This window comes from Bos indicus x Bos taurus, chromosome 8 (assembly GCF_003369695.1).
Source record: "Bos indicus x Bos taurus breed Angus x Brahman F1 hybrid chromosome 8, Bos_hybrid_MaternalHap_v2.0, whole genome shotgun sequence".
Classification (NCBI taxonomy): Eukaryota; Metazoa; Chordata; class Mammalia; order Artiodactyla; family Bovidae; genus Bos; species Bos indicus x Bos taurus.
In genome coordinates this window covers 48957239-49029327 of record NC_040083.1, presented here as the reverse complement: position 1 = coordinate 49029327, position 72089 = coordinate 48957239, and the positions used below count along the sequence as shown (strand labels likewise).

Below are 72089 nucleotides of genomic sequence, written 5' to 3'. Positions count from 1 at the left end.
CAGGTTCCTATGCTATATTGTTGTTTACTCTATCCTTACTTCACATTAATTCATAGTACTTAATGCCACTTGACATCATTTATATGTTGCTTATAGATTTATTTGCTCTGTCTTATTTGGTATCTAAGTTCCATGAGAGCAAGATATTTGTCTATTTTCTGGTGATGTTTCTGTTCTGTCTAGAAAAGCATCTGGATTATAGTCACAGACAATTAAACATATGTGGAGTGAAATGAAAGAATGAATACGTGAGTTATCAAATGATATAGAAATTGTTTTGAAACCCTGAGTGATAAATGGCCAGTCCAAATTCTACTTGAGCTTCATCTATTTTTAAACAGGAAGCAAAGGATTTCCCTAAATAATCTCAACCATGATCGAATATTTGAAAGCTATTGATTGGTCTCAGAGTGACTTTAAAACTGAAACACAAAATCAGAATTGAGGAATGGGTTGTAAGGAAGCCAGTAGTGAAGAAATTAGCCTGCCAGATAAGCAAGATGGGTACATAAGAAACTTCAGAACATCATAGTAGGTTCAAGCAATATTTTGAGTAAAAGAATATAATTATGTTACATATAATTAATGTTTGTTTTAAATTAATAAAAACACCTTGAATAAAATAATGATTGTCAAATGAATTTCTAAACTCTCTATTAGAAAGGAAATATTAAAATATCAATTTATATTTTACACAAAGTAGAACATAAGTGCCCTTCATCATCCTTTCACACAACTGACTTGCTTTATTTTTTTACAGTTTTGCATTTGGAATCCCCACCCCTACTTTTTATTGTATCAGTATCTCTTAAAATTGGGCTCTTTAATGAAGCAATCTTGGTTTTATCACATTTTTTATAACATTTCAACAACTCTCAAGTTCACCTCTACTTCCATTAAATTATTTTTTCCATGATAGTAGTAGAGTGTGAGTTGGCATTTTTCTGAAGATTCCCAGCATCAAAATCATCTGGGAGAGTCCAGTTCAAATGTCTATCAGTTCAGTTCAGTCACTCAGTCGTGTCCGACTCTTTGTGACCCCATGGACTGCGGCGTGCCAGGCTTCTCTGTCCTTCACCAATTCCCAGAGCTTGCTCAAACTCATGTCCATTGAGTCAGTGATGCCATCCATCCATCTCATCCTTTGTCGTCCCTTTCTCCTCCAACCTTCATTCCTTCCCAGCATCAAGGCCTTTTCCAATGAGTCAGTTCTTTGTATCAGGTGGCCAAAGTATTGGAGTTTCAGCTTCAGCATCAGTCCTTCCAATGAATATTCAGGACTCATTTTCTTTAGGATGGACTGGTTGGATTTCCTTGCAGTCCAAGGGACTCTCAAGAGTCTTCTCCAACACCGTTGTTCAAAAGCATCAATTCTTCAGCACTCAGCTTTCTTTATGGTTCAACTCTCACATCCATATATGATTACTGGGAAAACCATAGCTTTCACTAGACAAACCTTTGTTGGCTAAGTAATGTCTCTGCTTTTTAATATGATGTCTATACCTGTCTTATTTGATAGGAAAGAAAAATAAGACCCACTTAAACAGCTTTTGAACTGTGGTGTTGGAGAAGATTCTTGAGAGTCTCTTGGGCTGCAAAGAGATCCAACCAGTTCATCCTAAAGGAAATCAGTCCTGAATATTCATCGGAAGGACTTAGGCTGAAGCTGAAACTCCAATACTTTGGCCACCTGATACAAAGAACTGACTCATTGGAAATGGCCCTGATGCTGGGGAAGATTAAAGGCGGGAGGAGAAGGGGACGACAGAGGATGAGATGGTTGGAAGGCATCACCAACTCAATGGACATGAGTTTGAGTAAACTCTGGGAATTGGTGATGGACAGGGAGGCTTGGCGTGCTGCAGTCCATGGGGTTGCAAAGAGTAGGACATGACTGAGAGACTGAACTGAACTGACTGAAACTTGTTAAAATCAAATGGAAATGGGGGAAGATTATTGACTTGAGAAATTGAAAAGAGTAAGTGATAATGGTTTCGGATATGGTTTGTTCCATACATTCAAATAATAGCTTTAGAACCTACTATGTTTCCATCTCTAGACTCTATTTTCCTTACTATTGAGTTGATTCCCAAGTTCCTCATGACAAGATGTTTTTCATTTTGAGCATCTCCTCCCAGCAGCTCCTGAAAAAGTCCCAAAATTAATTCTGATTGGACACTTTATGAGACTCTATAACTTTTTCTCTGTCTTAACAATAATGTTTGACATTAAAGTAGAAAAAATATAGATTTATAATAGAGATAAAACAATAGAATTCTTAGACCTAAATCTAGCAAGAATGGTTTAAGACATAAAAATTAAAATTTGGAGTCCAAATGAAGGACATAAACTGGAATAATAACTAATATAGGAATGTTGGTGCTTCTAAAATTAACACATAAATGTTTATCCATTTCAAATTACCATCTCAATGAACTTTTCTATGGAACTATATAAAATAATTCTGAAATGTGTACTGCAAGAATAAATCTCTAAAAGAAGCCAAGAAATTTCTGAATACTGAATAAGAACAATTAATAAAAAGTGAGAGAACTTTAGATACTAAGATAATTATAAAGTCACTGTAATCAAAAGTATATAATATTTATATATAAATATATTAGTCAGATATGATGGAGCATCCACAGAAAGATAAGTATATATGTGGTTTTTATCTAACTTAGTGAGAAAGAGCGTTTAATTTAACAAATGGTGCTGATACACTATATCAGAAGGAAAGATATATTATATTCAGAAGAAAACAGAACTGGACACTGATCTTTTTCTTTTTAAAAGAAAAATATTTGAAGGAACTGTAGGAGGCTATTGGTATAAATCTGAGATGGAAAAGATTTTCCTAAGTATGACAGACATCTCAAAAACCATAAAGAAAAAACTAGATATATGTGGCTATTTTAAAATCACTTATGTTTTCATGGCAAAAGTTACCATAAACAAAATGAAGAGACAAATTTAAAGATAGGTTTGTAAATTAAGTATGGAAAAGTCTCTATTCTTCTTAGAGACTAGTTACTGAAAGATCATTGTGTGTAAAATTCATGTAGAATTCAAGGGATCACCTAACTCTATATACAACAAAAAGATATTTCAAACTTTCTCAGATTATTGACAGGATTTCACAGTTAAAATTTTTATTGCCCAGAAATACCTTTCTCATTAAGGGAGTCTTCTCAAAAAATATGAAAAACTATTCTAAGTCTTTATTTTAAAGTAAATAATAGGCAGGATAGTATTAACTGGATAATAGTATGAAACAGAGCAAAACAAACACAAAGGCAATGGAAAATAATTAATAAGATCTTAAAATGTTCTCTTCTAGATTTTCTTTTCTTGTCAGAAAGACAAAATTTGGAAAAGTCAGCAGATTTACACTGCTGACTAAAAAAGAATTCTAGAAATGTGAGTTGAGGGAGAGAGCATAATATTTTTTCCCAGCTGTTTCAGTGAAAAGTAGAATTCTGAAAAATAAAAAAAGCATATGCCACAACATAGGCATATAAAGAACCACTTCTAGACTACTCTGAAATTATAAATAAAACATAGATGTTATAACAACCGAGATACGTTTTAAAGGCAGAGATAGTTTTGATTAATGAGTGAAATCCTGTAGAATCTCTTCCTAAGAAAACTAGAAAAAGACAGTCTTGGCAAAAACTGCTTTCTCAAGAGCCCTGGTAACTGTGAGCTCAGATCATTTGTGTTTAGAGGAAGGTGGCAGAGGGTTGGGTGATCATTCACTTTTGAAGGACTTCAGAGGCTGAATGTGCTCAGTCTGTCCTAGATTCATTTCATTAAGAGAGAATGAACTAGCTAACATTGCCAAAATGAAGTTCATGTAAGGTAACAGGCCCAGGGATTTTTCTGACCAGCTGTCTCTTTAATAAGGATATGTTTTCCATCACTGTGGCTAAAACAAAAATACAGAAAATAAGACAGGAATTATCAACAGTTGAAAAGGATGTGAAACAACCAGAAAACTCTTTTACCTTGCTGGTGGGAGAATAAATTGGTACAATCATGGGGAAAAATTAAGTGGGAAGTTCTTAGTTAAACAAATGTTTTGACTCAGCAATTCCGGTCCTACGTTTCAGTTCAGTTCAGTTCAGTCACTCAGTCGTGTCCGACTCTTTGCGACCCCATGAATCGCAGCACGCCAGGCCTCCCTGTCCATCACCAACTCCCAGAGATCACCCAAACTCATGTGCATCAAGTCGCTGATGCCATCCAGCCATCTCATCCTCTGTCGTCCCCTTCTCCTCCTGCCCCCAATCCCTCCCAGCATCGGGGTCTTTTCCAATGAGTCAGTTCTTCACATGAGGTGGCCAAAGTATTGGAATTTCAGCCTCAGCATCAGTCCTTCCAATACATGGGCCAAAAAAAAGTGAACATATATTTACCAAAAAATGTGCCCAATAATGTTCATAGCAGCACTTTCCAAAAAGACCCAAACTAGAAATTACCCAAGTAGCTTCTATCTACAGAATACATTCATAAATTGTGGTAGAGTCATCTAATGGGTGGAGAAAGCAATGGCACCCCACTCCAGTACTCACCGGGAAAATCCCATGGATGGAGGATCCTGGTGGGCTGCAGTCCATGGGGTTACTAAGAGTCAGACACGACTGAGCGACTTCACTTTCACTTTTCACTTTCATGCATTGGAGAAGGAAATGGCAACCCACTCCAGTACTCTTGCCTGGCAAACCCCATGGATGGAGGAGCCTGGAAGGCTGCAGTCCATGGGGTCGCTGAGGGTTGGACACGACTGAGCGACTTCACTTTCACTTTTCACTTTCATGCATTGGAGAAGGAAATGGCAACCCACTCCAATGTTCTTGCCTGGGGAATCCCTGGGACGGGGGACCCTTGTGGGCTGCCGTCTATGGGGTCGCACAGAGTCGGACACAACTGAAGTGACTTAGAAGAAGCAGCAGCAGTATCTAATGGGACACTATAGCAATGAACAATGAGGATGAATGAAATACCACTACACACAACTTGATTATTCTTTCAAATAGAACATGGATAAGTCTTGAGAGTATGATATGCTACAAAAGTAGTCAAGCACAAAAGGGCACATGTTGTTTGATTCCCTTAATGTTCAAGCCCAAAACAGACAAAGCAAATGATGGCACCGGAAGTTAGGATAAACGTTGCTTTTGGGACATAGAGATTGGAGACTGTAAGGGGGCACGAAAGGCTGAGGGGCTCTGGAATGCTGACAGTGTTCAGTTTGGAAAAATTCACCGTATTAAACTTATATTTTGTGCACTTTTCTGTATGGATGTTACATCTTAATAAAAATTCCTCATTAGATTTGCATTTGTTGTATAGAGAAAGAAGCTGTGGGGAAAAGAAGTGAGTAACTTAACTTTCTTTAAGTAGAGTAAATAGTTTATGCAAATCTTAACTAAAAAACAAGCAATGACTTTCTATACATAGACTAATTTGGGTTCATATCTATCTTGCCTATTAGTCTGGGGAAAACACCGCCTTTGATTCTTATTTCAAAACCCAAAGCAATTATTGCTTCTACTGCAAAGAACAGTTTTCATGTCACTTGGCTTCATTTCCCAATTTTGAGAAATATGTAGAGTAAGAATGTTGCTAACCAAAGAGATATCATCTTGTAAATCACTTCACTGCCTGCAGCAATTTTAACTTTGGACACTCCTTTCACATGATGCTATTCCCTGGCCCATAGAGGCTCAATGAAGTGCCTTGCCAATAAATATTTGAATGGGAGTGACTCTTCTGAGTATGTGTTGAAGGCTTTTGAAAACATTCCAGACACTAAGCTAAGCAAGTACTGCTAAGATGACAGGTGAAGTTTTGCCCTCCAGCACTGTTAAACTCACTTCCCAAGGTGCTGAATTTTAAAACTTGGTGAACTTTTACAAACTGCACACCACTAGCATTCCAGAGCCCCTCAGCTTTTCATGCTCCCTTGCAGTCTTTACTTTGCTCCTATTTTTCTAGTTTTCTAAGGTAAATACCACTTCAGTATTCTTGCCTTGAGAATCCCATGAACAGTATGAAAAGGCAAAAAGATAGGACATTGAAAGATGAACTCCCCAGGTCATTAAGCACCCAATATGCTACTGGAGAACAGTGGAGTAATAACTCCAGAAAGAATGACAACATGGAGCCAAAGCAAAAACAACACCCAGTTGTGGATGTAACTGGTGATGGAAGTAAAGTCTGATGAGGTAAAAACAATATTGCATAGGAACCTGGAATGTTAGGTCCATGAATCAAGGTAAATTGGAAGTGGTCAACAGTGATGACAAGAGTGAACATAGATATTTTAGAAAACAGTGAACTAAAATGGACTGGAATGGGTGAATTTAAATCAGATGACCATTATATCTACTTCTGTAGGCAAGAATCCCTTAGAAGAAATGGATTAGTCCTCATAGTTAATGAAAGAGTCTGAAATGTAGTACTTGAGTCCAGTCTCAAAAACGACACAATGATCTCTGTTCATTTCCAAGGCAAATCATTCAATATCACGGTGATCCAAGCCTATGCCCCAACCTGTAATGCTGAAGAAGCTGAAGCTGAATGGTTCTATGAAGACCTGCAAGACCTTCTAGAACTAACACCCAAAAAAGATGTCCTTTCATTATAGGGGACTGGATTAAAAAATAGGAAGTCAAGAGCTACCTGGAGTAACAGGCAAATTTGGCCTTGGAGTACAAAATGAAGCAGGTCAAAGAGTAACAGAGTTTTGCCAAGAGAATGCACTGGTCATAGCAAACATCCTCTTCCAACAACACAAGAAAGACTCTACACATGGACATCACCAGATGGTCAACACTGATATCAGATTGATTATATTCTTTGCAGTCAAAGATGGAGAAGCTCTATACAGTCAGCATAAACAAGACTGGGAGCTGACTGTGGCTCAGATCATGAACTCCTTATTGCCAAATTCAGACTTAAATTGAAGAAAGTAGGGAAAACCACTAGACCATTCAGGTATGACCTAAATCAAATCCCTTACAATTATATAGTGGAAATGACAAAGAGATTCAAGGGATTAGATCTGATAACAGTGCCTGAAGAACCATGGACGGAGGTTCATGACACTGTACAGGAAGCAGTGATCAAGACCATCTCCAAGAAAAAGAAAGGCAAAAAGGAAAACTGGTTGTCTGAGAGGCCTTACAAATAGCTGAGAAAAGAAGAGACGCGAAAAGCAAAGGAGAAAAGGAAAGATATACCCATTTGAAGGCAGAGTTCCAAAAAATAGCAAGGAGAGATAAGAAAGCCTTCCTCAGTGATTAATGCAAAGAAACAGAGAAAAACAATAGAATGGGAAAGACCAGAGATCTCTTCAAGAAAATTAGAGACACCAAGGGAACATTTCGTGCAATGATGGGGCACAATAAAGGACAGAAATGCTATGGACCTAACAGAAGCAGAAGATATTAAGAAGAGGTGGCAAGAATACACAGAAGAACTATATCAAAAAAGATCTTCATGACCCAGATAACCACGATGGTCTGATCACTCACCTAGAGCCAGACATCCTGGAATGTGAAGTCAAGTGGGCCTTAGGAAGCATCACTATGAACAATTTAGTGGAGGTGATGGAATTTCAGTTGAGCTATTTCAAATCCTAAAAGATGATGCTGTGAAAGTGCTGCACTCAAATATCAGCAAATTTGGAAAATTCAGCGGAGGCCACAGGACTGGAAAAGGTCAGTTTTCATTCCAATCCCAAAGAAAGGTAATGCCAACGAATGCTCAAACTACTGCACAATTGCACTCATCTCACACATTGGCAAAATAATGCTCAAAACCCTCCAAGCCAGGCTTCAACAATACATGAACAATGAACTTCCAGATGTTCAAGCTGGTTTTAGAAAAGGCAGAGGAACCAGAGATCAAATTTCCAACATCCATTGGATGATCGAAAAGCATGAGAGTTCCAGAAAAACATCTACTTCTGCTTTATTGACTATACCAAAGCCTTTGACTGTGTGGATCACAACAAAGTATGGAAAATTCTTAAAGACATGGAAATACCAGACCACCTGACCTGCCTCCTTAGAAATCCGTATGCAGGTCAGGAAACAACAGTTAGAACTGGACATGGAACAATGGACTAGTTCCAAATAGGGAAAGGAGTATGTCAAGGCTGTATATTTTCACCCTGCTTGTTTAAGTTATATGCAGAGTATATCATGCAAAATGCCAGGGTGGATAAAGCATGAGCTGGAATCAAGATTGCCAGGAGAAATATCAATAACCTCAGATATGCAGATGACACCACCCTTATGGCAGAAAACATCCTTATGGCAGAAAGCAAGGAACTAAAGAGACTCTTGATGAAAGTGAAAGAGGAGAGTGAAAAAGTTGCTTAAACTCAACATTCAGAAAACTAAGATCATGACATCTGTTCACATCACTTCAGGGCAAATAGATGGGGAAACACTGGAAACAGTGCGAGACTTTATTTTTCTGGGCTCCAAAATCACTGCAGATGGTGACTGTAGCCATGAAATTAAAAGACACTTGCTCCTTGGAAGAAAAGCTATGACCAACCTAGACAGCATATTAAAAAGCAGAGACATTACTTTGCCAACAAAGTTCTATCTAGTCAAAGCTATGGTTTTTCCAGTAGTCATGTATGGATGTGAGAGTGGACTATAAAGACAGCTGAGCACCAAAGAACTGATGCTTTCTAACTGTGGTGTTGAGAAGATGCTTGAGAGTCTCTTAGACTGTAAGGAGATCAAACCAGTCAATCCTAAAAGAAATCAGTCCTGAATATTCATTGGAAGTGCTGAGGCAGAAGCTGAAGCTCCAATACTTTGGTCACCTGATGCAAAGAACTGACTCATTTGAAATGACCTTGATGCTGGGAAAGATTGAAGGCTGGAGAAGGGGATGACAGAAGATGAGACGGTTGTATGGCATCACCGACTTGATGGACATGAGTTTGAGTAAGCTCCAAGAGTTGACGATGGACAGGGAAGCCTGGTGTGCTGCAATCCTTGGGGTCGCAAAGAGTCAGACACAACTGAGTGAATGAACTGAACTGAAGGTAAATCCAAAGTAAGCAGAAGAAAAGAAATAAAAATTAGAGCAGAAACCAATGAAATCAAATAAAAGACTTTACTAGAGAGAAAATAAATGGCACCAAAATCATTTTTATTGAAAAGATCAATAAAAATGATAAATATCTAGCTGCTGCTGCTGCTGCTGCTAAGTTGCTTCAGTCGTGTCCGACTCTGAGCGACCCCATGGACTGCAGCCTACCAGGCTCCTCCGTCCATGGGAGTTTCCAGGCAAGAGTACTGGAGTGGGGTGCCATTGCCTTCTCCAAATATCTAGCTAGGTTAACTTAAAAAAAAAAAAGAGAGAGAGAGAGAGAGAGAAAACACAAGTTACAGATCCTATAGGAATTGTGGTTAGGGGTAGGAAGTAGATAGACAGTCAGAAAATTGCTCTTGACCACAGGGAGAAAAGAGAGTAAGGAATTGGTTCAAGATGAGGTCCTAGGGACAATCTAGTTTTAGGTTGAAGCAGTAGAGGACAGGACATCATTTTTTAGTGTTCAAGGAGCAGGGTGTGAAAAGCTCACGGACAGTTCTTGGATTTGTTGGCACCAAGGTGAAGTTTCGAGCATCATCAACTTTCTGGCTTCAACCAGTCTAGGGTCTATATTCTCACGGTCAGCAGTTTTCATCTGGTGGAGGGGTCTGCTTCCTGTAAAAACAACGAAGGAATGTGTGTCAAGCCTTTATCTCTATCTTTCGGGGAACTAGGAGTTCAGCGATTCTGCTATGTGGCAGAATCATAGTCTAAGTTGTTACGAGTTCCCTAGCCCAACAGCTATTCTTTATTTCTACATCTTCATATTTCCCAATCATTAACTCTTGAATCAGCATTTTACTTTAAAAGACAAGGACACATGGCCTTGTACACAGTTTCATGGTGAAGTTAGTGACATGGTCAGCTGCCTATTTTTATTTATGCGTGTTGGCAAGATAAAGAGGTCAGAGTGGGAGAAATACTGACTTTTTGGAGCACATTTGAGATGTTACTTTTGAAAGTTTCTTAAGTGCTTGGATACACTTTGACAGTGGTCTTGCAGAGAGAAGGGCGGGGTGGCTAATAATATCCAGCTGGGGTCTGATGCTATAAAAATGTGAGTTTAAAAAAAAAGAACTAAGGGTATATTTGATGAAATCTGGATATTATAGCTTAAAAAAGAGTAAGAGAACTGAACAGATTTTCAGACTGAGGAGATGTAGGCAACAAGACCAAAATCAAATCAGAAGCAGAAATGCAAGAAGTACTATGCATACTAGAAAAGTTCAGATACTTCCTTTGTTAAAACATTTCTGGCTCCTCTACTAGATTCATTATTTAATCATTAATTCAGTCCTATATTCACTGAACAACCATTTATCGATTGTCTTCTATGTGCCTCAAACAGTGCTGGACACTAGGGCTATGATGGAAGCCAAGCAGACTTTGGGTCCTGCATTTGTAGAGCTTGCACAGAGTTGGGAAGATCACTGATAAGACAATGAATAAAATTGGTATTGAGGCAGGGATGGAGGATTGATCAAGAGTGTATCAAATGAATATAGACCAGTGCAGGACCCTTAGAAGTGTCAATATCAAGTCTGGAAAAGATAAAATTATATTTATTTATTTAAATGCATTTTAAAACATCAGAAAGACTTTAAGTAAAATGAGCATTTTAGAACTTGATTATCACACTTAGGTGGAAAATTCATTCATGCAACATGCTTTCACTCACAGGGGTAGAGATAAAGGCAACAGTATTGTGTGTATGTGTGCAGTTTATGGTTGATGGGGCTTGATATAATGTTTGGATTAAGGCAAACTATTCTCTGTAAATAACCTGAAGGATAGAAAAAGACCTATAAACTTCATGATTTTTGTTTTGACTTTCCCACTATTAAACATATGTATCATAAAGAATCAGTTGTCTATACCCTGCTTTTTATCCTTATCTGAAGTGGAAGTCAATGATGCCCTCACAGGGCTTTTATTTTTATAGCGTGTTAAGCTGTAAAGCAATACCCTTTAGCTATTTCTGATTTAAGGTGTACACTGTACCATGCATTTTTGCTTGTTTAGAGTATGAAGCTTGGAATTTATGGGGATGTCCTGTGTGAATCTGAAACATCAAATTGTGTATCCACATATATAGAGACCTGGAAGTATCTATAGATTTTAGAGTCTAATTAATAATTATTTAAATAGTAAATTCCTCAAAGACCCCTGCTGCCTCTCAAAATGGTTCTGATTTCTTACCCTGTCATGTAGGTTGATATCAAGGCAAATTGGAAGTGGTCAAACAGGAGCTGGCAAGAGTGAACATCAACATTCTAGGAATCAGTGAAATAAAATGGACTGGAACAGGTGAATTTAACTCATATGACCATTATATCTACTACTGTGGGCAGGAATCCCTTAGAAGAAGGAGTAGCTATCATGGTCAACCAAAGAGTACGAAATGCAGTACTTGGATGCAATCTCAAAAACGACAGAATGATTTATGTTTGTTTCCAAGGCAAACCATTCAATATCACGGTGATCCAAGCCTAAGCCCCAACCAGTAACGCTGAAGAAGCTGAAGTTGAACAGTTCTATGAAGACCTACAAGACCTTCTAGAACTAGCACCCAAAAAAGATGTCCTTTTCATTATAGGGGACTGGAATGCAAAAGTAGGAAGTCAAGACCTGGCTGCTGCTGCTGCTGCTACTGCTAAGTCACTTCAGTCATGTCCGGCTCTGTGCAACCCCATAGACGGCAACCCACCAGGCTCCCCCGTCCCTGGGATTCTCCAGGCAAGAACACTGGAGTGGGTTGCCATTTCCTTCTCCAATGCATGAAAGTGAAAAGTGAAAGTGAAGTCGTTCAGTTGTGTCCGACTCTTAGCGACCCCATGGACTGCAGCCTACCAGGCTCCACTGTCCATGGGATTTTCCAGGCAAGAGTCTGGAGTGGGTTGCCATTGCCTTCTCCAAGACACCTGGAGTAACAGGCAAATTTGGCCTTGGAGTATGGAATGAAGCAGGGCAAAGGCTAATAGAGTTTTGCCAAGAGAATGCACTGGTCATAGCAAACACCCTCTTCCAACAACACAAGAGAAGACTCTACACATGGACATCACCAGATGGTCAACACTGAAATCAGACTGAATATATTCTTTGCAGCCAAATATGGAGAAGCTCTATTCAGTCAGCAAAAACAAGACTGCGAGCTGACTGTGGCTCAGATCATGAACTCCTTATTGCCAAATTTAGACTTAAACTGAAGAAAGTAGGGAAAACCACTAGACCATTCAGGTATGACCTAAATCAAATCGCTTATGATTATACAGTGGAAGTGAGAAATAGATTTAAGGGACTAGATCTGATAGACAGAATGCCTGATGATCTATGGACAGAGGTTCGTGACATTGTATAGGAGACAGGGATCAAGATCATCCCCATGGAAAAGAAATGCAAAAAAGCAAAATGGCTGCCTGAAGAGGCCTTACAAATAGCTGTGAAAGGAAGAGAAGTGAAAAGCAAACGAGAAAAGGACAGATATAAACATCTGAATGCAGAGTTCCAAAGAATAGCAAGGAGAGATAAGAAAGCCTTGGAAAACTCAGCAGTGGCCACAGGACTGGAAAAGGTCAGTTTTTATTCCAATCCTAAAGAAAGGCAATGCCAAAGAATGCTCAAACTACCACACACTTGCACTCATCTCACACACTAGTAAAGTAATGCTCAAAATTCTCCAAGCCAGGCTTCAGCAATATGTGAACCGTGAACTTCCAGATGTGCAAGCTGGTTTTAGAAAAGGCAGAGGAACCAGAGATCAAATTGCCAACATCCATTGGATTATAGAAAAAGCAAGAGAGTTCCAGAAAAACATCTACTTCTGCTTTATTGACTATGCCAAAGCCTTTGACTGTGTGGCTCACAATAAACTGTGGAAAATTCTGAAAGGAGATGGGCATACCAGACCACCTGACCTGCCTCTTGAGAAACTTATATGCAGGTCAGGAAGCAACAGTTAGAACTGGACATGGAACAGACTGATTCCAAATAGGAAAAGGAGTATGTCAAAGCTGTATATTGTCACCCTGCTTATTTAACTTCTATGCAGAGTACATCATGAGAAACCCTGGGCTGGAAGAAGCACAAGCTGGAATCAAGATTGCTGGGAGAAATATCAATAACCTCAGATATGCAGATGACACCACCCTTATGGCACAAAGTGAAGAGAAACTAAAGAGCCTCTTGATCAAAGTGAAAGAGGAGAGTGAAAAAGTTGGCCTAAAGGTCCACATTCAGAAAACGAAGATAATGGCATCTGGTCCCATCACTTCATGGGAAATAGATGGGGAAACAGTGGAAACAGTGTCAGATTTTATTTTTCTGGGCTCCAAAATCACTGTAGATGGTGATTGTAGCCATGAAATTAAAAGACGCTTACTCCTTAGAAGGAAAGTTATGACCAACCTAGACAGCATATTCAAAAGCAGAGGCATTACTTTGTCAGCAAAGGTCCATCTAGTCAAGGCTATGATTTTTCCAGTGGTCATGTATGGATGTGAGAGTTGGACTGTGAAGAAAGCTAAGCACTGAAGACTTGATGCTTTTGAACTGTGGTGTTGGAGAAGACTCTTGAGAGTCCCTTGGACTGCAAGGAGATCCAACCAGTCCATTCTAAAGGAGATCAGTCCTGGGTGTTCATTGGAAGGACTGATGCTAAAGCTGAAACTCCAGTACTTTGGCTACCTCATGCGAAGAGTTGGCTCATTGGAAAAGACTCTGATGCTGGGAGGGATTGGGGGCAGGAGGAGAAGGGGACGACAGAGGATGAGATGGCTGGATGGCATCACCAACTCGATGGACATGAGTTTGTGTAAACTTCGGGAGTTGGTGATGGACAGGGAGGCCTGGCATGCTGCAATTCATGGGGTCACAAAGAGTTGGACACAACTGAGCGACTGAACTGAACTGAACTGGGGAGAAATTAGAGAATTTAAATGTAGGAATATATAAATGTTTTTATAAATTTTGGTGCAAGTTTTCTTTCTTGAAAAACACTTGGGACCACACACATTCTCTTTCACTCACATCATGCAGTGGATGGTTTCTAGTCTGACCTGATCATATTCATGGTGTTACCAAAAGCCCCAAGGGGCTGTAGCTATTAATACAAGAAAGGCACAGAGTTATAAGTATCCATATGTACTTGTGTGCAGTGGCAAAAAATTTGCCTGCCAATACAGGAGACACAGGTTCAATCCCCAGGTTGGGAAGGTCCCCAGGAGGAGATGGCAACCCGCTCTGGTATTCTTGCCTGGGAAAATTCCATGGCCAGAGGAGCTTGGCAGGCTACAGTCCATGGGGTTGCAAAGAGTTGTGCACAAGTGAGTAACTGAGCATGCACATGCATGTAGCAGGATATCTAATTTCTTTACTCTTTTTTACTTCATATATAATGACTTTAAAGATCTTACTCATCTTGGATTGCCACTGATATCCATGTGTTATCAATTGCTGGCTCTCATAATGAATTCTGCATGTAGGTTTCCAGATGATTAAAGAGGTTTATGTTAATTTTGTTGCTGTTCAGTCACTATGTCATTTCCAATACTTTACAATCCCATGGACTGAAGCATTCCAGGCTCCTCTGTCCTTCACTATCTCCCAGAATTTGCTCAAATTCACGTCCATTGAGTCAGTGATGCTATCTAACCATCTCATCCTCTGCCACCCACTTCTCCTTTTGCCTTCAGATTTCCCAGCATCAGGATCTTTTTCAATGAGTCTGTTCTTTGCATCAAGTAGCCAAAGTATTGGAGCTTCAGCTTCAGTGTCAGTCCTTCCAATGAATATCAGGGTTGATTTTCTTTAGGATTTCTGGTTTGATCTCCTTGAAGTCCAAGAGACTCTCAAGAGCCTTCTCCAGCACCAAAATTTGAAAGCATAAACTTAAGTTATTCAATTAATTTATTTCAATATAAGATTGTGGTACAGTGTTGCTTCTAATTATATTTTTATAAAATAAATGACTTTTCCCAGATAAACATATATAGTTAAAAATAGCTCATTGTTACATATTAAATGACAAAGAAAAGCTATTTCCATTTTGCTTTTAAACTTTCTTTCCCCCATTTTAGTCCTATCCATGTGTCTAAAATTGCATAAACTGCAAACACAAATTTTCCAAAAGTGCAATAGTACACTAATTATGCCTTAGGAGCAGAGTCAAAGTGGAAATTAGCATTTTACAATACAATGTGTTAAAATAAATGAATCATTTGCTAACTGTTGAAAAAAACAACAAAACAAGAGGCTCGATAAACACAATTCCTTAAAGAAAATACCAGATAAACAGATAGCAAGATTCCTATTGTGTTCCTGTCATCCCCACTATTATTGCATACACAGAAGATTTGATAGTTTCTTACAGAAAAAAATGTAAGAATAGTTTCAATTTGACACACTGTCACGTGGATAATACAAACAATTTAAAAAGCTTTTACAAACAAGGACAGGCCATCCAATTTGTTTATTCGAAGAATAATGCTGAATTTATGTGTACTTGGAAAAGAAAGATGAAGTCCTAATTTTAATCCTCCAGGTCTGTGAGTTGTTTACTTTCTCCATTTCCATTGCGACATCCTGGTCAAGATGGCCATTATCTAGATGGCCTTAGGTTGTTATCCCTAAGTGCTCTCTGCATTTCAAGTAGATCCCGGATAATGCTCTCATTTCCTGCTTGTATTTCAAGCCCTTTATAATGCAATTCCCCTTAAACCTTCAGTCTAAAGTAGCTTTTCACTGTCTATTTTATGTCCCTTATATGCCTTAGCTCATTAACAAATTCAATTAAAGAAGCACACAGTGCTGGGTACTATACTGAAAAAGTTTTAGTTGCTATCTTTTTTTCCTCCTAACATTTTATTAAGGTCTGAACTGTATCTCCTCCCTAAATTCTTATGTTGAAGTCTCAACCCCTAGTACCTCAGAATGTAACTGCATTTGGAGTTAAGATCTTTAAGGGTATAATTAAGCTAAAATGAGGCTATTAGGATGAGGCTTTAATCGAAGATAACTGTTGTCCTTAACAAGGAAAAGCAGTGACACAGGGATGTGTGGGCATAGACCAAAGCAACATGAGGACAGCCCATCTACAGACTCAAGAAACAGCCTTCAGGAGGAACCAATCCTGCCAGCGCCTTGTTCTTAGACCTCCAGCCTCCAGAACTGTGAGAAAACAAATGTCTGTTGTTAAAGCCATTCAGACTGTGGTATTAATATTTTATTTTGGCAGCAGCCCTTGCAAACTAATACACATGTATATTTAGTAGGTTATCAAAAGGAAGTGATAACATTGCAAAAATACCAATTTGCCCTGAAGTTAAATTCATAATCCAGAAAACAGAGAGCCAATATAAAAATGGATTTTGAAGACATCCCCTCTTTACATGCTTTCCCCCGTCCCTCCAAATCTAGCACAGCTCATCTATTATCCCATGAAATGTTCTCTACTGCTCTGGGCAACTTTAACTCCCTTCTCTGGACCTCTTGAGTACCTAGTTCCAAGTCCAGCGGAAAGAAATATATTCAACATCAGAACTTTGTTCTTATTCTGACCCCGATGTTGAAAACTAATATCAGTATATTTGTCTATTGAAGCTGGCACAGAGGGAAGGAAGACAGAAGCCCCTTGCCTGCTTGCTCCATCTACCAGTGCTCATTCATTCCCTTCTCCATTGCTCACAGTGACACTTGGGACACCAGCTCATGAGACATGGGTTTAAAACCCTTGCATCGCATTACACTTCATTATCTTAAAATATCCTCATAAGATAAGAGCCCTCATATGAGGAGGCAGGCTACACCATACACTTAAAAAACCACAACACTAGGATGACATACAACGAACTGAACTGAGCTTAGAGGGATGAATTTTATTAATAAACTGCTTGCTAAGTGAATTTGAAGCCCCACATTTTTCTAAATTAAACAACAAAACTTCCATCTGGTCTGAGAATCTAAGAACAGGAACTACCCATGGAACGGGGCTCTGCTCGAAGTTGGTATGGTTTTGGCTTCATGACTAATCCATACGTGGGTGTCAGGTCAAGCTTGACCACGGGGCATTTCTTCAGTGTGAGCTGCTGCAGAACTGTGGTGATGAAAACGAATACTTCATTTCATGCAACCTCTTCTCTGAGACACTTCTGGATTCCCATTCCAAAAATGAAGATTTTCTCAATAAGATTTTTATTCAGTTCCCTGTTTTCATTCAGAAATCTCTCAGGTCTAAGTAAATTGGGATTATCCCAAATAGTTCTGTATAAAATAGACAAAAATAAACATTTTTTAAGAATTTGTTTTATCACTTTTGCTTTTGTTGCCAACTTCTCCATAATAATTTTGCTTTGGATAAAGTCTTTCATGCAAGTTCAGAACAACGTATATAAAGTTACATATGCATATCTGTGTGTGTGTGTGTGTGTGCACGCGTGGGTATGCTGCTTCCCAGCTGGTGCAGCAGTAAAGAATCTGCCGGCCAGTGCAGGAGATGTGGATTCAACCCTTGGGTCAGGAAGATCCCCCTGGAAAAGAAAATGGCAGCCCACTCCAATATTCTTACCTGGAAAATTCCATGGACAGAGAACCTGGCAGGCTACAGTCCAGGGGTTGAAAAGAGTTAGACATGATTGAGTATGCAACTGTATATGTATATAGTTATGGAGGTATGTAATTAGATAATTATTGTGGATATGTATGTCATTATTTCCTTTAATATGTTGACAGATTTAGTTATAAAACTTAGTACAATTATACCTGTTTTTCACAAAAATGGTTTCTGGTTCATTAAATAGTGAATAAAATACATGAAACGTATTTTAATTTTTTATTATTTTAAATGAATAATTCCACAAAAGTCTCAATAGAATATTACAAAATTGTGGTTAAATAAACGGTAATAAATATTTTAATCTCCTTGGCTTTAAGCAAAAGGGACAGGAAGGATTAGACTATTGAGGCCACACCCCTCACCCTGGTGTTCTTTCACTGTGTTTAGGAAATAACCTTCACACATCATCACAGAGAGGAGCCAGGTCTCCTGAAAGCAACTCTGATTGAGGGGGTTGCCCACATTTGGTTCTCTCTCCTCCTTCCACCTTTTGTTACAAGCACTGCATCAGGCTCATCCACGACTGAGAGTGTGTTACCTCCATCCTTAGCCATACATCAGAGACTCACCTGACTTCATGAAGAACTGGGTCTCTTTGTCTATAGATGTCACCCTCTTCCTAGGAGAAAAATTTGTTTTCTCTGCACCGGAGGTCATAGACCTGGAGGATTACAAATGATATTCAGTCCTCCAACAAACTTCGTTTTGCTCTCATAATATTTTAAAAGTAATTCATTGCTGCTAACATTTAAAAATCAGAAGATTCCACAAGAAAATCTCCATTTCCAAGTTTTTGTTTATAACTAAAAGAGCTGATAACACTGCGACAGTGTCCTGCTCACCAATAGTTTACTGGGTTGGATAGATACAACAGATGACCTCTCCCCACTGCTTCAACATACAATCACTTTTCATATTTTCCATTGTTCAGTGCGTGCTTGAACTTGTGACCTTTTGAATAATTTCCCCATAATATCAAGTCTTGAATTACATACTCATTTAACTTAAACAAGTGCCTTCTTACAAAGAGTATTTCTTTATTAGCACCTGTGTTAACTGAGCTTGTTTGCTCATTACTCAATAGTCAATATAATCACAAGTTCTTAGGATACTAGAACACTTGAGATACTTAGGGTTGTACTAACAGAAAATAAATACCATTCAGTTTACACTGACTGTATTTCTTTTTACAGTAGGTTTAAAAATGTTTAGGTTTATCCAGCGTAATCACTAGGTGGAGAAGAGATGTATCAATCTCTCTGACAATAAGCTTTCCAGTGGGACAGACTATACAGTGTATCCCACCATTTTGCTGGTTACAGAGATCGTGAAGGTGCTGTTAGGAGCACAGGATAATAATTTCCCTCCCTAAAAGCCTAGCATCTAAGCCATCAGTCAGATGAGGTCTTGGATAAAGAGGGAGAAGCTATACAGAGTACTGTACATATGGCTAGCTGAGTGTATAAGAATGCAGTCTTGGGAATTCCCTGTTGGTCCAATGGTTAGGACTAGGTGCTTTTGCTGCTGGGGCCCAGGTTGGACCCTCAGTAGGGGAACTAAGATCTGGCAAGCCATGTGGTATAGCCAAGGAAACCAAAAAAAGAGAAAAGAATGCAGTCTTTATCAGTTTGCTGGAAACATCAAGCCCTTGCTACATGGAGCATATAATTTCCATCAAACCAGATTTGCATATTAAATAGGATTTGCACTGGATGTGAATCCTGCTTCTGTTACCTGCTGAAAATGTGATCTTAAGGAATTTGCTCGATTGGGCTGAAAGTTTCCTCATCAGTAAAACTGGGATTATGATAGCACCACTATGTAGGATTACTCTTGAGGTCAGAGTAGATATGTCTGAGCTTTTTGTACCCAGTACACAGTTGTTGTTTTAGCTGCTAAGTCATGTCTGATTCCCTGCAACCCCATGGACTGTAGCCTGTCAGGCTCCTCTGTCCATGAGGTTCTCAGGCAAGAATACTGGAGTGGGATGGCTGCCATTTCTTTCTCCAGGGGATCTTCCAGACCCGGGGATCAAACCCCTGTCTCCCAGGTTGGCAGGGGGATTCGTTACCACTGAGCCACTAGGGAAGCCCCCAGAACACAGCAGGGGTCTCTAAATATTAGTTGTACTCTTCCTTATTCCCACCACGGCCATCACCACCCATCAGTCTCATTTTTCACTGCCTGAGGTACTTTCAGCTCAGCCTGCCCTTCTGTAATTGATACAGGCAAGCCTCTAGCTGCATTTTCTTCACAAATATTTAGAGTGCCTACTATGTGCCAGGCACTGACCTAGGTGCTTAGGTTGAGGAAAAAGCAAATAAACAAAGAGAGAGACAGAGAGAGAGAAAAAACAAACCCCTGCTTAGTGGCTTATACTCCAATGGGGAATTTCAGGCTGCTTTTCAAATATGGGCTGTTCTTACCCATGTAGAGGGTGAGCCCATGAAGCCCTTGGCTCACATCTCTCCCTGTGAGCCCACTTTTGAAATTCAATTTACTCTGAATGAATTTGTATTAAGATTTCATCCTTCCCATTATCTGTGAGGAAAGAAAACTGAATTTCTTTCCAACTTCTTTCAAGGGAAACAGAGGGGATGAAGTTTGGTTAAGAAGAATGAAAACTTTTCCCAAATTAATAAAGAGCAAACAAAGAACTAAGCAAATTGTATCTCAAGAAATAAATGGTGACTTCAGTTCAATTCAGTTCAGTCGCTCAGTCATGTCCGACTCTTTGTGACCCCATGAACCACAGCACACCAGGCATCCCTGTCCATCACCAACTCCCAGAGTCCACCCAAACCCATGTCCCTTGAGTCAGTGATGCTATCCAACCATCTCATCCTCTGTCCTCATCCCCTTCTCCTCCTGTCTGCAATCTTTCCCAGCATCAGGGTCTTTTCCAATGAGTCAGCTCTTCGCATGAGATAGCCAAAGTAATGGAGTTTCAGCTTCAACATCGTTCTTCTAATGAACAACCAGGACTGATCTCCTTTAGGATGGACTGGTTGGATCTCCTTGCAGTCCAAGGGACTCTCAAGAGTCTTCTCCAACACCACAGTTCAAAAGCAAATGGTGACTTACTCATCATGATTTACTTGATACATATTAATAAAGGTGCATGTTTTCCTGGGTATGAAATAGCCATTCAGAGTAGTGTCTGCTGTAGTACTATAAGAAAGAGAAATACAGCATTATAACACATCCTGCAAACTCAAATAACCCATCACTAAGCTGCCTCCCGCACTGCATGGACTATTTTTATTAATGCTATTTTTTACTGTAATAATGATATAACATCTTTGTAAATCTCTATTCATTCATAAATTGATATATTTTTTCTGAGCTCCGTGCTTAGTCGCTCAATTGTGTCTGACTCTTTGTGACCCTTTGGACTGTAGCCCACCAGGCTCCTCTGTCCATGGTATTTCCCAGGCAGGATTACTGGAGTGGGTTGCCGTTTCCTTCCGCAGGGGATCTTCCCAACCTAGGGACTGAATTTGTGTCTCCTGTGTCTCCAGTATTGCAGGTGGATTCTTTACCACTGAGCCATTAAAGTTATTTTTTACTGTAATAACGACATGACATCTCTATAAATCTCCATTCATTCCTTAATTGATGTATCTTCTACCTATTGTCAAATTACTAATATATTCTTTATTTTGTATTTGTTAGACATATTGAGCATTTAATACACTGAGGGCATTGCTATGAGCTAAAATTTCCAGAAAATCATCACAGTATTTCTATGACAGAGCTGGTCATAAGTAGACATGCAATTACAACCAGAAACTTTTAAGGAAATTATAAAGAATTTTCTGTGTATACAGCATGTTTTTGTCTTTTACTAATAGATTAAAAAAATATACATCAGTTAGTACTTGATAGAAGTATCTAGGAATTGGAATGGAATTGGAACTAGGAAATCTGAATTCTAGATATTTTTCTAAGTGAGATGTTGGGCAAATCTCATATCTACTCTATGATTTCATTTCCTAGTTGTGAAATGATACTAGTTGTACCTGGAGGATCTAACTTGCACCTGGAGGATCTAAGTTGCTTCTAGAACAAGTATTTTATTTTTCTAGTTCCATACTCAGACTTCTTTATGCATACTGTACACCTTTCTCCTTTATACTTCTGTGATTATGCATGGCTTAGATTGTCATGTTATATTTCCATATGGTACTTCCTAACTTCCAAAATGGCCCTCACTCTCAGTGACATTTCAATGTGATAAGTTTGAGAACGGTCACTGGACACAATTGTCTTAGCCACATCTGGGTTCTCTTCTGATTACCCAACCTGTAGAGGAGGTATATCTCATCTATAGTTATTAATGGACTAAGCTGAAGAGCCAGTTTCATACTTCCCAGGAAGACTGCAGTCGTCCAACTTCACCAGAGTATGAGTGGAGAAGTATGTCTAATCCAGGTGAAAACTATGACTAAGCCTCCTTAGTTTAGATCTCAGCCAAACTGTGCAAACTAGTTCTGTTAATTTAGAAAGTTAATATTTGAAAGTCTCTTTGACCTTTCATCTTGTAGTTGGTATTGAACTTTGGCAAATAATATGGATATTACTCATTGGGTGTCCTCAAAACCCAACAAAGGATAAGACCAAAAAAAGGGATGGACCTATTTGTTGGAAGGATTACCTGTTCCTATGTAGCCACTTGCCTTTCTCAGTACATTCCTGTCACTCCCTCTGTGGATTCAGCTGCTCAAATTCTAATCCATATAAAAAAGCACATGTTCCTACTCTTTGGAAACCTAGCATGTAAAATTTGATTTCACTAATATGAAAATATGAATGATTATATATTCTAAAGGAGGACTTAATATATTAATGCATTCATTGTACAGTTTCTCTTTCTGTATATATGTTTCCAAAACTTCCCATATAAAAGTGCCTTTCTATATAACTTTTAAAAGAGTGTATATCCAATAAATACTTATTAAGGTACTGTTTAACCTTCATGTGTGTGTACATATGGTACAAGTAATAGCAAAAATTTCATCCCCTTTATCTAAGATTGTTTTGCTTCAATCTATTTCATTTTAACTTATTTTCTGCTTTTTGATCTCTTGTCCTTTTAGTTGGAAAATTGTAAATATCCAAGTATAGAATGGATTAGTCCCAAATGATATATATAAAATGCCTTTTATTAATATGTTTGTGCTAAAATTCTTGGGTCATATCACACTACTCTCATTGGCCAATGCATCTGATCTTTTTGGTTTATATATTACTTCATTTTTTCACTTTTAATAATATAATGAATACCTATTTTCTAAAATATGTTTCTCCTTATTAGTGAGGTCCTCAGATGTGTTTTCAGGATCCCAAAGTATATGATCACTTTCATTTCACCCCAAATGCCTCCGGTAAATTTGTTGTCTGTTCCTTATTCCTTAGTAAAGCTTGTAGATTGTATTCTTTTATGTAGTACCCAAAGTCACCCTACAGAAGCCTTTGAGACAGAAGAGCTGCATCTTTAAATGTAGGACCTTTTTGAGGGGCTTCCCTGATGGCTCAGATGGTAAAGAATATGCCTGTAATGCAGGAGACTTGGATTTGATCCCTTAGTCAGGAAGATCTCCTGGAGAAGGAAATGGCAACCCACACCCATATTCTTGCCTGAAGAATTCCATGAACAGAGGAGCCTGGTGGGCTATAGTCCATAGGGTCGCAAAGAGTCAGACATTGCTCAGTAGCTAACACTTCACTTTTTTATTAACTTAAGTTAAAGATGAAATCTGCTTCAACCAGAAAGGGGATCTGAAGGAAAGAGATCACTGTGAATAGGTAGCATCACGTGAAATATGGAGAGCAAACTGGAGAGGCAAAATTCAGGGGACTGAGCGGCTAACTGTCTGGGTTTGACTGCTCAGCTAGTGGTCTTCCCCTTTGAGGTCCCTGGGCTGAGGCCACTGCATTCTGCTGTGCCAATTACCACACGCGGTGAGAGACATTCCCATACTTTCACTATTTAAAGATGGGAAGAGAAAAAACACTGAGAGTTTAATTTTTTTTATCTTAACTATATGGAATGGAAACAGTTTGAACTACTAGAACTTGAGTTGTTTACATACATATTTAATAAAGCCTATCTACTTAGCCTATACTGGCATGCCTTTGGGAGCTGGAGAGTCTGGCATAAAGTTTAGTAAACTTTCAAATACCTATAAATGTATACTCTGTTCAGTCTATTTGTGGCAACACTAGATTCCTCCATCTATTGTCTAGCAAAATTCTTAGCTATTGAAAATGAAGCCATATCACATTAGCAGGTGGCTAAGGCTGCTCATGGGGGTAAGTTAAGTGAGCCTGTATAATACTTAATAGCCAAATACAAATTATGGTTAGATTATCCATTGCTCCAAATTTCAATATTCTTCCCTCCCCTTAATTAGTAAATATATGATGAAAGTTAATGGCATCATAATTTAGTTATGGGAAACATTCACATAATTTCCCTTGCTCTAGTTTAAATTTCATTAAAGAGTTTCAAAATAAAATAAAATATTAAAATAATATTAACATAATATAGATTTTTAAGAACTTCCTTCATTCATTCTAATGCTTTAGATTCCACACTCCTCCCACACCGCTTTGGGACCAGTTGTTGTCCCAAAGGAGAAGCATATCCTTACCAATGAGGAATAGTAAAAGGGAGAAAGGAGGTATGCCTGAATATTTCATTTATAAAAGCTTCTGTGTAGGGTAAAATTTTCCTGTTTTCAAACCTGGGTGATTTCATCCCAGTGTTTCCATCTGAGGGGAAAAAAAAAAGATTTTTAAAATTTTAATTTAAAATGAAAATATACTCATAAAAATTATATTTTTCATCTGAAAGCATGTTACTAATTTCTTCTTGAATTTTGACTTGAATTTCCGGATAGTATATCAAATAAAGAAAGCTCCAATATATACATGTTGATATTATTTCAAACCCTGAAAATAAAGAGAAAGTGTATCTTAGAAAAAGGTATTAGCAAAATCAGATCTTCAATTTACTTTGTATTTGAATACTAAGAATCTAAGGAAAATAATCTACATATGACTGCTCATTAACAATTATAAGTAGTTGCCAATTATTAATAATTGTTAACGAGCAGTCATATGTAGATTATTTTCCTTGGATTCTTAGTATTCAAATACAAAGTAAATTGAAGATCTGATTTTGCTATAATTATTATTTACAAATACAATTGTATTTGTAATTTGTATTTATAAATGTAATTATAAGTTGTATTTGCAAATACAATTATTATACATTAAGGTTTATTTCAAAATATAGGCTTAATATCTTGCCCATTAAAATAGCCACTATCAATAAAACAGAAAACAGCATATGTTGGTGAGAATATAGAAAAAATGGAACTCTAATGTATTGATGGTAGAAATGTAAAATGATGAAATCGCTATGGAAAACAATATGAAGAGCTCTCAAAATACTTAAAAAAGAATTACGATGTGACTGATCAACCTCACTTCTCAAAATACACTCAACACAGTTGAAAATATGGACTTAAAAAGATCTGTAAAACTATGTTCATGGTAGCATTATTCACAATAGTCAAGAGATGGAAACAATCCACACATCGATTGACAGACAAATGGATAAATAAAGTGTGGTATATACATGCAATAGAACATTTTGCAGCCTTAAAAAGAAGGAGATGGTGCCACTTGCTATGATACGGATGAACCTCAAGGACATTATGCTAAATGAAACAACTTAGTCACAAAAGGAAAATACTGTGTGATTCTTCATATGAGGTACTGTCATCAAAATCATAAAAACAGATTAGAAAAGTAGTTGCCTAGGGTTGGCAGGAGAGGGGAGGGTAAATTGGGGTTTAATGGGCATAGAATTTTAGTTTTAAAAGATGAAAAAGTTCTACAAATCTGTTGCACAACAATGTGAATGTACATGACGCTACTGAATTGTACACATAACAATATTTAGGATAGTAAATTTCATCTAAGGGGCTTGCAACCACAGTAAAAGATAAAATTAAAACTTGTAATGTACAGATATTACTATAAGGCCAATTAAAACATTGGAAATAGCTCACTACAAAATAAACCATTGTTATAATGGCTATGATCTAGATATACTAATAATGTCTTAAATCATAAATAGCTATTGAATGCTTATTCTGCTCTATGCTCATTTCACTGAGGACAGAACTGTGCCTCGAGGACCTTATGGACCTTGCTTAAGGTGACTCAGCTCAGAAGAGACAGGTGGGATGTAAACTAGGACTTACCTGGCTTCAAGGCCATAAGTTTGTATAAGTGCATAATGGAAGGTTGAGTACATTCAATTTTTTGAAATACTAACTTTTAGTGTAGTTATTTTATTTTAAAAATTCATTCTTTAAACACGGTGTCTTCACTTTTGATATCATCTATACATTGGTAAGATGCTTTTCATTTATTATGAAAATTAAAGCTAAAAGGTCTATATAAAACTTCATCTTTTCTCAAGGATGACTTCACATCAAAGAATGCGATCAGTTTTCTTGAAAACCTACAGTCAGAAATATCACATTAAACAGTTTTTCTAGACTGTTCTAATTGTAAATTCAATTCAGTGATGACCTAACGTTTCAGATTGCAAAGACTTAGTCTGCAGTGTACAAGACCAGGGTTCGATTCCTGGGTTGGGAAGATCCCCTGGAGAAAAGAAATGGCTATCTCCTCCAGTATTCTCGCCTGGAAAATTCCATGGACAGAGGGGCCTGGCAGGCTACAGTTCATGGGGTCGCAAAAAGTTGGACATGACTGAGTGACTAACACTATTGCCAACATTAAAAATGTTATTTGCATTTTCTACTAAATCTTACAAAATCTAGTAGCAAAAATGAATGGTTAAATTAATATAACATTTAAGGTTTTCATGATGATGATGACAACAATAACAGTGATAATTCCAAATAGTGATCACTTGATTGCCCTGTCATTGGAAATGGGGGCTGTAATTAGTCTCACTCTAGAGATGAGAAACATGCAGCACAGAGGTGGTTAAATATTTTACCAGGACCACACAAGAGACAAAGTGAGTCTCTAATTCAAATTTGTGGTTTCACTGCACTGGGACTTCAGAATTTGTTTGTTCTCTAAACAACCTTGCATCACAACATGTGCAAGAAATATGCCCAAATTTAGCATCAGAGCAAAGAGAACTCCTTCCCAAACATCTTTTCTCAAGACCTGGTTTTACATCTTTTGAACAGGGCAATCTCTTGCAGTGAGCCAGTAGATTTCAACAGTTCTTATGCCATAAAATTTCTAACATGACTTCATAGTGCAAGGAATTATCCTGAAAATAAATTGCCCAAATGGATTTGCCAACAATGGTGTCTATAGTATCGTACAGCATGGTACGAGAACATGGAATTCTATTCAGAATATATTGTCTCCATTTGCTATTAAAAGAAAACAAAACAAGTCATGAATGCTGCATAAAAGACACTGATTTTGCACACTGTAGAGCCATGAACATTATATCCAAGACCTAGGACTATTTGGATAAATATCAGGATTCAGATTTTGATCATCATGAACTTTTTTTTTTATATCAAGGCTTAAGCAACCTATTATTTATTTTGGCATGAGGAAAAATAATAGAAACAAACAAATGCCTCTGTTTGCAAAGGAAATTCAGGAACACAAATATGTAGATCCTAGGAAAAAAGTGAATTAAATTGCCAATAACTACAGCATAAAGAAGAAAGGAGAATACAAATCTGAAGAATATTCCACCTAAAATGAAACTGTTAAAACATCTTTAGAATTTTGCTGTTGTTGCTGTTATACTAAGGGAATTTGCTTTCTACAGTCTAGTATCTTACAAGAACTATAAGAAATTTGATAGTGTCAGCACAAATAATAAACAATCTATAATAGGGATAGAAGAGAGCTTTTTTAAAAAAAGATTTTTTGATGTGGACCATATTAAAGCCTTTACTGAATTTGTTACAATATTATATCACAAGGCATGTGGGATCTTAGTTCTTCAACCAGACAACCGGACTACCAGGGAAGTCCCTAGAACAGAGTTTCATTTGAGCTAAACTGAGGACTGTAGCCCAGGAGACAGATTCAAGAAGCACTTGAATTGTGTTTCCCCAGAATTAAAATGGGGAAAGTTTGTATAGGAAAAAACTGCAAAGTTACATAAGGTGTCTGTCAAGAATTATGGCTGGAGTTGGCAAGAAGTAAGTGTGGTTGTTAAGCAAGGATTGCCTAAGGTCCGAAATAGTTGCTTAGTTACAAGGAGAAACCTTCAAACCATAAGTTTGTAGCTGGCAGCTACTAGCAGATATTGTTTTGAAAATGGCTAGTGTTGTCCTTGAGTTTGATATATCACAGAAAATTCAAGTTCTCAGTGATGCAGAAAGGTGTCTGAAACTATGTCCACAATGACCGTCCAGCTCCATTACAGATTCCTGAACCACAGTTTTATATTTTGTCAGAACAAAGAACAAGCATCAAACATGAGAGGGGTACATCCTTCAAGGTTTCAGTGAGTCAGCATGACATGGTGTCTGAGAAGGAAATTTCATCTTCGAAGGAGTGCTAGAATTGGTATCATAGGAAGAGGATGATATATTATCCCTATCTTCAAAGTGAATAAGTCTTTTCAGTCATGTTTAAATCTTTGCAACTCTATGGACTGTATGTAGCCCACCAGGCTCCTTTGTCATGGGATTCCCCATGCAAAAATACTTGAATGGGTCGCTATGCCTCCTCCCAAGGGATCTTCCCAACCCAGGGATGGAACCTGCGTCTCTTAGGTCTCCTGCATTCAAAGGTGGTTTGTTTACTGTTGAGTCACCTGGGAAGCCCTGTCCAAATTTGAGCACAAAGCTGAAGCCAAATCATGTGCCCACCATGATAACTTCCCCAGACCTCAATACCTGAAAATTGCTTTCATCAATAGGTAAAAATGGTTTAAGAAGAAGAAGAAAAAAAAAAGCTGAAGTGTTAAGAATGATAGTGGTGTGATAGCCATATAAATTATCTTCCTGAAAAGGATATTGACAATCTGTATGAAAAACTCAAGAATCCTTTTATTATGTGACCCAGAAATTCTGTTCATAACATAAGAGTACTATGAAAAAGGAGACAAAATTGATACACAAAGATGGTCATCTTAGCATTGGCAAGATATTCAATATCTGCATTACTGAGACACTGACTTGTAAAATGTGGGGAGGGTACAGACCATGGCATACTATGCAGTTGTTAGAAGCAGCGAATTAGAAATACACCTAACAACCATGATTGGATCTTAAAAATATAGGGTTTCATGAAAAAGGTTAGAAAGGAGATGCAAATAACAATGTAATTTACATATATTAAAGTTCATGATAAATATAAGAAGATACACTAGTACATGAAAATATCAAGCCCATTTTATAAGAATACATAAGACAAAAAAACAGTACTTAAACAGATTAAGAATAAATGTCAATGGGTTGGGAAAGGGACTGGGAGTGGGATGTAGTTAATGTAAGAGTAGTAAATGGCCAATATCAAAAGAGGGAAATACTTTATAGCAGAAAACAGAAAATTGTGATTAACTGTCATTCACCTTAAATACTGATAAATAGTCATACATACCAGCTCCAACGAGGTCACTCACAGTGCTTATAATTTCATCATCATTTAAGATGGTTATTTTGGCGACAGCATATTTGTTGTGGCATGCATTAATCAGAGCATCAGTGATATCTTGGATATGGTCCTGAGGACACAAACCTTAACATGATTATTCATCGCTTCTTACATTTTACAGCACATACGACTCTCATGCAGGAAGAGCCATATTACCATGTAACTTGAAATGAACCCAATTAACTTAGGAATGTAAAGAATATAAGTAGATCATTTTAAATCTTGCAACTAATTTTGCTTGTCAGTGGTAATGATCAATCATAAAAGAGTGTAGTGAAGAAAACCAAGTTACCAAACTCAATTTTCTTCTTAAAAGTTTTTTTTTTCAATCAATAAAGAGTATGCCTATGTCTAGAAGCACACTTAGAAAAATTAGAGGTTAACTTATAGAGAAAATGCTAAGCAATAAATATAAAGGTTTTCAAACCTATTGTAAGAATTTTACTATAATCACCAGGCAGAAGGAGGTGGTATTGGGATAGGTTAGGGAGTAGGAAAAAAATTTTATGAATTTCACAAACTGTTTTATTTACAGTATCTGATCTAGAATTCCAGGCTGGTACCTTGATACAGATTGTTTTCTGCCCATTCCTTTTAATCAGATGGGACTTAAGTCCACACTCTCTTCATTTGTTCAATTATCTACTTTTTCATGTTTCCCCCCAATGCTTTACTCTCAGGAAATAGTTCCCTAACAACTAGGATTTTTTCTAGTGTTTACATAATTCGAGAGAGAAATTTTCTTTTTTGTGGACCATCAAATTGGGCCAAAACATTTCAATGGCCTCACAAAAAGGTTTGCTTCTGTCATCTGGAAAACGTTTCTACATGTGTTATGATCTCAAAGTTCGTTTCTCCATCGGAAAGAAACTCAAGAAGAATATGAGACTAAACTGGAAGCTTCCTATAGGACATTCCTTATAATTATTCAAAGAACTTTCTGAAAAAGCTATGCTGATACTTTTAAGACCTCATAGTTTCAGAGATAAAATTAGAGAAACAAAATTATTGGGTCATTTCTTCAGGAAACCCATTTACATGTTGATCATCATTCATTAGCCAAGGACAGATTCATATTTCAAGTATGAGCCTTATCTCCACAGTAAGGAAATTCTGAGATTTCAAAAAGTTCCAAGTTCTTTTTTGGGTCCCTACATGAGAACTAAGTAATACTGCCCTATAATCTCTCTGACTGGACTTCACATATATTAATGGTTTGGGTGAGGTTCATTATGGAAAAACTACATCACATCGAAAAAGCAAGAGAGTTTCAGAAAAATCGATTTCTGCTTTATTGACTATGTCAAAACCTTTGACTGTGTGGATCACAATAAACTGTGGAAAATTCTGAAAGAGATGGGAATACCAAACCACCTGACCTGCCTCTTGAGAAACCTCTATGCAGGTCAGGAAGCAACAGTTAGAACTGGACATGGAACAACAGACTGGTTCCAAATAAGAAAAGGAGTACGTCAAGGCTGTATATTGTCACCCTGCTTATTTAACTTCTATGCAGAGTACATCATGAGAAACGCTGGGCTGGAAGAAGCACAAACTGGAATCAAGATTGCTGGGAGAAATATCAATAACCTCAGATATGCAGATGACACCACCCTTATGGCAGAAAGTGAAGACCTAAAAAGCCTCTTGATGAAAGTGAAAGTGAAGAGTGAAAAAGTTGGCTTAAAGCTCAACATTCAGAAAACGAAGATCATGGCATCCAGTCCCACCACTTCATGGGAATTAGATGGGGAAACAGTGGAAACAGTGTCAGACTTTTTTGGGGGGGCTCCAAAATCACTGCAGATGGTGACTGCAGTCATGAAATTAAAAGATGCTTACTCCTTGGAAGAAAAGTTATGACCAACCTAGATAGCATATTGAAGAGCAGAGACATTACTTTGCCAACAAAGGTCCGTCTAGTCAAGGCTATGGTTTTTCCAGTGGTCATGTATGGATGTGAGAGTTGGACTGTGAAGAAAGCTGAGCACCGAGGAATTGATGCTTTTAAACTGTGGTGTTGGAGAAGACTCTTGAGAGTCCCTTGGACTGCAAGGAGATCCAACCAGTCCATTCTAAAGGAGATCAGTCCTGGGTGTTCCTTGGAAGGAATGATGCTAAAGCTGAAACTCCAGTATTTTGGCCACCTCATGCGAAGAGTTGGCTCATTGGAAAAGACTCTGATGCTGGGAGGGATTGGGGGTAGGAGGAGAAGGGGATGACAGAGGATGAGATGGCTGGATGGCATCACTGACTCGATAGACGAGAGTCTGAGTGAACTCCGGGAGTTGGTGATGGACAGGGAGGCCTGGCGTGCTGCGATTCACGGGGTCACAAAGGGTTGGACACGACTGAGTGACTGACCTGAACTGAACTGAACAGTAAAAGAACCAGGGTAGTACATACAACTGTCTGAGTTCTCAATGCATTCACCACTTATTTTTCTCCTCACCAAATCCCTTGTCCCGTCATGCATTTAAACCCTTACCTTATCATGTTGTAAGATGATCTCGTATATGTAGAGCAATAAACATGCCTGATAGAGAATAAATAGAGAGAATAGTAATAAATAGTAGAGAATAAGTGCCTGATTCCGGGCATGATAAAACTCCTGGGGAGCATTTATAATTCGCAAAGGAAGGTATCGGAAATATGGTATGAAATCAGCAGGATTTGCAGCACTGGAGGCTTTGAGTAAGTCATGATCTGTTTTAACAATTCTAAGAAACTCCTCATCACTGTGGTCATATATCTTGCCAAAGCAAAGGGTACAGACAACATTGGCCTTGGCACAGGTAATAGCACCTCTAGGTTCAAAGCTGCCACTCCTGGAAGTCAATCCTGTAAAACTTTGACCAGCTCAGAGACTTCCTCGATGACATGTTTCTCAAGTAAGCAAGACCAGGTGGAGGATTTTGTTTCTGCTTTAGGAAATGTTCGTAAAGCATGGGAAGCAATTTTCTTATGAAGTGTCCAATTCTCCCCATAACTGAAGACGTAAGACTCTTTCATTGTGCCAGGAAAGAAAATGTTAAACGTGAGGTCAGGCTGCAAAATGCTCTCCATTTCTGAGTAGCACTTCTTTCACCATTTCCATCCCATTCACCACGAGGACAGGCACCATGCCAAGTTTGATGAGAAAGACATCTCCATATTTCTTCCTCATTTCCATGAATGTAAGGTAAAGATGGTCTCCAAGCTGAAGAAGATTTTCCACGATGGGGAGGGACCATGGGCCAGGAGGAAACACTCCTTCCTTCCTTTGTTTCCTAGTTCTCTTACAAAAACAAAAACCATCACCAAAATTATGCGAGAAGTGGTCACCTCTCCAGAAGTGACTGCCATGCCGAATATCATTTTCAGGTATAAAACACCTAAAATAGAAAAATTTAACCATCATTTTTGCTATTCTAAGCACAGACTAAGTAGTCTTTCTCCATGTAAACATTTAGGAGAAAAGTACAGACTCTTTATATTTAGATGAAAACTATTATTAAACAATGCACCAACAGGGTAAAATTAAATTCTTGTAAAATTCACTGTATGTCTATCTCAATTCTATTATTTGCGTGATCTAACCATCAGACTAAATCCTTTCATGTCAGTTGTTGATATCATAGACAGAAGAGGATAACTCACTGTAGGAAGCAGCCTGGTGGGTGGCAAATGGATTGAGGCTACAGAACCTGATTTCATACTCATTAGCTGGGGGAATCTTCATCCTGTCACTTAATCTAAGTGCTTCCCAGTTGTCTCACCTGTGTTCTACTTAACAAAAATTAGTCATACATTTTCTCAACAAATATTTATTAAACACCCCAATGTCAGGCACTGAAAAATACAAAACAAAATTTCACAGATTAATGAGGAAACTAGAAGAACAAAAATGAGATTACAAAGTAATAAGTGCTATAAAAAACTGTGTATAGTGTCATCTGTCATTGTGTGAGGATGAAATGCAATCATCATTAAAAAGTACTTGGTTAGGGCTTCCCAACTGGCTCAGGAGTAAGAGTCTATTGGCCAATGCAGGAGACATGGGTTTGATCTCTGATCTGGGAAGATCCCACGTGCAGCAAAGCAACTAAACACTAATGCTACAACTATTGAGCCTGGGCTCTAGAGGCTGGGAGCCACGCTCAGCCTACATGCCAAAACTCCTGAAGCCTGGGTGCCTAGAGTCCATGCTCCACAACAAAAGAAGCTACCACAGTGAGCAGCCAGAGCACTGCAAGGAAGGGTAGCCCTCACTCCCTGCAGCTAGAGAAAAGCCCATGCAGCAACAAAGACCCAGCATGGCCAAAAATAAATAAACAAAATTATTATTATTTTTAAAAGTACTTGGTGAATTACAAGCCATTTAGTAGAAATCTAATTGGCTGTCTGCCTAGTCTATTCTTAAACTCCTCAGCCTGCTTCTAAAAGTGACTTTCTGAAGCAATTCTGCTGGTTTGAAACCTGTCCGTACAGTCACAGATGGTTGATCCAAGGATAAGCCTTCAGTCCAAGATGAACCTTAGGAATATGGAACTGGGACTATGAAGGTTCATCTTCTCATTGGGCAGCTAGGTCTATAAGACATAAATCTGAAAGTAAAACCTGGGGACATTTTACCTGCCAGGAGGACCTAAGAAACCGTGAGAAAAATAAATGAAGTAAAAAGGAAAAGAAATAAAAGGTAGAGAGTGGTCTCATGACTTTGTATTCACTGTTTTAGCATCTTCATGAGATTTTGTCCTCAGACTGAATTCTTTTCCGTTTAAACTAGCTAAAACTGGTTTCTGTTACCAAGAGGGTCATACCTCTCTTCCCTGCAAAATAGTTTAATAGACATGAAGAATATTTTTGTTAGTTATTGCATTTTTAAGATTTTATCTATTTATCTGCCTGCACTGGGCCCTCACTGCAGGACCCAGCTTTCTCTAGCTGCTGCGAATGGGGGCTACTCTTCCTTGCAGTGCTCAGGCTTCTCATTGTGGAGGCTTCTCTTGTTGCAGAGCACCGACTCCAGACACCTGGGCTATGGTAGCTGCAGCACGCAGGCTCGCTGGTTGCAGTGGGTGGCTCTAGGCTGTGAGTGCTTCAGGACTTGTGGTCATGGGCTTTGTTCCTTCACGGCATACGCAATCTTCCCAGACAAGGGTTCAAATTGAACCCATGTCCTCTGCATTGGCAGGCAGAGTTCTATCCACTCTGCCACAAGGGAAGTCCAGCTATTGTGTTTTATAGTAACTACAGAGAGAATACAAAACTTTCTCTCCCTTGAAAGAATATAACTGAATTTCACACTTGGCAAATTAGTTCTTGAGACAAATAACATTGGTGGGCAGTATACTCATTGGCCAGTGAAAACATTCAGTTCTTTTCGGGTTTTTGAGTACACCAGCACTCGATTTCATGTATATATCTATGTAATACATAGATACATATACACACTGAGAGGCATCCTTGCTAGCAGCAATGAATTTGTTTTCCAGTTCAGAAGAAAATGATAGCGTGGTAAAAAGCACTACACTTACATTCCACTTAAAAAAAAGGCACCAAGGACCAAAGAAATGTGTATCTTAACTCTCCCACGCTGAATATGCAAGAAAAACCTTGTTACCTATCTTATTTGATTGTTTCACCTTCCCAAGTTCACAGATAAAATGTGGCTGATTACACTCACTCGGTTGGCATTGTTTCCTAAGGAATAAACTTTGGGGTTGAAAGTTAAAGATCAACTTCTTTTCATGGGGAAAAAAAAATGTGCAGTTAAACTAACAAGAAAAACTTGAGTCCCTAATCAATGCAACAGCTGCAATTTGCAAACCTTTCTTTTTCTCTCAGTTCAGGAAGAAAACAGTGAGAATGTCACCATGCTGCGGCTTTGCAGCGTGCTGATTTTGTGAAAATTCTCCTGCTTCTGTGACCATTTATCCCCTTACTAGGTGCCAGATCCAGAACTAAGCACTAATCCACACTGTCTTTCAAAACTCATACCTCTGTGAGGTAATGTATCATCCTGTTACAGAAAGGCTTCACAAGATAAAAAAAATCATTTTCTTCATTTATTTCCCATTAAAAAATACATTTACTTATTTATTTGGCTGTGCCAGGTCTTAATTGTGATGGGAAACCTTTAACTGTGGCCTGGTGATCTTTTTTTCTATTATTGTTTTCAGTTGAAGAGTCCAAACTCTTAGCTGCGGCATATGGGATCTAGTTCCCCAACTGAGGACCTTGTAGAGTCTTAGCCACTGGACCACCAGGGAAGTCCCTATTTCCCATGTTTTTTAAGCTTAATATCAAATCACCAATTACTTGGAGCACTTGCTTTTTCACAAAAGTCAAAAAAGTCCATTTCTCTTAGGCATTCACCAATACTAATTTGTATATTGACAACAGTCCTTTTATCGGTGTTTTCAAAGCGGACTAAGTAGATGAGAATGGGTGTGGTTAGAATTAAGTGTGATTTGACTCCCACAGAGATGACTGGGTTGCCCTGCCTCCCTCGCTCGCTATTTAGCTGTGGGAACTCCGTTAAATTATAGTCTATTTTGGTCTCAGTTTTCTCATCTGTAAAATGGTCCCTTCAGACTAGAGGACCTTGAAGGCCAGCTGCAGCCTTCAGTAATCAAAGTTAGAAGGAAACGCTGGACAGAAGCCTGAGTGTGATGTCCAGGGTTAATTGCCAGAGTTCCCAGAGCAGTCAACGGTTCATCAACAAATGTCAGTAACTGTGTGACTGTCTTGGATTCTTTTTCAACTTGGGCCCTTCTAGTCTTTAAGAAATTCTCCTTGGCAGTTTACCAGACCCAGGCACATTGCCAACTTTCCCAGCAACTTTCTTGGAAAGCTCTGAAGGCACATTCTGTTCCTGTTGTTTTGGGGTGAAGTGGGGCTGAGAACAGAGGGTGTTCATCTCACTAAGGGTGGGCTGCTGCATCGTCAAAAATTCAAGGTGAACTCTAACCCTTTTGCTTCCCATTTGCATGGAATTAAGGTGAACTCTAACCCTTTAAGAGAACTAGGTGAAAAGAGCACGAGGAAGTTGAAGGCTTTTGCACTGATTCTCAAAACTAAACACACACACACACACATCAGGCCTCCTCCAGAAGCTGTGAAACCATTACAGGGTGTGATCCCAAACGGATTAATTAAATCCAAATCTCTAGGGGCGGAGGCATGTTAAAAAGTTCCTCAATACGACTAAGTGGCATTCCAAGTTGCTGTCCTTTCTGGGGAGAAAACAACTGGCTGTGAGATCAACAAATCCATTTAGTTAAGTTACAATGAAGCTTGGAAGGCCCACCTGTGTCCAGAAATCTTGCAGTCAAACATGAGGAATCTGGCGGAAGGATCGAACGACAGACAAGGTTTTGAAGAAAGCTGAGGTTATCCTAGGAAACAGGAACAGTGTGGTTACAGAAGCAGAAGGCCTGGGGAACGGCTGGGAGAGAACATTCTGGTTCTAGAAAGTGAGGGGTGGACCCTGGACCCGTGTGGGGAGGAGTCTGGAGCTGGATTAGGGCATTTGAGAGTCAGACAGAAGACTGGAGAGGTCTCTGCAGCCAGAATTAGATCCTGGAAATTGGGAAATTCCAGCAGAGTGGAGGGAGAGGGACAACCTGGAGCAAGGCGTCTCAAAAAGGGTGTCGGATGGAAACTTATTTTGGAAAGGAGGATGGAAAAACTTAACTGTTTTTTAATTGCCACTGATAAGCAGAATTGCGGTGGAAAGGTATGTAGCAAGGAAGCAAAGAGCAGGAAGAAAAAAGACAATGGTGCAGAGGTACTGCTTTACCGTGAATTTCAGGAAACCTGGGGCATGCTCTCAGCGCTCTGCGCACCAAGCGCAGGAGCAAGAAGGTGGACAAGACGAAAAAGCTAGGAAACTCAGGTTCCCTTTTGCGGGCATGTTGGTAGCATCCCCGGAGTCTTCATCAAGTGGACAGATTCGTTTTTCCACAACTAGAACAGTTAACTTCTGAGTATGACATTCATAGCTTTGATTTAAGAAAAAATTATCCGCATCAAGTTTTTGTTTGACCAGGATAAACATTAATTTTTCTACCTCTCAAGCATGTACAGTCTAGTTTTTCTACGTGTTATTAGGGAAATGGTGTGTGGCTCGTTGACATTTTCCTGCCAAGATGTCTATAAGTTATTACATAATAGACTTTTCTTTAAAGCTTTGGCATTTTTGGTCCCATAATTATTTACGATTTCAAGTCAGCTTTTAATGAGAGTGTCCAAGAAGGATCATTGATAGCAAGTACTTTCTCACATGATGAAGAAAGCAAGCCCACAGAGAGAGGGATAAACCTCAAAGAGTAACCTTCAGGCCCTGAGCTATGGTATCCTATTCACAAAACATCATGTATCTCTAAATATTGAAATTCTCAAAATAATACGATCAAAAAAAAAAAAAAAAATCTGACAAGGACTTACAAACCATAGGGACTTTCTGACACAGGGGCAGAACTTTTCCTAACCAGCATTTAGTCATGTCATACTTAGTTACCAAAAAAACCCACTTTTTTTTAGTACTAAAGTTTTTCTTTAAGTATTACCTTCTTAGTACAATTAACCCCACATTGGATTAATGTATAGACATTACATAGTTATATAAATTCCTCCTTCCAGTACTCACGTTACAGACAATTGGTAATAATTGCTTGGCAATGTGTCATTTGAAAGCTTTGTTAGCGGACGATAGTGAGAATTGCCCTGCATTCCCATTGATTAAGAGGAAAATCCTTTCCATAATAATAATTGTGGCAGCTAATGTTTATTGTGCGCTTACAAGGAATAAGCATTGAAAATACTTTACATATTATATCAATTATTTCTTATACCCAACTTCTAAAAGAACTGCTATTTTTTTCTCTGTTTGGCAGATAAGTTTTGAGCCAAAGAGAAATTAGAAAATAGGCTAACAATGGACATGGATTTGAGCAAACTCCAGGAGATAGTGAAGGACAGGGAAGCCTGGTGTGCTGCTGTTCATGGGGTCACATTCAGACATGACTGAGTGACTAAACAACAACAGCTGTGCTCTTAGCCTCTGATGACACTGCCTTCTACTGGAGAACTCATGGGTTTAAACTTTGAAACTGCTGCTGCTTACAAGAGCAATCCTTACTGATGTGCCTTCATAATACAGGAGGTGTATTAGGTTGTCAGGTGTGGCTTCTACCCATGTACCAAATGGTCGGGGATGGAATACTAATTTCCAAGGAATGTTGTAACAAATCATCACAAACTTGGTGGCTTACAACAACAGAAGTATATTAACTTACAATCTGGAGGTCAGAAGTCTGAAATCAAGGTGTTATTAGGACCCTTCTCTTTCTTAAGGGCTATAGGGGTAATTTTGCTTTGTCTCTTTCAGGTTCTGGTGGCTTCAGGTGTTCCTGGGTTGTAGATGTGTCACTCCAATCTCTGTCTCAGTGTTCTCCCAGTCTCTCCTCTGTGTGACATTTATTAAGGCACTTGTTATTAAATTTAGGGCTCAATCAGGAGCCCTCTTAGAAAGATGTGATTGGATATTAGTCATGCAGATGTCCTCTGTCTAAGTCTGGAATCAGGAACTCAGGAGTGAATGATTTCATTGGCCTGCTATCCTGTTGGTGAAATAGACCACACTTGGTCTATGGCATATTCTGCATTGTGCTAAAGCCTTATACAGTCTCAATTTTTATAAATCACAAGTATTTTCTTTCAAATACTGTTTAATGTTTTTCATTCTGATAAGTTTCACACATGGAATCTCAACAGACTCTAAACACCAAAAACAATATTGAAAAATAAGAGCAAAGTTGGAGGTCTCATATTTTCTGATTTCAAAACTTACTATAAAGCAATAATAATCAAAAGAGTTTGGTACTGCCATAAACACAGACACATTGATAAATGGAATTGAGTAAAGAACCCAGAAATAAATCCTTACATATATGAAAATGAAATCTGTTAGTTGCTCAGTCGTGTCCGACTCATTGTGACCCCATGGACTGTAGCCCACCAGGCTCCTCTGTCCACAGAATTTTCTAGGCAAGAATACTGGAATGGGTTGCCATTCTCTTCTCCAGGGGATCTTCCCCACTCAGGAATTGAACCTGGGGCTCCTGCATTGCAGGCAGATTCTTTACCATCTGAGCCACTGGGGAAGCCCAGAAAAATATTTACATATATGGTCAAATATTTTTCTATGAGTCCCAAGATCATTAATGATGAAAGGACAGTCTTTTTGGCAAATGGTGTGAAAACTGGATTTCCAGATCCAAAAGAATGGAGTTGGACCCTTTCATTATGCCATATACAAAATTAACTCAAAATGATAAATATATCAGAGTAAAAATTAGTTTTATAATAAAACTATGAATGTATCAGAAGAAAACTTGAGGAAAACGTCCATGACATTGGATTTTGCAATAATTTTTTGGACACGATACTAAAACATTGTGGGGAAAACAACAACAAAATAGATCATTTGTACTCAATCAAAATTAAAACTTTTGTGCATTAAAGGGCACCATTAACATAGTGAAAAGGCAATATATAAAATGAGAGAAAATATTTGCAAATCATATATCTGAAAAAGGATTAACATCTAGACAATATAAAGAACTCTTAGAATTCAACAATGACAATCGAAGAGAAAAACATGGACAAAGGACTTGAATAGACATTTCTTAAAAAACGACCCAATCAAAAAATGGGCCAAAGAACTAAATAGACATTTCTCCAAAAACATACAGATGGCTAACAAACACATGAAAAGATGCTCAACATCACTCATTATCAGAGAAATGCAAATCAAAACCACAATGAGGTACCATTTCACACCAGTCAGAATGGCTGCGATCCAAAAGTCTACAAGCAATAAATGCTGGAGAGGGTGTGGAGAAAAGGGAATCTTCTTACACTGTTGGTGGGAATGCAAACTAGTACAGTCACTATGGAGAACAGTGTGGAGATTCCTTAAAAAAACTGGAAATAGAACTGCCTTATGATCCAGCAATCCCACTGCTGGGCATACACACTGAGGAAACCAGAATTGAAAGAGACACGTGTACCCCAATGTTCATCGCAGCACTGTTTATAATAGTTAGGACATGGAAGCAACCTAGATGTCCATCAGCAGACGAATGGATAAAAAAGCTGTGGTACATATACACAATGGAGTACTACTCAGCCATTAAAAAGAATACATTTGAATCAGTTCTAATGAGGTGGATGAAACTGGAGCCTATTATACAGAGTGAAGTAAGCCAGAAAGAAAAACACCAATACAGTATACTAATGCATATATATGGAATTTAGAAAGATGGTAACGATAACCCTGTATGAGAGACAGCAAAAGAGACACAGATGTATAGAACAGTCTTTTGGACTCTGTGGGAGAGGGAGAGGGTGGGATGATTTGGGAGAAAGGCATTGAAACATGTATAATATCATATAAGAAACTAATTGCCAGTCCAGGTTCGATGCAGGATATAGGATGCTCAGGGCTGGTGCACTGGGATGACCCAGAGGGATGGTACGGGGAGGGAGGAGAGAGGGGGGTTCAGGATGGGGAACACGTGTACACCTGTGGTGGACTCATGTTGATGTACAGCAAAACCAATACAATATTGTAAAGTAAAAAAAAAAAAAGAAGAAGATATGCAATGGTCAAAAAAAAAAAAAACACACACACACACATGAAAATGCTCAACAACACTAATAATCAGGGAATTGAAAGTCAGATCACAATGAGATACTGCTTCCTACCGATTAGCATGGCTATTATAGAAACAAAATGAAGTGAAACAAAAAGCCTCAAGAAATAACAAGTGTGATCAAGGTTGTGGAAAACTGGAACCTTTATGCATTTCTGATGGGAACAAAATAGTGCTAGTGGAAAACAGTATGGTGCCCCTCTTCTAAAATTAACATTTAATTATCACATTATTGGAAAAGATTCTATTTTTGAACAAATTTAACTAGGCTTCTCTGAGTCCTCTTTTTGACTAGGCATTATCCTGGGGTCTGCAGTCCAATTGTAGCAAGAATCATGCTAGGTCACTTTAGAGGAAATCTGTCACCCTTGTTCAAATTCCTCTTCTGCATCCACAATAGCTGATTCTCTGGTCAGCCAGCCTTTAGCAAGAATACTATTAGGTCAGTTTAGCATGAATGCCCTGACTTGTGATGTTCTCTCATATTTATTTTCCAGCCACTGATCCCCTCAATCTGCTCATTGGTTACAAATCCCTAGCTTTCTTCACTGTATTCAGAGTTGAGCCCAATCTCTCTCCCTTGTGGTGATGGTCTTGACAACTATCACCATAGTTCTGAATAAAGTCTCCCTCACTGGCTTAATATGTATCAGAATAATTTTTCCTTTATCATGATCCAGAAATTCACATCTGGGTATATACTAAAAATAACCAAAACTGGGAATTCAAATAGATATCTGTACACTCATGTTTAATGCAGCATTATTCACTATTACTAAAATTTGGAAGTACTCAGTTGTCCACTGATGGAAAAATGAACAAACAAAGTATGGTATGTACATGCAATGAAACATTATTCAGCCTTAAACACAAAAAAAATTCTAACACATGTTACAATATGGATAAACCTTGAAGATATTATGCAAAGTGGGAAAAAAAAACCAGCCACAAGAGGATAAGTATTGTGTGATTCCATTCATATGAGGCACTTAGAATAATCAAATTCACAGAGTCTAAAAGTATGATTGGTGTTTGACAGGGGCTGGGGTAAGGAAGGAATGGAGGAGGCATTGCTTAGTGGGTACAGAGTTCCGGCTGCAGAAAATGAAAGAGTTCTGGACAAGACTGTGGTAACAATTGGATAACCATGTAAATGTACTTAATACCACTGAACTGTATGCTTATAAATGGATAAAGTTTTATTACATGTACATGGAAGAACTATACAAAGAAGATCTCATGAGCCAGATAACCACGATGGATAACCACTCACCTAAAGCCAGACATCCAGGAATGTGAAGTCAAGTGAGCCTTAGGAAGCATCACTATGAACAAGGCTAGTGGAGATGATGGAATCCCAGTTGAACTATTTCAAATGCTAAAAGATGATGCTGAGAAAGTGCTGCACTCAATATGCCAGCAAATTTGGAAAACTCAGCAGTGGCCACAGGACTGGAAAAGGTCAGTTTTCATTCCAATCCCAAACAAAGGCAATGCCAAAGAATGTTCAAACTACTGCACAATTGCACTCATCTCACACGCTAGTAAAGTAATGCTCAAAATCCTCCAAGCCAGACTTCAATGGTATGTGAACCAGGAACTTCTAGATGTTCAAGCTGGATTGAGAAAAGACAGAGGAACCAGAGATCAAATTGCCTACATCATTGGATCATCAAAAAAAGCACAAGAGTTCCAGAAAAACATCTACTTCTGCTTTATTGACTATGCCAAAGCCTTTGACTGTGTGGATCACAATAAACTGTGGAAAATTCTTAAGAGATGGGAATACCAAACCACGTTACCTGCCTCCTCAGAAATCTGTATGCAGGTAAAGAAGGAACAGTTAGAACTGGACATGGAACAATAGACTGGTTCCAAATAGGAAAAGGAGTACATCAAGGCTGTATATTTTCACCCTGCTTATTTAACTTATATGTGGAGTACATCATGAGAAACGCTAGGCTGTATAAAGCACAAGCTGGAATCAAGATTGCTGGCAGAAATATCGATAACCTCAGATATGCAGATGACACCACCCTTATGGCAGAAAGTGAAGAAGAACTAAAGAGCCTCTTGATGAAAGTAAAAGAGGAGAGTGAAAAAGCTGGCTTAAAGCTCAACATTCAGAAAACTAAGATCATGGCATCTGGTCCCATCACTTCATGGGGAATAGATGGGGAAATACTGGAAACAGTGAGAGACTTTATTTTGAGGGGGCTCCAAAATCACTGCAGATGGTGTCTGCAGCCATGAAATTAAAAGACACTTGCTCCTTGGAAGAAAAGCTATGACCAACGTAGACAGCATATTAAAAAGCAGAGACATTACTTTGCCAGCAAAGGTCCATCTAGTCAAAGCTATGGTTTTTCTAGTAGTCATTTATGGATGTGAGAGTTGGACTATAAAGAAAGCTGAGTGCTGAAGAATTGATGCTTTTGAACTGTGGTGATGGAAAAGGCTCTTGAGAGTCCCTTGGACTGCAAGGAGATCCAACCAGTCAATCCTAAAGGAAATCAGTCCTGAATATTCATTGGAAGGACTGATGTTGAAGCTGAAACTCCAATACTTGGCCACCTGATGCAAAGAACTGACTCTTTTGAAAAGACCCTGATACTGGGAAAGATTGAAGGTGGGAGGAGAGGGGGACAATAGATGTTGAGATGGTTGTATGGCATCACTGACTCGATAGACATGAATTTGAGCAAGCTCCTGGTGTTGGTGATTGACAGGGAAGCCTGGCATGCTGCAGTCCATGGGGTTGCAAAGAGTCGGACATGACTGAGCAACTGAACTGAACTGAACTGAACTGATAAATATATATATTTATATATATATATAAATATATATATATTGAGCTTCACTGGTGGCTCAGTGGTAAAGAACCCGCCTGTCAATGCAGGAGATCTAAGAGATGTCAGTTCGATCACTAGGTGGATAAGATCCCCTGGAGGAGGGCATGGCAACCCACTCCAGTATTCTTGCCTGGAGATTTCCATAGAGAGAGGAGACTAGTGGGCTACAGTCCATAGGTCGCAAAGAGACAGACATGACTGAAGTGACTTAGCATTATATAATATATTGTATTGTATAATACATTATATAATATATTATATTGTATAATACATTATATAATATATTATATTGTAAATATATATATATATATATTTACCAGGGGCTTTCCAGGTGGTATAGTGGTAAAGAATCCACCTACCAATAAAGGAGACTCAAGAGGCACAGTTTCTGTCTCTGGCTTGTGAAGACCTTCTGGAGAATGAAATAGCAACTGGCTCCAGTATTCTTGCCTGGAAAATTCCATAACAGTGGAACCTGGTGGCCACAGTCCATGGGGTCACAAAGAGTTGGACATGACTGAGTGACTGAGCACACATACACACACATATATATACCATAATTCAAAAAAAAATGAGAAATTCTCAAGTGAACAAACTATAATTCTCAATATAGTATTATAATACTGTTCCAACTTATTATGTGTTCCTCATTCAGCTAATGTCATGGTATAACTTTAAAAAAAAAAGAACATGTGATCAAACTTTTTTCCCAAGCATTTCCTCCAAGCATTTTAAATTTTTAAAAAACTTTAATTAATTTTAATTAATCAATGTGATTAATGTTTAATCCTTTATTCATATATCACTACTAAAAATTTTTGAGCTGAATAAGCTTGGAGTTTTTTTTAGTTTTATTTTAAAATTGTACTGTTTGAATATTTGACATTTTCTTAAATGTAAAAGCCACTCCTTCTTGAAAAAAAATAATTCTAAAGAGAGCTTGACCTCCAGGAATAATTATTATGATTGTATTAATAGGTTTGGATTTGGCTGGAAGTACATGCAAGAAGATAACCAGTTCATCAATTCTAAGGACTCAGCCACTCCAGGAAAATGGCCCTTTATTATTTTATTCACTTTTCTATAACTATTATTAGAAAGAATCTGTTTCTTGGGGCTTCCCAGGTGGCTCAGTGGTAAAGAATCCACCTGTCAATGCAGGAGCTGCAAGAGACCCTGATTCAATCCCTGGGTCAAGAAGATATCGAGAAGGAAATGGCAAACTACTCCAATATTCTTGCCTAGAGAATCCCGTGGACAGAGAAGCCTGGAGGGCTACAGTCTATGGGGTTGCAAATGAGCTGGGCAAAACTTAGGGACTCAGCAACACATTCAATTTTTGAATAATACTATTTCTGAATCAAATAATACTTATGCTTTTTATAAAATTCATTCCCTCTTATTCTTTCTATTTAAGAAATAATAAGTCTATTCTTATAATGCAAGTTTCTAGTAAAGAAATGTGCTCATATCTGTTAGGAAAATAGTGTTATTTTAAAGAAGAAGAAAAAGTGAAAGTGTTAGTCGTTCAGTTGTGCCTGACGCTATGCAACGCTATGCAATCTGTCCATGGGATTCTCCAGGCAAGTATACTAAAGTGGGTTGTCATTTCCCTCTCCAGGGGATCTTCCTGACGCAAGGATTGAACCCAGGTCTCCCACATTGCTGGCAAATTCTTTACTGTCAGAGCCACCAGGGACTCAAAAAGGAAGTCCAGTTATTTAATTTGTGATTTCTCCCAGCATATTAATGTTTAAGCAGTGGCGAACTATCTCTCAGTTAAAGAGAATCATTATAAATATTTGAAGACTTAAGCAGAACTGGGGGACCTTAAATCCTGAAAGAGTCTTCTCAGTGGCTGGTTTTGTGGCTATGATTCCTACATATTTAGCTATTTGGTAAAACTAAGAGTGCAGATAAAGAATCTCCAAAAATATTTTCTTTGTGGTTTAAAAACCAAAAAGTGATTAAGAAATCTATATCTTAGACCATTAAAAAAAATTCTGATGAAACTGATTTCTTTAAAAAATCAAGACCCTCTTCAATCCACTTGCCTGGGGAGAAGTCCTCACCTGAGACTAAAGTTGCAAAGGGTAGAACTGTCAATGGATATTCAACTGTTGAAATTTTATTAGGATTTTAATTATTTATGTTTGTGCTCTGGTTACAAATAGGAATAATTTTTGAGTTATCCACTCTAAACCCTGTTTTTCCAATAAGTCCTTTCGGGGTACGTTTTTGCAGAAATCAAGGTATTTCTGGAACAGATACATGGTGTTGTAGCAAAAACATCTAACTCCTATCATTTTTTGAGGATTATTTGGAGTTTTATACAAATTGTCTTATTTAATCCTTCAGATCAGATCAGATCAGTCACTCAGTTGTGTCCGACTCTTTGCGACCCCATAAATCGCAGCACGCCAGGCCTCCCTGTCCATCACCAACTCCTGGAGTTTACTCAAACTCATGTCCATCGAGTTGGTGATGCCATCCAGCCATCTCATCCTCTGTTGTCCCCTTCTCCTCCTGCCCCCAATCCCTCCCAACATCAGAGTCTTTTCCAATGAGTCAACTCTTCCCATGAGGTGGCCGAAGTACTGGAGTTTCAGCTTTAGCATCATTCCTTCCAAAGAAATCCCAGGTCTGATCTCCTTCAGAATGGATTGGTTGGATCTCCTTGCAGTCCAAGGGACTCTCAAGAGTCTTCTCGAACACCACAGTTCAAAAGCATCAATTCTTCGGTGCTCAGCCTTCTTCACAGTCCAACACTCACATCCACACATGACCACAGGAAAAACCATAGCCTTGACTAGACAAATCTTTGTTGGCAAAGTAATGTCTCTGCTTTTGAATATGCTATCTAGGTTGGTCATAACTTTCCTTCCGAGGAGTAAGTGTCTTTTAATTTCATGGCTGCAGTCACCATCTGCAGTGATTTTGGAGCCCAGAAAAATAAAGTCTGACACTGTTTCCACTGTTTCCCCATCTATTTCCCATGAAGTGATGGGACTGGATGCCATGATCTTTGTTTTCTGAATGTTGAGCTTTAAGCCAACTTTTTCACTCTCCACTTTCACTTTCATCAAGAGGCTTTTGAGTTCCTCTTCACTTTCTGCCATAAGGGTGGTGTCATCTGCATATCTGAGGTTATTGATATTTCTGCCAGCAATCTTGATTCCAGCTTGTGTTTCTTCCAGTCCAGTGTTTCTCATGATGTACTCTGCATAGAAGTTAAATAAGCAGGGTGACAATATACAGCCTTGATGTACTCCTTTTCCTATTTGGAACCAGTCTGTTGTTCCATGTCCAGTTTTAACTGTTGCTTCCTGACCTGCATACAAATTTCTCAAGAGGCAGATCAGGTGGTCTGGTATTCCCATCTCTTTCAGAATTTTCCACAGTTTATTGTGATCCACACAGTCAAAGGCTTTGGCATAGTCAATAAAGCAGAAATAGATGTTTTTCTGCAACTCTCTTAATTTTTCGATGATCCCGCGGATGTTGGCAATTTGATCTCTGGTTCCTCTGCCTTTTCTAAAACCAGCTTGAACATCAGGAAGTTCACGGTTCACATATTGCTGAAGCCTGGCTTGGAGAATTTTGAGCATTACTTTACTAGCGTGTGAGATGAGTGCAATTGTGCAGTAGTTTGAGCATTCTTTGGCATTGCCTTTCTTAATAAGAGCTTTTTGAGTTTGGTATAATTGTGCGCATTTAACTGTGGTTCAATGGTATTTTTTTCAAGAATAGTTTAAAAAATTCCCATATCCTCTTCAAACAATCTCCCGAAATGATAACGTTTATCACATTACCTTTATCATTCTCTTTGTCTCTGCTTATAATAACTACAGTATGACTCAAACCAGGAAATTAGCATTGGTACACTAATAGTATAAAATTCAAATTGCCTGATAATGTTCTTTATAGCAGAAGAAAACATATTGCCTGTAGTTGCCATGTTGTTACAGGCTCCTTCAGTATAGAATCACTCCACAGTTTTCCTTTGTCTTTCATGACTTTAACACTTTAAAAGAGTACAGCATAGGTCTTTGCTAGAATATTGTTAAATGTAAGTTTGTCTCATGTTTCTTTATGATTATGTTCAAATTATGCATTTTTGCCTGAAGGGTCCAATGGTCGTTGTAGCACAATTATAGTTACACAGCTAATTAAATTTGAGGCCAGGATTTGAATCTGATTGAGAATCCAAAAACTACATTATCAACCTCCATTCATTACATCATGAATAATTACAGAATTTCTCATATAATCTCTCAAAAAAGGATAATGACTTCTGTGAATATCACAAAGATTTCCTTTTGCATCTGCCACATTATAAAATGTGAAGGCAGGAAAATCAAATGGTATCATGGAATTGATCTGATACAATTCCTGTATTAATACATGTTTATTATGTATTACTTGGGAAATGTAGTCCAAAAATTTGGATTAATGTAAAACTTTATTGTATTGGTGTGTCTTGGTTTATCACTTCTCTGTTTCCTTACTTTATTTACTTAGGGCTTCCCCAGTGACTCAGTGGTTAAGAATCTGCCTGCAATGCCGGAGTCTCAGAAGACTAGGGTTTGATCCTTGGATTGATAAGATCCCCTGGAAGAGGAAATGGCAGCACACTCCAGTATTCTTGCCCGGAAAAGCCCATGGACAGGGGAGGGTGGCGGGCTACAGTCCATATGGTTTCAAAGAGTTGGATACAATTGAAGCAACTTAGCACACACATGCATGTACTTTTCTTTCTTATTTGGCATCTGTCTTCTTTTCTTGCCCTAAAATGTGTTACCTGATAGAAAAGTTTCAGTGTAATTCTATAGCACTTCATTTTATACTAGTCATTTTCTGAAGAACATAATATAAGCATTATAATTAAACTACACCCCATCCAGAATTTCAACTTCTAGAAACTTTATACACATATAGTGATTTCTGTGTAATATTCTGCTCTTTTAATTTCAATATCCATCAAATTAGCAAAGTCAATGGACAAAATAGTAGCATGAGTCAATATTAATAAATAAACTTCCATATTTCTGAAACTTCAACATCTTGGGGTATTTTTTCTAATGTCATTACTATGTTGTACTTTTAAGCAATACTCAATTAATTCTCAATTATCACTAATGTTTTAATCATGAATATCTTTAAGAGCAAACTTAAGTTCTACAAATAAAAATTTCCTGGATAGCCTTTATTTTAAAATTTCAGTTTGTAGACTTTCAAAATCATGATTAACCAGATTTCCAGTTAAACTGAAAAGTCTCTTTAAATAAACATGGTGTATTTGGTTCTGGAAATAACAATAGAAAACATCTCAAGGTGTCATATAGTAAATATAAATATTAATATGTGAAACTTTTGTTTTAGTATGCATGCATGTGTGTGTCTTTTGTATAATGTGTGGAAAGGAGAAATAGTTTATTTACTGTGACACAATCAAAGAAGGCTTGAAAGTCACTGCTTTAATCAAATTCAAATCAAACTCATTCTTTTCCATTTCTGCCTATGGGTAACAAATGGGACATTTGTTTATTAATTTTCTTTTCTCCTGCCTACACTAGACATTTCTAGGGACCTTTCACAGCCACTCCTCACCCTTCCTCAAAAATTCACAGAGATAAACTTGTCATCTAGAAATAATTCCTTCTCTTCTACTCTAGCTTTCTTGTAAAATTAAAGCAGTTTCAGCCAGCACATCAGATAGATATTTATTGTAGCTGTAAGAGTTCTCTTCTTCCTGTTGGTAATAATCTTTAGTCTCTTCTTACCTGATGAAATTTACCTAAACAAAATGTCAGTTTGTCTAATTTGCTTACCCTTGTATTTTGAGTTCCTACCCCATTGTATGGACATGTTTATTAAATAAATAATTGAATGAGTACAAAGTTCAGTCGCTCAGTTGTGTCCGACTCCTTGCGACCCCATGAATCACAGCACACCAGGCCTCCCTGTCCATCACCAACTCCCGGAATTTACATGTCCATCGAGTTGGTGATGCCATCCAGCCATCTCATCCTCTGTTGTCCCCTTCTCCTCCTGCCCCCAATCCCTCCCAGCATCAGAGTCTTTTCCAATGAGTCAACTCTTCGCATGAGGTGGCCAAAGTACTGGAGTTTCAGCTTTAGCATCAGTCCTTCCAATGAACACCCAGGATGGATCTCCTTTAGAATGGACTGGTTGGATCTCCTTGCAGTCCAAGGGACTCTCAAGAGTCTTCTCCAACACCACAGTTCAAAAGCATCAATTCTTCGGTGCTCAGCTTTCTTCACAGTCCAACACTCACATCCATACATGACCACAGGAAAAACCATAGCCTTGACTAGATAGACCTTTGCTGGCAAAGTAATGTCTCTGCTTTTGAATATGCTGTCTAGGTTGGTCATAACTTTCCTTCCAAGGAATAAGCGTCTTTTAATTTCATGGCTGCCATCACCATCTGCAGTGATTTTGGAGCCCCCCAAAATAGTCTGACACTGTTTCCACTGTTTCCCCATCTACTTCCCATGAAGTGATGGGACTAGATGCCATGATCTTCATTTTCTGAATGTTGAGCTTTAAGCCAAGCTTTTCACTCTCCTCTTTCACTTTCATCAAGGGGCTCTTTAATTCTTCACTTTCTGCCATAAGGGTGGTGTCATCTGCATATCTGAGGTTATTGATATTTCTCCCGGCAATCTTGATTCCAGCTTGTGCTTCTTCCAGCCCAGGGTTTCTCATGATGTACAACCTATGTACAAAGGAGATCCTGTCTACCAGTACACAATGACCTTTCTAAAACACTCCTCCATACCAAACTGTTTAATTTGATTCTTATGGGACTAAAGCATTTTTCCCTGAGATTGCACAATTTAAGGGGTAAGGGGGAAAGAGGACACTTCTTTATTGAGATTACAATAGGACTGGCTGCAAATTAAATCCAACCAGTTTGGGATTTTGGAATTAGCAGATGTAAATGCATATAGAATGGATAAACAACAAGGGAACTCTGCTTAATGTTATGTGACAACCTGGATGGGAGGGGAGTTTGGGGGAGAATGGATACATGTATATGTATGGCTGAGTTCCTTTGCTATCCACCTGAAACTATCACAGCATTGCTAATCCACTATACTTCCATATAGGGGTTTGCCTGGTGGTTCAGTGGTAAAGAATCTGCCTGTCAAAGCAGGAGACGTGGGTGCCGGGAGCAGGAGCTCCGCCCGTGGCAAAGGTCATGAGGAAGGAGGCTCGGCACACGCAAAGGCGGGATTGAGCCTCAGGAGTCCCCCTGGAAATTCTCGAGCATCTACCCCCAAACCAGAGTCTGCCTACTCTCTGCTTTGTGCTCTCACCTACACCTCTGACTTTACAGGGGCTGTCCCCCACTACCTCTCTCTGAAAGAAGAGTTAACTTACAGCTCCAGTTAATAATTCCTGGGTGTGACAGTGTTTCAACCTACAAACTCCTTTGGAAGTCCTCTAGCCTGCCTGAATAGGTTTTTTCGGCCACATGTGATTGCTCAGAGCCTCCCAACCGTGAGAGGCAGGAGGTGTTCTAAACTGTCTAAATACAGATTCCTTTGAGCAGTTAAAAGATTGATTAGAAATTGTATTGGTGAAGGGTTTTTCACTTGTTGGGCCAATGTTTGCTGCTAAGTCTCCATATCCCTTACCTGCTGTGTCCCTAGCAGTGTATTGATGAATATAATTGGTGTAAGTAGTAGCTTTAATGTTTGTAGCCTTGGACCCTTGAGTTAATTCTTTTTCTTGTTATAGCCCACCACACCTTTGCCCTGTAGGAATGCACCTTTATCTAATGCTTTTGGAGGGTGGCGCCTGACTAATCACCTTTAGAGAAAAATAAGTTTTCTGAAGAAAGGGTCTTAAAATGTTAACAGGCCTCCGGGCCAGAAGATGATGCAAATCACCTAAACTTTTGCATATGATAAGTTTGCAGAAAGAAAGCCTGGCTTACTGCATGACTCTACCCCTTCCCCCATTATCCTCTATGCATAACTTAAGGTATAAAAACTACTTTGGAAAATAAAGTTCGGGCCTTGTTCACCGAAGCTTGGTCTCCCCATGTCGTTCTTTCTTTCACCTTCTGGCTGAATTATTCAGCCTCTTTTCTCCACTAAATTTTCTCACTGAGCTATCCTTATTTAACCACTCTTTATATCTTTAATTAACATTTAAATAAGCTGTTGTTTCCTGATCGCCGATGCCATCTCCCCTTCGAATTCCCTGGATCCACCAGGGCTGGACCCCGGCCCATGGGTTTGATCCCTGGGTTGGGAAGATCCCCTGGAGAAGGAAATGGCAACCTGCTCTAATATTCTTAACCTGGGAAGTCCCACAGACAGAGGAGCCTGGCAAGCTATAGTTCCTGGGGGTAGCAAGAGTCAGACACAACTTAGTGACCAACCACTAACAACAAATACTCCAATATGAAATTAAAAGTTTTGTTTTTTCTTTTAAAATTAAAAGTATATATATAGTATAGATTAACAAGCTCTTACTGTACAGCCCAGGGAACTAAATTCAGTTTGCTGTGATAAACTATAATGGAAAAGAATAATATATATATATGTATAACTGAATCACTTTGTTCTACAGCAGAAATTAACACAACATTGTAAATCAAGTATACTTCAATAAAGTAATTTTTTTAAATACAGCCAGCAAAAATGTTTTGTTTGGCCCACACATTTTAATTAATGTCCTATATTTAGGTATTAGAAATATCTCACATAAAAACTCAGCTTGTCTTGAAAGATGATAAGACTTGGCAACACCAGGTCTATGTTTGGCTGGACCTGGGGTAGCTAATTCATTTCAATGAGTCTTGAGTATAAATCTTTTCTTCTGGTTTGTCTCCCTTACCAGACTGTGAGTTCCCCCAGAATCCCCCTATCATGAGTTTTTTAGTTAAGCTCAACAGACATAGGGCTTCCCTGGTGTTTCAGTGATAAAGAATCTGCCTGCAATGCAGGAGACATGGGTTCAGTGTTTAGGTTGGGAAGATCCCCTAGAGAAGGAAATGGTAACTGACTCTAGTATTCTTGCCTGGGAAATCCCATGGACAGAGGCGTCCATGGTGTCACAAAAGTCAGACACGACTTACCAACTAAACCATCACCACGACTACCAGACATATGTAGGGTGAAGGCACAAATTATGAATGGGTCACAGTGCTGAAGGTCAACTCTGAAGACAACTTATATAACTTTGAGTTCAGTTCTCTCTTCTCTTCCTCACTATCTCTAGTGTTCATCCCACAGAAATTTTATCTAAGTTCATGTTTCAGCTATCCTCTCTACCATAAGGCAAAATCTGTAAGCCTGCTTCCTGAGTTCTAATCAGAAATCACTAACTGCCCCTCAACAGTTTGGACTATGTCACGAGCTTATTCTGTTATCTAGCCAACACATACTTTCTAACCTTTGACCCTAATTTTCTTTTACAGTTACCATTATCTTCCCATGCACATAACCTGGAAACCTCAGCAATTGTAGATTCCTCTTCTGCCCTCCCCAGCCTCATTCAGTGAGTTATCAAGTCTAGTTTATTCGTTCTTTACAATAGTGAATGTCTCTTTTCCTCTCTTTTCCTTCCTCTATTCAAGGTTGAGTTTTACTTTTTGATAAACACTTAATTGCTCTCCTTGTCTCAAACCTTTTGCCTTTCAATATAAATGTATCTATTTTGTTGTTGTTCAGTGACTCAGCCATGTCTGACTCTTTGCAACCCCATGGATTGCAGCACTCCAGGCTTCCCTGCCCATCACCATCTCCTGCAGCTTGGTTGGTGATGCCATCCAACCATCTTATCCTCTGTTGTCCCCTTCTCCCCCTGCCTTCAACCTTTCCCAACATCAGGGTCTTTCCTAATGAGTCAGCTCTTTGCATCAGGGGCCAAAGTATTAGAGCTTCAGCCTCAGTCCTTCCAATAAATATTCAGGACTGATTTCCTTTAGGATTGACTGGTTTGAGATCCCTTGCAGTCCAAGGGACTTGCAAGAGTCTTCTCCAACACCACAGTGTTCAGCCTTCTTTATGGTCCAACTCTCACATCCATACATGACTACTGGAAAAACCATAGCTGTTACTATACAGATCTTTGTTGGCAAAGTAATTTCTCTACTTTTTAATATGCTGTCTAGGTTTGTTTATCTCTAATGCCAACAAATATTTAGCCAGTGTCCACTGCTGTTTTAGAAATTAGGGATACAGCAGTGAACAAAAGTGACACAGAGTCCTTGCTTTCATGGATTTGTAACCAGTGAGGGATACAGCAAACAAACACATGTATAATCATATAATGTCACATAGTAATAAATTATATGAAAAAATAAATTATATGGGGATAGGCAATAATGGATTGGGCTTCCCTGTTGGCTCAGTGGTAAAGAATCCACCTGTCAGTGCAAGAATTTCAAATTCGATCTCTGAGTTAGGAAAATTCCCTGGAGAAGGAAGTGGCAACCCACTCCAGTATTCTTGCCTCAGAAATCCCATGGACAGAGGAGACTGGCGGGCTATAGTCTATGGGGTTGCGAAGAGTCAGACACGACTTAGCTACTAAACAACAACAACAATAATGGATTAGAGAGGTATGACTTTTGAAAAAATAATAGTAAGTCTTTCAACATTTAAATTCATATGCAATTCAAGGACACATTACATAGAGTTTCCCAGATTAACTTTCCTGAAACATGTCACATAATGTCTCTTCTCTATTGAAACACATTTAACAGATATTCATCCATAAAACAAGTGGAATAGAGTCCAAGTCTGGGCCCAGGTATTCTTTTTTGCCTTTAGTGTATAAACACAAAACTTGGTTAATTTCCTGGCCTTGGTTAATTTCCTGGCCTTATAATTTGCTATTTAATTGGCGTATTACTATCTTAAGCCTTTCTGAAGCGCCCTTACTCTCTCCTTCCTTCTTCCTGCTCTAGGTCACCCAGTGTGACATAGAATCCACCACCTCGTAATCCACCACCTGTCTCTTTGTGGTTATATTTTATATTCCCAGGTGGATGGCATATTTTTGAAAGATAATTGTCTCATATTACTTTATATTCTTCTTAGTACTTTATAAAGTGGTTGGCATACAAATCCATGTTTGTTAAGTGTTGACCAACCAGCTACATGAATTGACCACAGGCAGTCTCTTGGCTCCAAGTGGCACACTCTTGCATCATCTGCTCTTTTCTCTTGGTGACACTAAGCCTATATCTGAGACAGAATCATCACTTGAATTTTCCATTTGAATATGCCTTTTATTTTCCCCTTAAAAGCAGTATGTCACTGTAATCCATATAGAGCTTACATCATTTTGTTCTAGGGTGAAATGCTTTGCTTCATCAGGGTGTTAGCGTTCTACACTTGCCACAAGGGGGAGCAGCAGTTCTTTTTCAGGAACCAGAATGACTCCACACTTTTCATTCTTCTACAGTTTCCACCCCAACATTCTGCTCTTCCCCACACGTGGTCCCATAAATTTTTCTGTTTTTGCTTTTTCTCCTGCATGCATTTTCCACAGGTGAAAGGAAACTTCTTCACCTTAAAAAATTGAATTAAGATTCCATTTCTCTAGGCATTAATAGTTTAATTTCCATTCAGATTCTTAATTCCTTATTGTTATTGAACTCTTCAACACTTCTGGAAAATAATTATTGTTGGGAACAATTCAAGGGCAAATGAGAAATTATCTTTCAATTGCTATCCAATGTGGACAACAAGTAGCATATATTTTTGTTCCTCAGTTTACCTAAAGTAGGGAGTGTAAATAGGTACTTAGTACTTGCCAAATAGGAAAAGCTCTTAAAACATCTTAAAACTGGATATTTCAGCACTCTACATATATGCAGTTCTAGAGTTAGCAGGAATATTAGAAATAATCTGGACCCAAATCCCATTATAAATAAGGACTTTGAATCACAGGAAAATCAGATAATGAGCTGAACTAGTTCAAGGGCTCATTCAGGTCCAAGACTTTTCCCATGAAGCTCTATTGTCTCTCTTTTGTACCGGCTTGAGGCTCAGATTGACTGAAAGAAATATGATAAATAATAACAAAGAAATTATATCTATGATAATATTATATAGTATGATTTTACATTAAATCTGACCTATAGTTTAAACAGAGGAAAGAAATAGTTCTTTTACAAATCCAACAATATTATGCTAAGGATCATTATAAAAATGTTGCTTTCGGTTCTGAATACTACAAAATACCTTACATACATGCATAGTCCAAATGTTACCTTGCAGTTGTTAAAATTATTCAAGTAGATCTATTTGTACTGGCTTGAGGCTCTGATTGAGTGAAAGAAGCATGATAAATAATAACAACAGTAGAAATTATAGCAAAATAATATTATATAGTATGATTTCTATTTATATAGATAAAACTATATATGTATCAGTATATGCATCAGTAAAGTTCTGTAAGTGTATACAGTCAAAATTGTTAACCTTGACACTTACTCTAGGGAGAAAGAGAGAAGAGAGCAGGTAAATGCCTTTCCGGGAGGCTTTCATTTTGCACTGCATTTATTTCCATAAAATTAGAGATTCTGCAACAAACATGCATAACTTCTGAGTTTATGAGCACTTAAAAGGCAAAAATTAAAAGTATAAAAAGAAACACCACATTATTATAAGAAGAAAATGTCACTTTTATGAAAGGCCATTGAATTTGATTTTAAAAAAACCCAAAAAACAAAGACTTCCTTTATTTTCTCACTGGAAACATAGTCAGTGATTAGCCAGCGTAATAATAAGAGCTCAAAATTCAGTCTTAATGGCGACTCCATACTGAGTTACAACTAACAAAGAATGGACTTGTTTTGCAGGAGTGATTAAAAAATTCTTACGGGTTACTTCCTAGAACATCAGCTACATTAAGTCTACTATGCACCACAGTGAATATCTTGAAGCAGTAAAGACATCTAGGCTTTATTATTGCTCAAAGTTCAGAGTCAGATGTTTTTCACCCTCCGCTAATGCTTGGCCTTTGAGAATGGCCAAGCCCTGGAGAGTTACTTCCAGGTAGCCCTCCATAGACTTCTGGCTAGTGTCTCCTGAGGTTCACTAATCCTCTATCAGCTTTGCTTATTATGTTCATGAGTTTCTTTTATTTAAATTTAGCTCCATGGTTTCTCCTTCCCTAAAATTAGAACATAACATAAATTTTGAGTCTTTTATGTGTTTCTTGCCTTTATATGATTTTGGAATCTTTTACTAAAAGGAAACATGTAGCCATAGCCCTCTCCCCTCTTCAACATTGCATAAAGGAAATGGTACTCAGTCTCAACTCTCTGACTTAGAACTGCATGTTAGAACAAACACTCCTAGTTCTTCTCTCTACGTGGCCATTTCTCTTTTGGATGAAGTAGCAGCTTATTAGAGTGACGAGTTCACTGAGAATCTGAATTTCATCTGTGCCACATTTCCCTATTGGCTGCGATAGTTGATATTTTGAGGCCTTGTCCATGAATGACCCCATCTCTTCTCTATTGTTGTTTTCCTCTTGGAATGTTCTGTTCTCAAGTAACACAAACTTTCCTCCTCCACTTCTTTTGTATCCATTTAGTACCTTTCTATAGGGCAAGTCTGAACTCTCTAGATTTAGGAAATAGAATCCCAGGCAGAGGAAGTCCTACAATATAGTCAATTCCACTATTTTCAGAATCTGCTCTGGACTTTGACCCCCACTTATCACCTTGGGTTAGTTCCAAATTGTTTATAAACCTTGAGGCAGATTTGTAGGCAATCTGTATTCTCTGAGGTCCAGAACTGTATATCCAAGTGTATCTTCTCTTGGGCATCTCAAACTGACCTCAAAATTGACACAGCTAAACTGAGCTCATAATCTTCTTCTTTATGTAAAAATAAATTAACAAAATGCTGGTCTTTTTTAAGCATCCTATAGCTCAGCAAATGCCATCTTCTCTCTAGTTATACAAGCCAGAAGTCTTCCCTGGTTTCTCTTCTCCATTTCATATGTTTCACATATCCAATTCATCACATTTCTCTCCATCTCTACTTGGAGAAGGACATGGCAACCCACTCCAGTATTCTTGCTTGGAAAATTCCATGGACAGAGGAGCCTGGCAGGCTATGGTCCATGGGGTCTCAAAGAGTCAGACACGACTGAGCGCATACACACACTACCTCTTCTTCCTTACTCTTAAACAACTTCGTCTCTAACTGAACACCTGAACTACTGCCATTGCCTTATAATTGGTCTACCCACTTATCCCCTGGACTCTGTTCATGAGCTCACCAAGTTAGAGCCTGAGGCATTGTTTTCCATGCTGTTGATGGCATTCTATTTTGCTTTCAGTAAAGACAAAAGAACTCTCAGCATAACCTATAATGTGAAAGTTGCTCAGTCGTGTTCAACTCTTTGCAACCCCATGGACTATACAGTCCATGGAATTCTCCAGTCCAGAATACTGGAGTGGGTAGGCTTTCCCTTCTCCAGGGATAACCTATAATAGGGGTTAACAAATTTATTCCTCTAAGGGACTAGATAATAAATATTTTAGGTTTTCCAAGCCACACAGTCTCTGTTGCAACTTTCCAACACTGTTATTAAAATAAAAAAGCAGCCACAAACAATATGCAAAGAAACAGAACTCTGTGTTCCAGTAAGACTTCACATTATAAACAAACAACAGGGTTTGACTGACATGCTCTACTTTGCAAATCCCTGTCCTAAAATATTCTGCGTATGGCACCCCTATTCATCTCTCGACTCTCTTGCAGAATATCCTCCTGCCATTGCTATTCCAGTACTTGCTTCATGCTTTTACACTTAGTCCACCACATGGCCCTCACAAATGTCCTTCTCTCTGCCTGGTTTGTTCTTCCATCTCTTCGCCTGGTTAGCTCTTACTTTTCCTCAGATTTTGACCCAAAGCCGTCTATGGCCTCCCCATCTTTTTACAGTCTCTCAGAGCCACCTAGATCCTTCCTCCAGAGACTTGTTATGGGCAATTCTTATCTCTGCAATTATCCAAGTAATGTCTGCTATCTAAACCTCAGATAACCTCTACTCTCTACCATCCAAGTGTGAGATCCAGAAAGATAAGGATAGTATCTTTCTCTCATTGCATCTCCTGGCCCTGGGGCTAAGCACATAGTTGGCACTCAGGAAATTCTTGTTGGCTGACCAAGTAAATGAAGACATGGATGAATTATTCCTACTCTCATCTTCATCCCACAGTGGGTCTCCTACATCCCACAGTGACCCATGTCTATTTTCTCAAGTTCTTTCTTCATAAATTGTGTCTAGCAATGTTCTTCTCTCTCTCTTTCCATATCAATTTCCCATTTTTCTTCGTGCTTAGAAGAATTTTTATTGCTGTTGTTTTCACCTTTCTGTCCTTTGCATAGATCTGTCTTCTTTGGTAAGTGTTCTTCTAGCTTTTCTTTGGCCCCCAAATGCTCATGCCACAGATTTGTCAAATCTCTGCAGCCAAAACTCTCCCTGAGCACATTTGTAGTATGACAAAGTTGCTTTTATTCACTTGCTATAATGAGAGAGAACATGCACGATGAGAATCCTTAGGGGCATCTCAGTGAAAGGGTGTGAGAAGGAACTTAGAAGATTTGGACACTATATTTGGTGATTTTAGGGAGAGTTCAAGGAAGCAGAGTTTTGCTCTGAAATAATTGCTGCTATCAGAAATTGAGGATAATTCCTTAAATTCTTTGGGCAACTTAATAATTATTTTCTAGGAGGTAAAGAGGAATGCATACAGCTAAGCCTGTAACTGATCAAAAGGCAGTAGTTACTCACATTAGCTAGATTAGGGTAATATCTGGTCTTTTCTACCATTTGGGTAATGTCCTTGTTTTTGTCTGACAACATATGACTACAGGAAGTTCTTATCTCTGTCTTGATCCAACAAAGTCAGTGTGGCCTTGCCTGGTTTGGGCATTCTCTGAAATTATTTCTGTTTAGTAGGAGAATGACATAGCCTAGCTATGAGTGTGGCAGGCCAGCTCCTAGCAGCACAAGGACTTTTAGAGTGCCAGGGAGCTCCCAGCTTTTGGAAACTGCTAATCTTTCTCTCAGAGTGAGTCCTCTGAGAGAGGAGTGAATATACACAAAGGGTGTCCACACACAGCAAGGATCTCTGTGCCCTGTTCTGTGCCTGGTAATCTGCCCAGAAGGCTGACCTTGGCTAGCATGGAGTAGAAGTTGAAGAGTAAATACTTTTGTTTATCACTTTTCACTGTGTCCTAGTTGAAGAGTCACATTAAGTTATGAAGTTAGATAAATAAAATTCCTCACTTAATGAAAAATGTGTGGAATCCTTTGGCCTGTGTTCACTATTATAATCACAGATAAGAATTTGAAAGCACAACAGTCCTCAGTAATCTCCCCCAATACATCATTTTTTAAAAATCTCTTGTGTAATTTTGCAAAGACTCTCCATATGATGTCAACTAAGAAGACAACTGAATTTTAGAAAACAACCAATTCACTAGCACTGATTATTGGCTGTAGCCACTGAATCTTGGTATGACATGTAAAAAGGATTTATGAAAAGAAGCCAAGTGTAAGGTGCAGCCAGGGGAATGTGATAAGGAACAGTCTGCATCTAGAATGTAGAGTTTGAGGTTTCATATTAAAATTAGTTTGTTCAGTGAAATAAGAGTTGCATAAGCTTGCATTGGCTGATCAGAGTAGAAAACACCTGATACACCCAAATCCTTTTGAGATCAGTGAGATACAAATTATGAAAGTTTCTGGAAGTCTCCGTTCAGTACTTATTTCTGGGAGAAGAGCTTTGATGATATCTGAGGCTATGTGAAAGCAGTTATCAAGGCTGAACAGAAGCAAAACACTAAGTCATTGGTTGGACATATAACTTCTTGGCTGGGGGAGGTGGTGTTGAATTTGAAATAAGTTTGAAAATTTTATGAACCACACATATATCATAAATTCATATTATCACATTATTTATCATTCAATAATCTACAGATGTATCGCATTATTTATCATTCAATAATCTACAGATATATCACACTATTTATCATTTAATAATCTACAGATGTAGATATTGGCATATGTGTGATTACCTTGGAAATGTGGGTCCTGAGGGAAAACGAATCCATAAAGTCTGGAAAACTCAAAGGCTGGGGACTGGAATCATCTGAGATCTTGTTCATGCAGAGGTCAATGATGGCTGCAAACTGAGACTTAAGCCAAGGTTCTGGACTGGAGCACTTATGTATGGCCTCTCCATGTGGTCTGGGCTTCTTCACAATAGGGCTTCTGGGCTCTGAAGGCAAGCATCCTGAGAGAGAGCCAAGTGGAAACCTTTTGTGATCTAGCCTTAAATGTCACATAGCATCACTTCTGTTATATTCCATTGATTGGACAGTCACAGGTTCCCTCTTAGACTGACTTACATCAGCCTGCTTTTTGTCACAAAGAAAACTGGTGAGTCAAACTTTTGGGAAACCCAGTGTATTTTTTTCACTGAAGTATTGAAAGAATCCTCTGAAAAAGTTAGAATTGAAACCTAACTTGATGTTATAAGGTGTCATGGGTACCATGAGAGGGAAATGCCATAAAAGCAGTCAGAGCAGGAGAAGGAGAACCCTGAATTCTATATATAAACGTTGCCCAAGTCTCTGGGTGATCCCTGGACTGTGCATGTATGCAGTGGACTGACAGGAGAAGTGAGACCTGAGCTGCTGCCCAGCACAAGTAGAGTTCTCAGTGTGAGTCTAATCAAGTTAATATCCTGATAGCCCATGAGACGCCTTGTTCCTCAGGGGGGTTAGGATAGAATAGAACAGAGTAAAATAGAATAGAATAAGACAGTATAACATAATACAATATAACACAGTATAATACAATACAAATCTGCAATGTTCTCTTTTTTTTCCTTTAAACTATTGAGCTCAAGATCTTCGTTTTTCAAGTCATATATATTTTCAAAATGGAAATCCAGTTTTAGGGTATCAGATTAATGTACAATTTACTATCCAAATTGCTTTGTTAAGAGATGTCTGAAGTTTAAGGAAATCTTTTTTCTAAGATTAAGCTTTTGCCAACACTCTTATCTTTGAGGTAGAAAGTTGTATTTTGCCAAGAAAAACCAGAACTCCAATGTTGGCTTTATTTACATGATCTATAAAGCTGCCATGCTGTGTTCTGCCTTTCGAGTTACACTTCTTTAAAGAAAATCTAAGTTAACAATTGTGTTGTGACATCCTTTACTGTCTAGTAAAATCTTAGTTAGCAAAGCAGTTCTCTATAATTAAACAGTACAGTATATTTTATTCTCAAAGAACTGATAAACCTAAAAAACATGCTCTAATATTTTTTAACCACTTTTAATTTCAAGTAAGGTATTTCATTGGTTTGATAGATTCAAGTCATAATTTATCTTTAGTCCAAAACACGTATGTTTTGGTTTGTGTTTTTACTTTGGAAACCTTTACGCCGTTTAAGAAAACAAAGCATTATTGAGTTTAAAAATGTAATGACATTTACACTGAATATTTTGTGGCAGGCATGGCTGATAAACTAGGATTTCTGATTTCCAGCCATGGGCTACGTCTATGCTTTTCTGGCATCTCCTCTCACTCACTGGCAACCCTGGTTGCTCTGGTTTCCCTACCCTTGTTAAAGGGAATTGGATAACATGACATACCAATTGTGAATTAAGAAGCATTAATATTTTTAAAGCATGGTTGCGAAAATAAACTTCCCAAACCAGGAATGACTACTTATCAAAAATTATGATGATTCCTCCTCAGACATGTTATTTTTTAAACCATATACTTTTGTTTTATTTTCTGGGCTTTCCTCATGGCTCAGCTGGTAAAGAATTCATAGGTTTTATTTCCTACAGGGTATTAATTTGATATTTCAGAAGAAAAGAAGGGATGATTAACTGCAAATTTCAAATGCAAAACTTGAAACTTTGCCTATATTCTTAACTACAACTGTATCATGAAACAAAAATAATATTTTCCAAAGAAAATTAAATGAGAGTTTAAAAGTAATAACTACAATGGCAACCTTTCGTTGCATCACATAAGTACATGCCTCACTAAGAGCTATTTTAGATCCTTTTTTTCCATCCACGAGACAAAAATATTTAATAACTATGAGAATACGTACTTCATTGTTTAAGACTTACTGAATCATCACAAGCAGATGTATTAATAAGGCACTGGAATCACACAAGGACCTGAATCACTTTGTCTTTAAATTTAAGAAAAGATTAGTTTCTTATCCAAAGAAATAAATATTTATAGTTTTTATATACAAGACATATTGTGTATATATATATATATTTGAATTTCTGTATAGCATAGAAATATGCTATATATATATATATATATATATATATATATATCTCCTGCATGGAAACATATAGTAATCATAGAGTATAAAATAGAATATAAAAACTGTTACCAGAAACAAAGAACATTTTATCATGGCAGAAAGAGCTAAAAACTGGAAGGAAATAAACTATTTACATTTTTGAATGCTAAAAATGCAGAAAGAATTTTTCCTCTTCTTAAGTGTTTCCCATGTTTCCATATTTTCTAGACTCAGCTGGGTATTACTTTTAAATCTTAAAAAATTCTGCCACAAAAAAAGGCAAGTAATTATTTGACAGGATTCACAGGTAAAAATAGGAAATGTAACTCCTGTATGATCTAGAAATCGTAACCTTTGTAATTTCAAGTTTAATAATTAGTTTAGCATTAAAATGACATTAGTCATTTTAGCATCTTAGTATCATAAATAATAAAGTTGCAGAGCCTTTAGTGAAATATTTCTATCAAATTCAAAAATGTATCAAATGATGTCTCAAATGACACACTAATGAATCACTGACGTATTGCACCATTTATATATTTGATGTAACAATAACAAGTAATAACATGTTAATAAAATTTACCTAATCTATGTAAACAATGCACAGACTTGTAATAACATTTAGACCAAATAACTTAACTTATTGACATAAACAATTACAGATATCTTTAGAAAAAAATTGCAGATACTTTAACAAGAATAATTAAAATTAGAGAAGCTAACTTCTGCAAGACTAAAACCCCAAAGTATTTTCCACTTTCACTAAAAATTTTGCTAGGTAACAGAACTTCACTTCTGGGTCAAAATCATATTGCAAATTTTCAGGCCAACAGATTCTGTCACCTTCACTCAAAAACAGCTAGAAAAGGTACATGCATTCTGGAAAAAAAAAGATTATAACTCGATATGTAGATGTGAATATTATTATATCATTACCCATGCATGCTAAGCTTCTCATTCTTGCCTGAGTCTTATGTCAGAGAAGAAAACTATCTTCTGGGTCACTTACTTCCACCAATCTTCCTTCTTTACCCCATAGGAAATCAAGGCTTAAATTTCTTCAACTTTTAAGAAAATGTAGATCTTCAGAGATGGGGAAGACATCTAACAATTTTAAATCATTTTCTTAGAATTCCCAGAAGTTCCATGTGGCCAGACACATTAAAAAAAAAAAAAAAAAGGATTTTGGGAGAAACCAACAAACAAAAAACCACAGGTAGAATCAATGAGTGGGTTAAAAAAAAAAGAGCTATCTGAATTTAGATGGAACATTTCCAGGAATAATAACACAGGCATGCATTCTCATCCTCTTCTTGATCTTCATTCTGATGTGGAGATCTAGATGGAACTTCAACTTTCCAGTTCATCGACTCTAGCCATGGGCTTCTGCCCTCTGAGTAAGGGTATAGGCTCCTAGTGTCTGCATATTGAGGTGATCCTCTCACTTCACTGAGAGCAACTTCATGGGATGGAACAGGATACATTTGATCTCCTTGCCTGTATCTGATTTGGGAAACAGTGAGTTGAGGTACAAGGATTTGCATTGCAAAAGAAAGGCAAAATGGCTTGAAGACGATTTTACCCTCATTGGGGTCTTTTTCTGGGCTCCCTGCAAACTCCTCCTGAAATAGCTCATGCTGACTCACTGGCTTTGGGGACACACTTACTGTAGTCAACATTTTTTATGGCACTTGATTGTGAGATCTTAGATTTAGCCATGTTGCTTGGCAACACATGAACATTTTCACTTTGACTTACCTAAATTCAAATTTTAAACTTTCAGAAAGAGCGCAGATGGTTTTAAGATTTAGCATTTTATATTTATAAGGAAAAAATATACTCTCTTCTAATGTATTCGCCTACCAGAAGAAATTCTAAGTTTTGTGCTAAACAACTCCATTTATATCTATTTAAATGTCCCTGCCATTTCCTTCAATTTCCATCCCAGCTGTTCCCATCACTATCCACAGTCCCCAAAAAAGAAATCTATCCTTATACATTTTTAGTCATACTGTCTGCTCTAGAAAGGAATGTGCAGTAATTCAAATAATGCCTCAGTCTATCATCAAACATAATTGGCAAAAGAGAGCATGAAGAAGGTGAGGAAGAAACAAAGAGGGAGAAAGAAGTGGGAGGAGGACGAGCCAGGGATGGAGAGGAAAAGAAAAAAGAAAAAGAAAGAAAGAGGGATGGAGGGAGGAGGAAGGAAGGAAAAAGAAGGAATTTACATATGAACTGCCATTCAAGAAATTACCTTTCTGTATGTGACAAACTATTTTCAAAGGGACTTATATACACAGTAATTATCATTAAGATTCAAACAATGTAATAAGAACAGAATGGACATTTCTTCAAAATTTAGCATATCAACAAATGTTTGTAATGACTCTGAAACACAGATACTCATCACAGCATAATTTAATACAAATTATTTAACACATCCAAAAATGAGGGAATGATGATTTATGATATATTAGCATATCTATGCACTATGGACTTCCCTGGTGGCTCAGATGGTAAACGCCTCTGCCTACAATGTGGGAGACCGGATTCGATCCCTGGGTCGGGAAGATCCCCTGGAAAAGAGAATGGCAGCCCACTCCAGTACTCTTGCCTGGAAAATCCCATCGACGGAGGAGCCTGGTAGGCTATAGTCCATGGGCTCGCAAAGAGTCAGACACGACTGAACGACTTCACTTTCTGTCTATGGAGATATGCTAATATCCTATGTGGACAACAACATTGTGATTATGGGTTATTTAACAATAAGTAAAGATGCTAACAGTATATTAGATTATTAAGCATAAGAGTAGGTTTCAAAACTTTCATGCAGAATATGATTCTAGTTTCTGCAAAAATAAAATGTGTATGTGGACATAGAAAACAAACTTATGGTTACCAAAGGGGAAGGTGTGAGGGAGAGATAAATTATGAGTATGGAATCAACGGATATGTAAAATAGATTAACGACAAAGACTTATATATAATACAGGTAACTATGTTTAATATCTTGAGAAGAATCGAAAAAATAATATATATGTATAAGCAAATAACTTTGCTGTACTCCCAATAACACAATATTGTAGATCAACTATACTTCATTAAAAATTGTGTGTGTTTGCTGCTGCTAAGTTGCTTCCGTCGTGTCTGACTCTGTGCGACCCCATAGACGGCAGCCCACCGGGCTCCCCTGTCCCTGGGATTCTCCAGGCGAGAACACTGGAGTGGGTTGCGATTTCCTTCTCCAATGCATGAAAGTGAAAAGTGAAAGGGAAGTCGCTCAGTCGTGTCCGACTCTAGCGACCCCATGGACTGCAGCCTACCAGGCTCCTCCGTCCATGGGATTTTCCAGGCAAGAGTACTGGAGTGGGGTGCCATTGCCTTCTCTGTGTGTGTGTTTATGTGTGTGTAATAAGGGCAAAAGATATACCAATTTTTTAAATTGTAGGATTATAAGAGACATATTATTTTACCAAGTTTTACTCAATGAGTATGTACTGCTTTTATAATATGGAAAGTAAGCCAATTTAAGTTGCTTTTATACATGTTGTGCAGTAGACAAAATTAACGATCAGTTCTGTGCTGAGCTGAATATTAACATAATGTATATCATCTCCAAACCCATCCTTCTATGCTCCACTCTGTGATACCTAGGTTTCAACTTTGCAAATAATCTGCCTCCTTTCCAGCAAGTTTCCTGTTAGATTCTACCAATGGGGGCACTACAGAGACTATTTGCTCATTTATGTGGGTGTCATCCCAGCAGTGGCCTGTCACATCATGATTTGTTTCACTCGGAAGCTTATGTCAGCACTCCCAGAACAAGGCTCACTGCACCCCCTTGATTCAGTTCAGTTCAGTTCAGTTCAGACGCTCAGTCATGTCTGACTCTCTGTGACCCCATGAATCACAGCACGCCAGGCCTCCCTGTCCATCACCAACTCCTGGAGTTCACTCAGACTCACATCCACCAAGTCAGTGATGCCATCCAGCCATCTCATCCTCTGTCTTCCCCTTCTCCTCCTGCCCTCAATCCCTCCCAGCATCAGGGGCTTTTCCAATGAGTCAACTCTTCGCATGAGGTGGCCAAAGTACTGGAGTTTCAGCTTTAACATCATTCCTTCCAAGAAATCCCAGGGCTGATCTCCTTCAGAATGGACTGGTTGGATCTCCTTGGTAGTACTAGCATAAACCGGGCAGTGTCCTCTCCCAATTACTAACCCCCCTAACTCAGTCACCCCTAAAACTAATCATGTGTGAGGGGAAGCAAAGCAAGAGAAGGCTCCCCTTCCACATATCAATGCTGAGCTCACACACTCGGCTGCATCCTGAGTGGGCAGTGTGTACCCCAATGGCGGGGCAGGTGGCAGAGGTACAGGGTGGCTGGCAGGCCGATCAGATTGGCAGGCAGTAAATCATCTTATTCAGCAATTCTCTTTAAAAACTGTTATGATACAGCAGACTTCAAGTCCAGGAGTAGAAATGTATAGTAACTGAGGACAAAGGTTGGGACCTCACCCATGGCCTGTTGGAACAGACCCTGTTTGAGCTCTGACTTGATTCTGTCACCTGAATCGAGGAGATTCACTTGATTTTGTCACCTGAATCTGCCAGCTGGGGAGTCACAGGCCAGGGCCAGGAGTTCCATAACTGAGTACACTGGCCTTTTGTGTTGGCCAGGCAAGATAAAAGATCATGATGTCCCAGAGGGAATCACTACTGTCCCATGCAACAGAACTGAAATCAGGGAGCAATAAGAACATTCACATTCCTCTGGCTACAGTGACCCTGAACTATTCTGTTTGTTTTCATGAAGACCATACACAGTCTTGGAAGTTGCACAAGACCTGGCAGCCACTTTTAGACTTCTTAGGGCTCCTGGGACACTTACAGTGATAATTAAAATGCTGTACAATTAGCGAAATCTTTATGCGTTGATTCTCAAATAAAAAAGTATGCATGGGAATATGAACCAGCTAAAATAAGTGAATGCTATAGACTTATTATAAATTTGCTAGACTAATGTTTTTTATTCCTCTTACATTTTTATATGAGTGATTACAGATGATGAAAAGAATGCTGTGGACTAAGTAAAATTTCAGATCTTGTAAAGTAGTTGTTGTTTAGTAGCTCAGTCAGTCAGTTCAGTTCAGTCGCTCAGTCGTGTCCAACTCTTTGAGACTCCATGAATCGCAGCATGCCAGGCCTCCTTGTCCATCACCATCTCCTGGAGTTCACTCAAACTCACGTCCATTGAGTCGGTGATGCCATCCAGCCATCTCATCCTCTGTCGTCCCTTTTCCCTCCTGCCCCCAATCCCTTCCAGCATCAGAGTCTTTTCCAATGAGTCAACTCTTCGCATGAGGTGGCCAAAGTACTGGAGTTTCAGCTTTAGCATCAGTCCTTCCAAAGAAATCCCAGGGCTGATCTCCTTCAGAATTGACTGGTTGGATCTCCTTGCAGTCCAAGGGACTCTCAAGAGCCTTCTCCAACACCACAGTTCAAAAGCATCAATTCTTCAGCTTTCTTCACAGTTCAACTCTCGCATCCATACACAACCACAGGAAAAACCATAGCCTTGACTATACGGACTTTTGTTGGCAAAGTAATGTCTCTGCTTTTCAATATACTATCTAGGTTGGTCATAACTTTTCTTCCAAGGAGTATGCGTCTTTTAATTTCATGGCTTCAGTCACCATCTGCAGTGATTTTGGAGCCCCCCAAAATAAAGTCTGACACTGTTTCCACTGTTTCCCCATCTATTTCCCATGAAGTAGTTCAGTCGTGTCCAATTCTGTGACCCCATGGGTTGCAGCACACCAGGCTTCCCTGTCCTTTACTATCTCCTGGAATTTGCTCAAACTCATGTCCATTGAATCTATGATACTATCCAACCATTTCATACACTGTCACCCCCTTCTCTTCCTGCCTTCAATCTTTCCCAGCATTAGGGTCTTTTCCAATGGATCAGCTCTTCGCATCTGGTGGCCAAAGTACTGGAGCTTCCACTTCAGCACCAAGTCCTTCCAATGAATAGTCAGGGTTGATTTCCTTTAGGATTGACTGATTTGTTCTTTAGGATTGACTGGATTGACTGTAAAGGAGGGGGAAGGGAAAACAAAGGAGAAATAAAATTTTGCACTGATGAACTATGAAATTTACCTGCGTAATGTGGGAAGGTTTTTAAGAGTTTAGAAATAAATTAAGAATGAGCTATGACCAAGAAAAAAGATATAGAGAGAAAAAAGAAGAGTAATAGAAATGATTAATTTAAAAAAAAGCAAAAGAAGTTTCTGCAGCAAGTCCAGTGGTCCTGCCTGGCCACTTGCAGCCTCACAGTGGCATATTCTAAGATCCTAAGCATTGCGGTAAACAAGGCTGCTGCAGGGAGCCTCTGGAAAACCCCAAGAGGAGGACCACAGTGCAGACCTGTAGGATATGGGAGCAAATGGATGCTCTCTTCGATACATTTTTTTCTTCTTTTGAGAAACAGTTCCTGGAGTGCTTTTGATCCTTAAGAGACTGAACTCCTGACCATGGGACTGTTGACTGAGGAAAAAAAAAACAAAAAGCACAACCTTAAAACTGAGAGTTAAGCTTTATTTGGCAGACAAACTCAGGACTTCATCCCAGGATGCAGCCTCTCAGATTGCTCTGAAGAGATAGGGGGAGAGCCAGGATATACAGGAGTTTTTGCAACAAAGACCAGGTAGTCAGAACTTCCAAAGCCTACCTGTAATTAATCAGAAAAGTAGACATATCAAGTTAATGAATTTGGTGCTTTTCTATGTATGGGAAGGTGCAAAAGTCTGGGTTCATTGAAATCATTCCCTTGATGTGAACTTCAGCTATCTGAGGGCAGCATCCTGTGCTTTTCAGTCCTGAGAGTCCTTAAAGTGGCGTCCTTAGGGTGCACCATTGAGGTTGGCTGTAGCAGCTGATGGCTTGATGGCTGCAATGATCTTTGTTCACTGATATGGCAGGCAACATTTTTTCACTCACAAGACATGAAAATGACCATCCAACCTGTAGTACCCATCATGAATGGGGTATTACATGGTCCACCAAACCAAGAGTTTGGGCAAGTAATTAATCATCAAGTGGATATGTTTTTAAGAGCTCAGGGTAGCTGCAGCCTTCCCTTGTATTTCAATGTCCCTCTTTGAAACCCATCCTACTTTGGTGTCTATTCTTCTCTGATCCAAGGAATTTTCTTATGACAGAGGAAAACAGCTTGAGCTGTTTACACATGGATAGATCCTAAGGCAGGTGGCTCTCACACAATTTAGACTTCAATGCACACCAAAAGTTTCAATAAACTGGAAATTAAAACTATTTTCCTGGTCACTTCAGGCTCCTAATGGGATTGAACTAACACTCAAAAAAAGGAGGTGGCTGCACAGGCTGGGGAAGTTAGTGTCGGTTCTCAAAGAAGACTTGAGTTGCTTCTAAACAGGCATGAGGATGGAGAGCACACTGACTGGATCCTCTGAGCACCTATTAATACTTTCACATCCAATAATAAAAGTTAATAGAAAACTATGGAAACCATAAAAAGGCAGGTTATTGAGGATTCAGATCCTTCAGAAACAGAAATTGAGATGAGTCCCCTAGCAAAGAAACATAGTTAGCTGAGTTTTAATGGAACACACAAAAAAGAAAGCTACAAATATTGACCATCTAATGATTAGTTTTACAAATAAGGACTATAGAAAGTAGACATGCTTTCTTCCTTGCTTATTATATGTATTTAATTTGTATTATTGTGTATTCATTCATTTTTATCTTTTCACCTTTTCTTATTATTTTACTTAAAATTTATTGGGTGGTAGATCTATTACAATTTAGAGTACAGATGAGTCTCCAGGTGAGACTGTAACAGAATTTTAGAAGGTAGTAACATCACCCAGCAATGGATACTGACTCCAGAAATGATTACTGCTGTTAGGACTTTGTGTCTCCCTTTTCCCAGAAAGAGAGGAGAGCAAAGGATGGTCTTTCTAGGCAAAAGAACAGTGTTTGATTTTTGGCAGTTGAAAAATGAATAGACATATGGGTATAATGCAGAGTAGTCCAGGAGTAAATTATGCCAGTCCATTAAGCTATTTCCTTTCACCTCCAGACTTCACTCTGTACTCAGAGCTGAGACTGCAATCAGCATTTCCCCTTGACTTCATTGTGTCTTTCTAGATGAGCAGTAGGAAGCACTAGAGGGAGAAGGGCAGGCATAATGGAGGAAAGACAAGCTCATGCTATGTCCTTACTCTTCCTTCATCATTTCCCTACCAATAGTCTTTTTCCCAGGGTAGTAGCAGGAACAGCCCCTTAAGAGCACACGACAAGCTGAATTCTTCCCCCAGCAGGCTGGGTCTCAGCTCTGCAGATCCTGCTCCCAGTGTTTGGATAACTTACGCCAACACCTTCCCGTTTTCTCCCGCCCTATGGTTATCTGAGGAGACTTTACAAATAGCAGAAGAATGAAGAGAAATGAAAAACAAGGGAGAGAGGGAAAAGTACATCCAATTAAACACAGAGTTCCAAAAAATAGCTAGAAGAGACAAGAAGGACTTCATCAATGAACAGTGCTTAATAATATAAGAAAACAGCAAAGGGGGAAAGACTAAAGATCTCTTCAGGAAAATTGGAAACATCAAGGGAGCATTCCACCCAAAGATGGGCACAATAAAGGATAAAAATGTTAGAGACCTAGCAGATGCTGAAGAGATCAAGAAGAGATGG

General features: G+C 38.5%; 1 pseudogene; it reads right to left on the bottom strand.

Moving 5' to 3' along the window:
- Positions 1-20746: 20746 nt before the first annotated feature.
- LOC113897122 lies at positions 20747-61301 on the bottom strand (annotated as a pseudogene).
- Between the last annotated feature and the right edge of the window lie 10788 nt (positions 61302-72089).